At 46.0% G+C, this 72089-nt stretch overlaps 3 protein-coding genes across 3 annotated transcripts; 2 read left to right on the top strand and 1 right to left on the bottom strand.

Moving 5' to 3' along the window:
- The first annotated feature begins 30153 nt into the window (after nt 1-30153).
- Nucleotides 30154-31918, top strand: LOC123182932 (metacaspase-1). Its single transcript, XM_044595629.1, has 4 exons — nt 30154-30749; nt 30831-31161; nt 31237-31558; nt 31665-31918. The coding sequence occupies exons 1-4, from the start codon at nt 30314-30316 to the stop codon at nt 31722-31724; spliced, it is 1149 nt and encodes a 382-aa protein (XP_044451564.1). The 5' UTR covers nt 30154-30313; the 3' UTR covers nt 31725-31918.
- Nucleotides 31919-47089: 15171 nt separating this feature from the next.
- Nucleotides 47090-48723, top strand: LOC123182928 (CST complex subunit TEN1). The gene is made up of 4 exons (XM_044595615.1): nt 47090-47361; nt 47771-47893; nt 47975-48128; nt 48233-48723. The coding sequence occupies exons 2-4, from the start codon at nt 47790-47792 to the stop codon at nt 48350-48352; spliced, it is 378 nt and encodes a 125-aa protein (XP_044451550.1). The 5' UTR covers nt 47090-47361; nt 47771-47789; the 3' UTR covers nt 48353-48723.
- Nucleotides 48724-49385: 662 nt separating this feature from the next.
- Nucleotides 49386-60663, bottom strand: LOC123070429 (uncharacterized). The gene is made up of 3 exons (XM_044493657.1): nt 60157-60663; nt 50113-53410; nt 49386-49959 (listed from the first exon to the last, which is right to left on the bottom strand). The coding sequence occupies exons 2-3, from the start codon at nt 53364-53366 to the stop codon at nt 49671-49673; spliced, it is 3543 nt and encodes a 1180-aa protein (XP_044349592.1). The 5' UTR covers nt 53367-53410; nt 60157-60663; the 3' UTR covers nt 49386-49670.
- Nucleotides 60664-72089: the final 11426 nt, after the last annotated feature.

Here is a 72089-nt window from a genome sequence, read left to right as displayed (position 1 = left end):
TGCGGCATGGATGCCGACCGGGTTGAGGAACTCGGCCGCGAACACAGAGGCCGCAAGGAGGACACAGGTGTTGACGTGGACGTCGACCCTGTTGGAAATATGCCCTAGAGGCAATAATAAATTGGTTATTATTATATTTCCTTGTTCATGATAATCGTTTATTACCCATGCTAGAATTGTGTTGATAGGAAACTCATATACATGTGTGGATACATAGACAACACCATGTCCCTAGTAAGCCTCTAGTTAACTAGCTCGTTGATCAATAGATGGTTACGGTTTCCTGACCATGGACATTGGATGTCGTTGATAACGGGATCACATCATTAGGAGAATGATGTGATGGACAAGACCCAATCCTAAGCCTAGCACAAAGATCGTGTAGTTTGTATGCTAAAGCTTTTCTAAATGTCAAGTATCATTTCCTTAGACCATGAGATTGTGCAACTCCCGGATACCGTAGGAATGCTTTGGGTGTGCCAAACGTCACAACGTAACTGGGTGGCTATAAAGGTGCACTACGGGTATCTCCGAAAGTGTCTGTTGGGTTCGCACGAATCGAGACTAGGATTTGTCACTCTGTGTGACTGAGAGGTATCTCTGGGCCCACTCGGTAGGAGATCATCGTAATGTGCACAATGTGACCAAGGAGTTGATCACGGGATGATGTGTTACGGAACGAGTAAAGAGACTTGCCGGTAACAAGATTGAACAAGGTATCGAATACCGACGATCGAATCTCGGGCAAGTACAATACCGCTGGACAAAGGGAATTGAATACGGGATTGATTGAATCCTCGACATCGTGGTTCATCCGATGAGATCATCGTGGAACATGTGGGAGCCAACATGGGTATCCAGATCCCGTTGTTGGTTATTGACCGGAGAGTCGTCTCGGTCATGTCTGCGTGTCTCCCGAACCCGTAGGGTCTACACACTTAAGGTTCGGTGATGCTAGGGTTGTAGAGATATTAGTATGCGGTAACCCGAAAGTTGTTCGGAGTCCCGGATGAGATCCGGGACAACACGAGGAGTTCCGGAATGGTCCGGAGGTAAAGATTTATATATGGGAAGTCCTATTTTGGCCACCGGAAAATGTTCAGGATTTTTCGGTATTGTACCGGGAAGGTTCTAGAAGGTTCCAGAGTGGGGCGCACCTGCATGGAGGGACCCACATGAACGTGGTTAGTGGGGGCAAGGCCCCACACCCCTGGTCAAGGCGCACCAGGATCCCCCCTTAGAAGGAATAAGATCATATCCCGAAGGGATAAGATCAAGATCCCTAAAAAGGGGGGATAACAATCGGTGGGGAAGGGAAATGATGGGATTTCTTTTCCCCACCTTTGCCAACGCCCCAATGGACTTGGAGGGCAAGAAACCAGCCCCTCCACCCCTATATATAGTGGGGAGGCACATGGGAGCCGCACCCTAGCCCCTGGCACCTCCCTCTCCCCTCGTAACACCTCTCCCTCTCACTGAGCTTGGCGAAGCCCTGCCGAGATCCCCGCTACTTCCACCACCACGCCGTCGTGCTGCTAGGTCTCCATCAACCTCTCCTTCCCCCTTGCTGGATCAAGAAGGAGGAGACGTCTCTCCCAACCGTACGTGTGTTGAGCGCGGAGGTGCCGTCCGTTCGGCGCTAGGATCATCGGTGATTTGGATCATGACGAGTACGACTCCATCAACCCCGTTCACTTGAATGCTTCCGCTTAGCGATCTACAAGGGTATGTAGATACACTCTCCTTCCCTCGTTGCTAGATTACTCCATAGATTGATCTTGGTGATGCGTAGAAAATTTTAAAATTCTGCTACGTTCCCCAACAGTGGCATCATGAGCCAGGTCTATGCGTAGTTTCTATGCACGAGTAGAACACAAAGTAGTTGTGGGCGTCGATTTTGTCAATTTACTTGCCGTTACTAGTCCTATCTTGATTCGGCGGCATCGTGGGATGAAGCGGCCCGGACCGACCTTACACGTATACTTACGTGAGACAGGTTCCACCGACTTATATGCACTAGTTGCATAAGGTGGCTAGCGGGTGTCTGTCTCTCCCACTTTAGTCGGATCGGATTCGATGAAAGGGGTCCTTATGAAGGGTAAATAGAAATTGGCATATCACGTTGTGGTTTTGGCGTAGGTAAGAAACGTTCTTGCTAAGAAACCTATAACAGCCACGTAAAAATTTTGCAACAACAATTAGAGGACGTCTAACTTGTTTTTGTAGCATATGCCGTGTGATGTGATATGGCCAAAAGGATGTGATGAATGATATATGTGATGTATGAGATTGATCATGTAATAGGAATCACGACTTGCATGTCGATGAGTATGACAACCAGCAAGAGCCATAGGAGTTGTCTTAATTTATTTATGACCCGCGTGTCAACTTAAACGTCATGTAATTACTTTACTTTATTGCTAAACCGTTAGCCATAGTAGTAGAAGTAATAGATGACGAGACAACTTCATGAAGACACGATGATGGAGATCATGGTGTCATGCCGGTGACGATGATGATCATGGCGCCCCGAAGATGGAGATCAAGAGGAGCAAAATGATATTGGCCATATCATGTCACTATTTGATTGCATGTGATGTTTATCATGTTTTACATCTTATTTGCTCAGAATGACGGTAACTTAAATAAGATGATCCCTCGCAATAATTTCAAGAAAAGTGTCCCCCCTAACTGTGCACCGTTGCGAAGGTTCGTTATTTCGAAGCACCACATGATGATCGGGTGTGATAGATTCTAACGTTCGAATACAACGGGCGTAAGCCAGATTTACACACGCAATACACTTAGGTTGACTTGACAAGCCTAGCATGTACAGACATGGCCTCGGAACACGGAAGACCGAAAGGTCGAACATGAGTCGTATAGAAGATACGATCAACATGAAGATGTTCACCGATGATGACTAGTCCGTCTCACGTGATGATCGGACACGGCCTAGTTGACTCGGATCATGTATCACTTAGATGACTAGAGGGATGTCTATCTGAGTGGGAGTTCATTAAATAATCAGATGAACTTAATTATCATGAACATAGTCAAAAGGACTTTGCAAATTATGTCGTAGCTTACGCTTTAGTACTACTGTTTTAGAAATGTTCCTAGAGAAAATTTAGTTGAAAGTTGATAGTAGCAGTTATGCGGACTGGGTCCGTAAACTTAGGATTGTCCTCATTGCTGCGCAGAAGGATTATGTCCTTAATGCACCGCTCAGTGAGCTGAACCTCGAGCGTCAGTTGTGGATGTTGCGAACATATGACATACACGTTTTGATGACTACATGATAGTTCAGTGCGTAATGCTAAATGGTTTAGAATTGAGGCACCAAAGACGTTTTTGAAACATCGCAGAACATATGAGATGTTCCAAGGACTGAAATTGGGATTTTAGGCTAGTGCCCGCGTCAAGAGGTATGAGACCTCTGACAAGTTTGCTAAGCTTGCAAACTAAGGAGAAAAGCTCAATCGTTGAGCATGTGCTCAGATTGTATGAGTACAACCATCGCTTGAATCGAGTGGGAGTTGATCTCCCAGATGAGATAGTGATGGTTCTCTGAAGTCACTGCCACCAAGCTACTAGAGCTTCATGATGAACTATAACATATCAGGGATAGATATGATGATCCTTGAGCTATTCGCGACACCGTGAAAGTAGAAATCAAATAGGAGCATCAATTGTTGATGGTTAGTAAAACCACTAGTTTCAAGAAGGGCAAGGGCAAAAAAAGGATACTTCATGAAACGACAAATCAGTTGCTGCTCTAGTGAAGAAACCCAAAGTTGAACCCAAGCCCGAGAATAAGTGCTTCTGTAATAAGGGGAACGGTCACTGAAGCGGAACCACCCTAGATACTTGGTAGATGAGAAGGCTGGCAAGGTTGAAAGAAGTATGTATTGGACATACATTATATTAAATGTGTACTTTACTAGTACTCCTAGTAGCAGCAGGGTATTAGATACCGGTTCGGTTGCTAAGTGTTAGTAACTCGAAATAAAATGCTACATAATAAACGGAGACTAGCCAAAGGTGAGACGACGATATGTGTTGGAAGTGTTTCCAAGGTTGATGTGATCAAAAATCGCACGCTCCGTCTACCATCGGGATTGGTGTTAAACCTAAATATTTGTTATCTGGTGTTTGCGTTGAGCATAGACATGATTGGATTATATTTATCGCAATACGGTTATTCATTAAAGGAGAATAATGGTTACTCTGTTTATTTGAATAATACCTTCAATGGTCTTGCACCTAAAATGAATGGTTTATTGATCGTAGATACACATGTTCATGCCAAAAGATATAAGATAGTAATGATAGTACCACATACTTGTGGCACTACAATTTGAGTCATAGTGGTATAAAACGCATGAAGAAGCTCCATGTTGATGGATCTTTGGACTCACTTGATTTTGAATCACTTGAGACATGCGAACCATGCCTATTGGTATATATGCATGAAGAAACTCCATACAGATGGATCGTTTGGGCTCACTTGATTTTGAATCGCTTGAGACATGCAAATCATACCGCATGGGCAAGATGACTGAAAGGCCTCGTTTTCAGTAAGATGGAACTAGAAAGCAACTTGTTGGAAGTAATACATTTTGATGTGTGCAGTACAATGAGTGCTGAGGCGTGTAGTGGATATCATTATGTTCTTACTTCACAGATGATTTGAGTAGATGTTGAGTATATTTACTTGATGAATCACGAGTCTGAATTATTGAAAGGTTCAAGTAATTTCAGGGTGAAGTTGAAAGATCGTCGTGACAAGAGGATAAAATATCTATGATATGATCATAGAGATGAATATCTGAATTACGAGTTTGGCACAGAATTAAGACATTGTGGAAATTGTTTCACAACTAATACAACCTGGAACACCATAGTGTGATGGTGTGTCTGAACATCATAACTGCACCCTATTGGATATGATGCATACCATGATGTCTCTTATCGAATTACCACGATAGTTTATGGGTTAGGCATTAGAGACAACCACATTCACTTTAAATAGGGCACCACGTAATTCCGATGAGATGAAACCGTATGAACTATGGTTTAGAGAAACCTAAGCTGTCATTTGTTAAAAGGTTTGGGGCAGCGACGCTTATGTGAAAAAGTTTCAGGCTGATAAGCTCGAACCCAAAGCGGATAAATGCATCTTCATAGGACACCCAAAACAGTTGGGTATACCTCCTGTCTAAGATCCAAAAGCAATAAGGGATTGTTTCTAGAATCAGGTCCTTTCTCGAGGAAAAGTTTCTCTCGAAAGAATTGAGTGGGAGGATGGTGGAGACTTGATGAGGTTATTAAACCGTCACTTCAACTAGTGTGTAGCAGGGCACAAGGAGTTGTTCCTGTGGCACCTACACCAATTGAAGTGGAAGCTTATGATAGTGATCATGAAACTTCGGATCAAGTCACTACCAAACCTCGTAGGATGACAAGGATGCATACTACTTCAGAGTGGTACGTAATCCTGTCTTGGAAGTCATGTTGCTAGACAACAATGAACCTACGAGCTATGGAGAAGCAATGGTGGGCCCGGATTCCAAAAATGGCTCGAGGCCATAAAATCCGAGAGAGGACCCATATATGAAAACAAAGTGTAGACTTTGGAAGAACTACTTGATGGTCGTAAGGCTGTTAGGTACATATGGATTTTAAAAGGAAGACGAACAATGATGGTAAGTATCACCATTAAGAAATCTCGACTTGTCGTTAAGATGTTTTCCGACAAGTTCAAGGAGTTGACTACGATGAGACTTTATCACTCGTAGCGATGCTAAGAGTCTGTTCGAATTATATTAGCGATTACTGCACTATTTATGAAATCTTGTAGATAGGATGTCAAAACATTGTTTCCTTGACGATTTTCTTGAGGAAAGGTTATATGTGATACAACCGGAAGGTTTTGTCAATCCTGAAAGATTCTAACAAGTATGCAAAGCTCCAGCAATCCTTCTAAGGACTGGAGTAAGCATCTCGGAGTTGGAATGTACGCTTTGATGAGATGATCAAAGATTTTGGGTTTATACAAAGTTTATGAGAAACTTGTATTTCCAAAGAAGTGAGTGGGAGCACTATAGAATTTCTGATGAGTATATGCTGTTGACATATTGTTGATCAGAAATGATGTAGAATTTCTGGAAAGCATATAGGGTTATTTGAAAAGTGTTTTTCAATGGAAAACCTGGATTAAGCTACTTGAACATTGAGCATCAAGATCTATAAGGATAGATCAACATGTTTAATGGTACTTTCAAATGAGCACATACCTTGACATGATCTTGAAGGTGTTCAAGATGGATCAGTCAAAGAAGGAGTTCTTGCCTGAGTTGTAAGGTATGAAGTTAAGACTTAAAGCTCAACCACGGCAGAAGAAAGAGGAAGGACGAAGGTCGTCCCCTATGCTTTTGTCATAGGCTCTATACGGTATGCCATGCTGAATACCGCACCTGATGTGTGCCTTGCCACATGTGATGTGGGGTGGAACCCTAGATGGCCGATCTTTCACGAAAGGAGCGAGATCCCTCGAATAACACGACGAACACGGGGAAGAACGAAGGGAAAACACGAGAGAAACACTCAACCAAGAAGAAATAGATCACACATATGCTAGATCGATGAACACAAAGAGATACACGATGATCCAAGGTCAACAAAGGACGATACAAAGTAACCGGTTCTTCTCCTAGAAGGAGGTCTTGATGGGGCCACCCAAGAGGGGGTCTTGAATCCAATGATCTTCTCCGAAGAGGGGCCGCAGTCTCTCTCGAGGAGGAGATCCGTATGGATGAGCGAAGCTCTATCTCACATATGAGCTAAACCAATGCTGACCCTAGAAGGGAGAAGGGGGAGGTCTATTTATAGTCTAGGGGGGCGAGAGGATACACGGGCAAAGCCCTTTCACTATTCACGGTCAGGCAGGGCCGGATGTCCGGGCGTCGGGACGGATGTCCGGGGCTTCAGGAAGGGCCGGATGTCCAGGCTGGAGGCTGGATGTCCGGGCTGGCGGGGCAGGCTTTTGTGGTCCTCTGGATAGTGGGGTCCGGATATCCTGGCTGGGGGCCGGATGTCCGGGGCGTCGCGGGAGGCCGGATGTCCGGGCTGGAGGCCGGATGTCCGGGCCAAAGTGGCCAACCTACGGGTGTCCTGGATAGCGGGGTCCGGATATCCGGGCTGGGGGCCGGATGTCCGGGCTGGTGGCCGGATGTCCGGGCCCTGGAGCTTCCATTCTCTTCATCCGTTGATTCTCTTCATCCGTGGACTTGGCGGCTTGTCCGTCTTCACGTGCATCTTTGGGAGGCTCCTCTTGACACCTGATCAAGCATAGCATATCGGACTTAGGTAGTAGCCATGTCTCGAGTGGATCATACGTGATATCACTAAGGAAAGAAGTCACCTCGTTCTCGAGAGCTCTAGCTCGTGCTCGTGTCATGGGTCCTCTTGGCTCTTGATGAGACGGTTGTTGGTCCATCGGGATGATCGTGGGATGCTCCACATCATCTCCCCACCCTTGGGAAAGATCCGACCTCGGATCGAAATCCTCATCACCATGGTATTTGGAGAGATCGTTGATGTTGAAGATGTCACTCACGGAGTACTTGTTGCGTGGGATGTCAATCTTGTATGCGTTGTTGTTGTAGCGTGCAAGCACCTTGAAGGGTCCATCCGCTCGGGGTAGTAGCTTGGACTTGCGTTCATTGGGGAAGCGATCCTTGCGAAGGTGTAGCCACACAAGATCTCCAACATGGAACATCGTGGGTTGCTTGTTGACGTTGAGCTTAGTCGCGAGTCGCTGTACTTGGCGCTCGATGGTGTTCCTAGTATCTTCATGCATCTTCTTGAGGAAGTTGGCTCGGGCACTCGCGTCCAAGTTTGTGCGCTCTTGAAGCGGAAGAGGTAGGATGTCCAAAGGGGATAATGGGTTGAAGCCATAGACGACCTCGAAGGGGGACTTGCCGGTAGTCGAATGTCTTGCTCGGTTGTAGGTGTACTCGGCGATGGGTAGACACTCTTCCCACTCCTTGATGTTCTTCTTTATCAACACGCGTAGTAGGGTGGAGAGCGTATGGTTGGTCACCTCCTTTTGGCCGTTGGTTTGTGGATGGTATGCCGAAGAGAACAAGAGCTTGATTCCGAGCTTGGCGCACAATGTCTTCCAAAAGTAACTTAAGAACTTGACGTCGCGGTCCGAGACAATCGTCTTTGGCACTCCATGAAGGCGCAAGATTTCCCTACAAAACAAATTTGCAAAATGTAAAGCATCGTCTATCTTGTTGCAAGGAATGAAATGAGCCATTTTGGAGAAACGGTCCACAACAACAAAAATGGAATCTTTGCCATTTCGAGTTCTAGGCAAACCAAGCACAAAGTCCATGCTAATATCTTCCCATGGTTGATATGGAATAGGAAGTGGCATATAGAGGCCATGAGATTGAGCTTTGGACTTAGCTTTGCGACATGTAGAGCACCGGTTGGTGAAGCGATTGACGTCGCGATGCATATTGGGCCAAAAATAGTTCTTGGAGAGCGTGGCAAATGTCTTTTCGCGTCCAAAGTGTCCCATGAGTCCACCGCCATGAGATTCCTGCAAAAGCAACAAACGCAAAGACGACTCGGGGATGCAAAGTTTGTTAGCTCTCATAAGATATCCATCTTTGATGTAGTATCGATCCCAAGAAGTATGCATCAAACACTTGGCATAGGGTATTGCAAATGTAGGATCATGTTCATATAATTCTTTGATATGCTCAAAACCAATGACATTCAACTCGAGAGTAGTGACAAGCATGCATATACGGGAAAGCGCATCCACCACAACATTTTCTTTACCCTTAATGTACTTGATGACATAAGGAAATGACTCAATAAATTCACTCCATTTAGCATGACGCTTGTTCAACTTAGTTTGACCCTTAAGGTATTTAAGTGTTTCATGGTCGGTATGGATGATGAACTCATGTGGGCGAAGGTAATGTTCCCATTCATGCAAAATGCGCACTAAAGCATATAGCTCTTTGTCATAGATGGGGTAATTGAGTTGCGCTCCTAATAGTTTCTCACTAAAGTATGCAATGGGGCGCTTCTCTTGCGTTAACACACCTCCTATGCCATTACCACTAGCATCGCAATGAATTTCGAAAGATTTGTCAAAGTTGGGTAATGCAAGCACGGGGGCATGAGTAAGCAAATTCTTAAGCTCATTGGAAGCAATATCTTGCGATGATCCCCAAACAAACGGTGCATTTTTCTTACTCAAAGCATGCAAAGGTGAAGCAATGGTGCTAAAATCCTTCACAAATCTACGGTAGAAACCGGCTAGACCAAGAAAACTACGCACTTGTTGCAAATTGGTTGGTTGGGGCCAATTTTTAATAGCATTGATCTTAGTTTCATCAACATGAACACCCTTAGAAGATACTATGAAACCCAAGAAAACAAGCTTATCAACACCAAATAGGCATTTTTCCATATTAGCATAAAGTTGCTCTTTTTGAAGAGTTTGTAGCACGGTGTGAAGGTGGGTGACATGTTCTTTGAGAGATTTGCTAAACACGAGGATATCATCAAAGTAGACAACAACAAATTCACCAATGTATGGACGAAATACGTAATGCATAAGACGCATGAAAGTACCGGGTGCTTCCGATAAACCCATAGGCATGACTAACCATTCATATAGACCAAACTTTGTTTTGAAAGCTGTTTTCCATTCATCACCCTCTTGTATGCGTATTTGATAGTAACCACTTTTAAGATCAACTTTGGAAAAGATAGTGGCACCGCTTAGCTCATCAAGCATATCATCAAGGCGTGGAATGGGATACCTATATCTAACGGTGATAGCATTAATAGGTCTACAATCGGAGCATATGCGAAAGCTACCATCACGTTTTGGTACAAGAATGACCGGTACGGCACAAGGACTCAAACTTTCACGCACATGTCCATGGTCTATGAGATGCTTTACTTGCCTTTGTATTTCTTTGGTTTCTTCAGGGTTGACGCGGTATGGAGCTTTGTTGGGAAGCGGCGCTCCAGGGATGAGATCAATTCGGTGTTCAATGCCTCGTAGTGGAGGTAGACTCAGAGGTAGCTCATCAGGGAAAACATCTTTGAATTCCTCTAATAGAGAAGATAACACCAAAGGTAGATCGTGAGAGTTGTTAGTTTTTGTGACCTCGTCCTTGCACAAGAGGACATAGTGTAGGACACTTGATGGGTTCTCACACACTTCTCTCATCTCACGTTTGGTGGCAAAGAGAACTAAGTTTTTCTTGTCGCACATCGTGGAGGCACTTAATTTGGGCTTGTGGCGCTCACTCTCTTTTTGGTGGTTCGCTCTCTCACTATTTTCTCCATGATGGGTGGCTTGCTTGTCGGCGAGCACTTGGCTTGGAGACATAGGACGTAGCATGAACTCTTTCCCTTTCATCTTGAAGCTATAGTGATTTGTACGCCCATTGTGAATGACACCTCGGTCAAATTGCCATGGCCGTCCAAGGAGGAGGTGGCAAACGGTCATCGGGAGGACATCACATTCCAATGTGTCTTCATAGGCGCCGATCTTGAAAGAGACTTGTACTCTATGCTCGACTTGTATGGTGCCGGTGTCGCTTAGCCATTGAACCTTGTAGGGATGAGGGTGCTTCATCTTGACTAATTGGAGCTTGGAGCAAAGTTCTTCACTTGCTAAATTGTGGCAACTACCTCCATCGATGATGACCTTGACGGAACGTCCATTGATGCCGGCCTTTGTGTGGAAGATATGGCATCTTTGATCTTCGTCTTGTTGATGTTGAAGAGTCAAGACCTTGGAGACAACAAGAGCGGGACTTGAATCTTCATCGCAAAAGACTTGGTCATCCTGATCTTCATTGTTCACTTGTCGGTGCATGGCCACTTGCTCAAGAGCTTCCATTTCTCCTTCACTCATGGAGTCATAGGTTCCGTCGTCGTTGAGGATCATGGTGCACTTGTTTGTGCACTCGAAGGACTTGTGGCCTCGGCCTCCGCATGTGAAACATTTGATAGAGCTTGTCTTGACGGTCTCATCGGGTGGAGTAGATGATGGTGAAGCTTTCTTGAAGTTGCTTGTAGTAGGAGGACGACTTGAGCTAGTCGAAGCTTTCTTGTAACTTGACTTGTTGTCGTTGCTTGTAGAAGGTTTGGTTGAGGTAGAAGGTGTTGGAGTCATCGAAGCTTGATTGTTGGAGAGGCCATGGGACTTGGATGAGAACTTGGCGTACTTGAACTCGTCTTGTACTTGCCGTTCCGCTTTGGTAGCTTGGTGCACTAGCTCGATGAGGTTCGAGTATGGTTGGAAGTCGGCAATCTTCTTGATAGGATGATTGAGTCCATTCAAAAACCTTGCCATAGTTTGCTCATCATCTTCCTTGACGTTGGCTCGTATCATGGCAATCTCCATTTCCTTGTAGTACTCTTCAACACTCTTGGTTCCTTGCTTGAGTTGTTGAAGTTTCTTGAAGAGGTCGCGGTTGTAGTAGTTTGGCACAAACCGTGCTCTCATGACATCCTTCATTTGTATCCAAGTGGTGATGGGTGGTTCGCCTCTTGCCACTCGGCGCTCGATGACTTGTTCCCACCAAATTAGGACGTAGTCTTGGAATTCAAGGGATGCCATTGCGATCTTCTTCTCTTCTTCGTAGTTGTGTAAGCGGAAGATTTTGTCAACCTTCAATGCCCATGAGATGTACTCTTCGGGGTCATTGCTTCCATTGAACTTGGGCATGGTGAACTTTAGCTTGCCATAACGTTGCTCTTCATTGTGTTGGGGTCGGGGATGATGACGTTCATGTCGTCGAGGATGGACATTGTCAAGTCGCTCTTGACGAGGAGGATTGTCGACCTCATGTTGCTCTTGGCGAGGAGGGTTGTCAACCTCATGTTGCTCTTGGTGATGATTGGGTCCATTGTCTTCTTGCTCTCGATGGACTTGACGTTCTTGTCGCGCTTGAGGAGAAACTTGTCTATCTTGACGAGGAGCTTGTCGATCGTGACGAGGAGCTTGTCGATGCACACGTGCTTGGTAAATTCTTTCTTGAGCTTCATCGCGAAGTGCTTCTTGATGTAGTCGGGCTTGTCGGCCAAGGTTGGCTACGGCACGACTTGAGTCATGAAGGGCACGTTGCGCTTCAAGTGCTTGAGCTTCGCGTAGTTGTTGTTCTTGGCGTTCCGCCTCGGCGTCTTGTGCATCTTGATGTTGTCGCGCTTGCTCCTCTTGTTCTTGTTGTCGTTGATGTTGCCGTTCTTGTGCTTGTGCGAAAGCCGCTTGGTTTTGGCGATGTCGATGCTCTTGAGAGTCGGAGTCGTGTAGAGGATTGCGATTTGCTTGACGATCTTGACGCGCGGCACGACGAAGAGTGTTCGATGTCGGTGTACTTGAACCGGAGATGGTGTTGTCAGAGTGTCGACTTGAACGGCTCCATCTTGATGATGACGAAGTAGAAGAGCGGACCATCATGGTTCAGATACCTTCTTTGAGGGAACTCATAGATGTGTCGAAGTAGTCCTTTGTACGTTGCTCGGATTGTCGTAAGTCGGTGGCGAGGTTTTCGATGCGGTCGCCCAAAGCAAGTTGTTCTTGATGCAAAGACCGTTGTGCACCAAATAGTTGATTCTTGGTGACGAAGGAAGACATGTCGCCGTCTTGTTCCAAGAAGAGTGGGTTTGTAGAAGTACTTGGCCTATTCATCATTCCAAACAAAGATATGTGAGTGGGAGAAAGGGAAGAACCAATATCGAATGTACCTTGACCGATGTTGACAATGGATCAAAGATGACTCCAATGTGTAGCAAAGAAATAGCACAATTGGTACCAATTCTTGTCGGTTCTCACACCTACACAAGTAAAAGCTTATAGTGGAGCTCGGTTAAGATGGTGGCACACAAAATTTGATGCAGTAGTAAGTGAGACTCAATAATGTTGGAAAAGATTCACAAATTTGCAAATGCAACAAGTAGACCAATAGCAAGATATGGTACACGGAAACACACACGCAAATAGATACGATGGGGTTATGCAACCAAGGATGAGCCAAAATGTGGAATTCACCAAGATGCTCTTGTTGCACAGCACTAGAGAGACGCTAGCACGATTGCACAATAGGCGGATACGAACTTGTGCACAACCTACTAAGCAAAAATGCAACGACTTCTATCCCAAGTATGCTATATGTATGATGTTCCTATGCTTTGATCCAAGATGATCGGGTATGACAATCTTAATGTTGTATGATGCTATGGTTCTTTCTTATAAGCTCTTTGCTTATCTTTCCTCTTTTGCTTAAAAGCTTGTTTGGCTCTTTGATGTTTGAGCTCTTTTCTCATGCAATGCTTCATGAACCAAGATAGTAATTGTGTATGCGACAACAACTTTGTGACACAAGTGATGATACCGAGATATGTAACACGATGATAGTATGTATGCTATGGGATGTATGAACACTAATGTGCACAAGTCACGTTGCCAGCAATACTCAAAGGCTAGTCTCGATGGGTAAGTGACGCAAAAGTAAGGCCATGGGGTTATAAATGCAATTGCAAAAGAGTATGATGATACCACGATACCAAGTCGATACCCAAGGTGAAGGTGATACCCAAGTGATGTTGATGCAGCCATTCGTAGTAGTCCTTGGCGAAGATGAGCGGTGTTGATGTTGAACCGTGCCTAGATAGCCGAAACACAAAAGGACACGGGAACCACAACTCAAATTCTCAAAGCAAAATTTGGCAAAATTGTCGGAGGTGGTAGCGGGAAAGGCTATGGTGGTGCTATGCGGAAGTGGTGGAGGTATGCGTAAGTAGATGTAGGCACCGGAACAAAATTTGGCGAGGGTTGGGCGGGAAAAGTATGGTGGATGGGAGGTTTTGCTGCCAGGGGCCGGATGTCCGAGGTTGATGGCCGGATGTCCGGTCTGCCGGATGTCCGGGCTGTACGGGCCGGATGTCCGGGCGGTGGATCCGTGGACTTTTTCGAAGAACACCGCGTGGAGAGTTCAAATTCGGACAAAATTGGGACGATTTTGTGGATGGAAATTGGGGAAAAGGTGGGCTGCAACACACGAAATCCGCGGATCAAATCCAACAAAACTTCGTCACACCAACAAATCACAAAAAAAAATTGGGGGCTATTTGTGGGGCAATTTTCGGATTAGGACGAAAAACAACAAAATCAAGCTAGAAAACAAAGAGAGGGGGCTCCGGAATCGTGATCAACGTGGCTCATGATACCAAGATGATGTGGGGTGGAACCCTAGATGGCCGATCTTTCACGAAAGGAGCGAGATCCCTCGAAGAACACGACGAACACGGGGAAGAACGGAGGGAAAACACGAGAGAAACACTCAACCAACAAGAAATAGATCACACATTTGCTAGATCGATGAACACAAAGAGATACACGATGATCCAAGGTCAACAAAGGACGATACAAAGTAACCGGTTCTTCTCCTAGAAGGAGGTCTTGATGGGGCCACCGAAGAGGGGGTATTGAATCCAATGATCTTCTCCGAAGAGGGGCCGCAGTCTCTCTCGAGGAGGAGATCCGTATGGATGAGCGAAGCTCTATCTCACATATGAGCTAAACCAATGCTGACCCTAGAAAGGAGAAGGGGGAGGTCTATTTATAGTCTAGGGGGGCGAGAGGATACACGGGCAAAGCCCTTTCACTGTTCACGGTCAGGCAGGGCCGGATGTCCGGGCGTCGGGCCGGATGTCCGGGGCTTCAGGAAGGGACGGATGTCCGGGCTGGAGGCCGGATGTCCGGGCTGGCGGGGCAGGCTTCTATGGTCCTCTGGATAGTGGGGTCCGGATATCCGGGCTGGGGGCCGGATGTCCTGGGCGTCGCGGGAGGCCGGATGTCCGGGCCAAAGTGGCCAACCTACGGGTGTCCTGGATAGCGGGGTCCGGATATCCGGGCTGGGGGCCGGATGTCCGGGGCGTCGTGGGAGGCTAGATGTCCGGGCCCTGGAGCTTCCATTCTCTTCTTCCGTTGATTCTCTTCATCCGTGGACTTGGCGGTTTGTCCGTCTTCACGTGCATCTTCGGGAGGCTCCTCTTGACACCTGATCAAGCATAGCATATCGGACTTAGGTAGTAGCCATGTCTCGAGTGGATCATACGTGATATCACTAAGGGAATAAGTCACCTCGTTCTCGAGAGCTCTAGCTCGTGCTCGTGTCATGGGTCCTCTTGGCTCTTGATGAGATGGTTGTTGGTCCATGGGGATGATCGTGGGATGCTCCACATCATCATGTCTGGCAAGAGGGTACAAAGGTGATCTAGGAGAAGATCACCAGATAGCGGTCAAAATTATGCTTAGAGGAATAAGGATATGTTTCTCGGTTATGGAGGTGATAAAGAGTTCGACGTAAAGAGTTACGTCGATGCAAGCTTAACACCTATCCGGATAGCTCTGAGTAGAGATACCGGATACGTATAATGGAGCAACAATTTAGAATAACTCCAAGTAGAAACAGTTATTTGAAATGGCTCCAAATATAGCGTAGTAGCTGCATCTACAAGATGACATAGAGATTTGCGAAGTACATACGGATCTGAATGTAGCAGACCCGTTGACTAAAACCTCTCTCACAAGCATAACATGATCAAACCCAGAACTCATTGAGTGTTAATCACATAGTGATGTGAACTCGATTATTGACTCTAGTAAACTCTTTGGATGTTGGTCACATGGCGATGTGACCTGTGAGTGTTAATCACATGGCGATGTGAACTAGATTATTGACTCTAGTGCAAGTGGGAGACTGTTAGAAATATGCCCTAGAGGCAATAATAAATGGTTATTATTATATTTCCTTGTTCATGATAATCGTTTATTATCCATGCTAGAATTGTATTGATAGGAAACTCAGATACATGTGTGGATACATAGACAACACCATGTCCCTAGTAAGCCTCTAGTTAACTAGCTCGTTGATCAATAGATGGTTACGGTTTCCTGACCATGGACATTGGATGTCGTTGATAACGGGATCACTGTTGGGGAACGTAGTAATTTCAAAAAAAATCCTACGCACACGCAAGATCATGGTGATGCATAGCAACGAGAGGGGAGAGTGTTGTCTACGTACCCTCGTAGACCGAAGCGGAAGCGTTGACGCAACATAGAGGAAGTAGTCGTACGTCTTCCCAGTCCAACCGATCCAAGCACCGTTACTCCGGCACCTCCGAGTTCATGGCACACGTACAGCTCGATGACGCTCCCCAGGCTCCGATCCAGCAAAGCTTCAGGGAGGAGTTCCGTCAGCACGACGGCGTGGTGACGATCTTGATGTTCAACCGTCACAGGGCTTCGCCTAAGCACCGCTACAATATGACCGAGGTGTAATATCGTGGAGGGGGCACCGCATACGGCTAAGGAACGATCACGAAAATCAACTTGTGTGTTCTAGGGTGCCCCCCTTCCCCCGTATATAAAGGAGGGAGGGGGAGGTGCGGCCGGCCCCCTTGGGGTGTACCTGGAGGTGTCCTACTCCCACCGGGAGTAGGACTCCCCCCCTCTTGCCTTGTTGGAGAAGGAAGGGGGGAAGGGGAAGAGGAAAGGGGGGCGCCGCCCCCCCTTCCTTGTCCTATTCGGACTAGAGGGGAGGGGCGCGCGACCTGCCCTGGCCGGCCCTCCTCTTCTCCCTTAAGGCCCATGTAGGCCCAATAACCCCCGGGGGGGTTCCGGTAACCCCCCGGTACTCCGGTAAAATCCTGGTTTCACCCGCAATGATTCCGATATCCAAATATAGGCTTCCAATATATCGATCTTTATGTCTCGACCATTTAGAGACTCCTCGTCATGTCCGTGATCACATCCAGGACTCCGAACAACCTTCGGTACATAAACTCATAATGATACTGTCATCGTAACGTTAAGCGTGCGGACCCTACGGTTCGAGAACAATGTAGACATGACCGAGACACGTCTCCGGTCAATAACCAATAGCGGGACCTGGATGCCCATATTGGCTCCTACATATTCTATGAAGATCTTTATCGGTCAGACCGCATTACAACATACGTTGTTCCCTCTATCATCGGTATGTTACTTGCCCGAGATTCGATCATCGGTATCCAATACCTAGTTCAATCTCGTTACCGGCAAGTCTCTTTACTCGTTCCGTAATACATCATTCCGCAACTAACTCATTAGTTGCAATGCCTGCAAGGCTTAAGTGATGTGCATTACCGAGAGGGCCCAGAGATACCTCTCCGACATTCGGAGTGACAAATCCTAATCTCGAAATACGCCGACCCAACATGTACCTTTGGAGACACCTTTAGAGCACCTTTATAATCACCCTGTTACGTTGTGACGTTCGGTAGCACATAAAGTGTTCCTCCGGTAAACGGGAGTTGCATAATCTCATAGTCATAGGAACATGTATAAGTCATGAAGAAAGCAATAGCAACATACTAAACGATCGGGTGCTAAGCTAATGGAATGGGTCATGTCAATCAGATCATTCAACTAATGATGTGATCCCGTTAATCAAATAACAACTCTTTGTTCATGGTTAGGAAACATAACCATCTTTGATTAACGAGCTAGTCAAGTAGAGGCATACTAGTGACACTCTGTTTGTCTATGTATTCACACATGTATTATGTTTCTGGTTAATACAATTTTAGCATGAATAATAAACATTTATCATGATATAAGGAAATAAATAATAACTTTATTATTGCCTCTAGGGCATATTTCCTTCAGTCTCCCACTTGCACTAGAGTCAATAATCTAGATTACACAGTTATGATTCTAACACCCATGGAGCCTTGGTGCTGATCATGTTTTGCTCGTGGAAGAGGCTTAGTTAATGGGTCTGCAACATTCAGATCCGTATGTATCTTGCAAATCTCTATGTCTCCCACCTGGACTAGATCCCGGATGGAATTGAAGCGTCTCTTGATGTGCTTGGTTCTCTTGTGAAATCTGGATTCCTTTGCCAAGGCAATTGCACCAGTATTGTCACAAAAGATTTCCATTGGACCCGATGCACTAGGTATGACACCTAGATCGGATATGAACTCCTTCATCCAGACTCCTTCGTTTGCTGCTTCCGAAGCAGCTATGTACTCCGCTTCACATGTAGATCCCGCCATGACGCTTTGTTTCGAACTACACCAACTGACAGCTCCACCGTTTAATGTAAACACGTATCCGGTTTGCGATTTAGAATCGTCCAGATCAGTGTCAAAGCTTGCATCAACGTAACCGTTTACGATGAGCTCTTTGTCACCTCCATATACGAGAAACATATACTTAGTCCTTTTCAGGTACTTCAGGATGTTCTTGACCGCTGTCGAGTGATCCACTCCTGGATTACTTTGGTACCTCCCTGCTAGACTTATAGCAAGGCACACATCAGGTCTGGTACACAGCATTGCATACATGATAGAGCCTATGGCTGAAGCATAGGGAACATCTTTCATTTTCTCTCTATCTTCTGCAGTGGTCGGACATTGAGTCTTACTCAACTTCACACCTTGTAACACAGGAAAGAACCCTTTCTTTGCTTGATCCATTTTGAACTTCTTCAAAACTTTGTCAAGGTATGTGCTTTGTGAAAGTCCAATTAAGCGTCTTGATCTATCTCTATAGATCTTAATGCCCAATATGTAAGCAGCTTCACCGAGGTCTTTCATTGAAAAACTCTTATTCAATTATCCCTTTATGCTATCCAGAAATTTTATATCATTTCCGATTAGTAATATGTCATCCACATATAATATCAGAAATGCTATAGAGCTCCCACTCACTTTTTTGTAAATACAGGCTTCTCCAAAAGTCTGTACAAACCCAAATGCTTTGATCACACTATCAAAGCGTTTATTCCAACTCCGAGAGGCTTGCACCAGTCCATAAATGGATCGCTGGAGCTTGCACACTTTGTTAGCTCCCTTTGGATCGACAAAACCTTCTGGTTGCATCATATACAACTCTTCTTCCAGAAATCCATTCAGGAATGCAGTTTTGACATCCATCTGCCAAATTTCATAATCATAAAATGCGGCAATTGCTAACATGATTCGGACAGACTTAAGCATCGCCACGGGTGAGAAGGTCTCATCGTAGTCAATCCCTTGAACTTGTCAAAAACCTTTTGCGACAAGTCGAGCTTTGTAGACAGTAACATTACCGTCAGCGTCAGTCTTCTTCTTGAAGATCCATTTATTCTCAATTGCTTGCCGATCATCGGGCAAGTCAACCAAAGTCCACACTTTGTTCTCATACATGGATCCCATCTCAGATTTCATGGCTTCAAGCCATTTTGCGGAATGTGGGCTCACCATCGCTTCTTCATAGTTCGTAGGTTCATCATGATCCAGTAGCATGACTTCCAGAACAGGATTGCCGTACCACTCTGGTGCGGATCTTACTCTGGTTGATCTACGAGGCTCAGTAGTAACTTGATCTGAAGTTTCATGATCATCATCATCAACTTCCTCATTAATTGGTGTAGTTGTCGCAGAAACCGGTTTCTGTGATGAACTACTTTTCAATAAGGGAGCAGGTACGGTTACCTCATCAAGTTCTACTTTCCTCTGACTCATTTCTTTCGAGAGAAACTCCTTCTCTAGAAAGTTTCCGAATTTAGCAACAAAAGTCTTGCCTTCGGATTTGTGATCGAAGGTCTATCCAATAGTTTCCTTTGGATATCCTATGAAGACACATTTCTCCGATTTGGGTTCGAGCTTATCAGGTTGAAGCTTTTTCACATAAGCATCGCAGCCCCAAACTTTTAGAAACGACAACTTTGGGTTCTTGCCAAACCATAGTTCATAAGGCGTCGTCTCAACGGATTTCGATGGTGCCCTATTTAACGTGAATGCGGCCATCTCTAAAGCATAACCCCAAAACGATAGCGGTAAATCTGTAAGAGAGATCATAGATCGTACCATATTAAGTAAAGTACGATTACGACGTTCGGACACACCATTACGTTGTGGTGTTCCGGGTGGCGTGAGTTGCGAAACTATTCCGCATTGTTTCAAATGTACACCAAACTCATAACTCAAATATTCTCCTCCACGATCAGATCGCAGAAACTTTATTTTCTTGTTACGATGATTTTCCACTTCACTCTGAAATTCTTTGAACTTTTCAAATGTTTCAGACTTGTGTTTCATTAAGTAGATATACCCATATCTGCTTAAATCATCTGTGAAGGTGAGAAAATAACGATATCCGCCACGAGCCTCAACATTCATTGGACCACATACATCTGTATGTATGATTTCCAACAAATCTGTTGCTCTCTCCATAGTACTGGAGAACGGTGTTTTGGTCATCTTGCCCATAAGGCACGGTTCGCAAGTACCAAGTGATTCATAATCAAGTGGTTCCAAAAGCCCATCAGTATGGAGTTTCTTCATGCGCTTTACACCGATATGACCTAAACGGCAGTGCCACAAATAAGTTGCACTATCATTATCAACTCTGCATCTTTTGGCTTCAACATTATGAATATGTGTGTCACTACTACAGAGATTCATCAAGAATAGACCACTCTTCAAGGGTGCATGACCATAAAAGATATTACTCATATAAATAGAACAACCATTATTCTCTAATTTAAATGAATAACTGTCTCGCATCAAACAAGATCCAGATATAATGTTCATGCTCAACGCTGGCACCAAATAGCAATTATTTAGGTCTAATACTAATCCCGATGGTAGATGTAGAGGTAGCGTGCCGACCGTGATCACATCGACTTTGGAACCATTTCTCACGTGCATCGTCACCTCATCCTTAGCCAATCTTCGCTTAATCCGTAGTCCCTGTTTCGAGTTGCAAATATTAGCAACATAACTAGTATCAAATACCCAGGTGCTACTGCGAGCATTAGTAAGGTACACATCAATAACATGTATATCATATATACCTTTGTTCACCTTGCCATCCTTCTTATCCGCCAAATACTTGGGGCAGTTCCGCTTCTAGTGACCAGTCTGCTTGCAGTAGAAGCACTCAGTTTCAGGCTTAGGTCCAGACTTGGGTTTCTTCTCTTGAGCAGCAACTTGCTTGCTATTCTTCTTGAAGTTCCCCTTCTTCTTCCCTTTGCCCTTTTTCTTGAAACTAGTGGTCTTGTTGACCATCAACACTTGATGCTCCTTCTTGATTTCTACCTCCGCAGCTTTTAGCATTGCGAAGAGCTCGGGAATTGTCTTATCCATCCCTTGCATATTATAGTTCATCACGAAGCTCTTGTAGCTTGGTGGAAGTGATTGGAGAATTCTGTCAATGACGCTATCATCCGGAATATTAACTCCCAGTTGAATCAAGTGATTACAATACCCAGACATCTTGAGTATATGCTCACTGACAGAACTATTCTCCTCCATCTTGCAGCTATAGAATTTATTGGAGACTTCATATCTCTCAATCCGGGCATTCTGCTGGAATATTAACTTCAACTCCTGGAACATCTCATATGCCCCATGACGTTCAAAACATCGTTGAAGTCCCGGTTCTAAGCCGTAAAGCATGGCACATTGAACTATCGGGTAGTCATCAGCTTTGCTCTGCCAAACGTTCTTAACGTTGTTAGTTGCATCAGCAGCAGGCCTGGCACCCAGCGGTGCTTCCAGGACGTAACTCTTCTATGCAGCAATGAGGATAATCCTCAAGTTACGGACCCAGTCCGTGTAATTGCTACCATCATCTTTCAACTTTGCTTTCTCAAGGAACGCATTAAAATTCAATGGAACAACAGCACGGGCCATCTATCTACAATCAAACATAGACAAGCAAGATACTATCAGGGACTAAGTTCATGACAAATTTAAGTTCAATTAATCATATTACTTAAGAACTCCCACTTAGATAGACATCCCTCTAATCTTCTAAGTGATCACGTGATCCATATCAACTAAACCATGTCCGATCATCACGTGAGATGGGGTAGTTTCAATGGTGAACATCACTATGTTGATCACATCTAGTATATGATTCACGCTCGACCTTTCGGTCTCTGTGTTCCGAGGCCATATCTGTATATGCTTGGCTCGTCAAGTATAACCTGAGTATTCCGCGTGTGCAACTGTTTTGCACCCGTTGTATTTGAACGTAGAGCCTATCACACCCGATCATCACGTGGTGTCTCAGCACGAAGAACTTTCGCAACGGTGCATACTCAGGGAGAACACTTCTTGATAATTAATGAGAGATCATCTTAAAATGCTACCGTCAATCAAAGCAAGATAAGATGCATAAAAGATAAACATCACATGCAATCAATATAAGTGATATGATATGGACATCATCATCTGGTGCTTGTGATCTCCATCTTCGAAGCACCGTCATGATCACCATCGTCACCGGCGCGACACCTTGATCTCCATTGTAGCATCGTTGTTGTCTCGCCAATCTTATGCTTCTACGACTATCGCTACCGCTTAGTGATAAAGTAAAGCATTACAGGGCGATTGCATTGCATACAATAAAGCGACAACCATATGGCTCCTGCCAGTTGCCGATAACTCGGTTACAAAACATGATCATCTCATACAATAAAATTTAGCATCATGTCTTGACCATATCGCATCACAACATGCCCTGCAAAAACAAGTTAGACATCCTCTACTTTGTTGTTGCAAATTTTACGTGGCTGCTACGGGCTTAGCAAGAACCAATCTCACCTACGCATCAAAACCACAACGATAGTTTGTCAAGTTAGTGATGTTTTAACCTTCGCAAGGACCGGGCATAGCCACACTTGGTTCAACTAAAGTTGGAGAAACTGACACCCGCCAGCCACCTATGTGCAAAGCACGGCGGTAGAACCAGTCTCGCGTAAGCGTACGCGTAATGTCGGTCCGGGCCGCTTCATCCAACAATACCGCCGAACCAAAGTATGACATGCTGGTAAGCAGTATGACTTATATCGCCCACAACTCACTTGTGTTCTACTCGTGCATATAACATCAAACCATAAAAACCTAGGCTCGGATGCCACTGTTGGGGAACGTAGTAATTTCAAAAAATTTCCTACGCACACGCAAGATCATGGTGATGCATAGCAACGAGAGGGGAGAGTGTTGTCTACATACCCTCGTAGACCGAAGCGGAAGCGTTGACGCAACGTAGAGGAAGTAGTCGTACGTCTTCCCAGTCCAACCGATCCAAGCACCGTTACTCCGGCACCTCCGAGTTCTTGGCACACGTACAGCTCGATGACGCTCCCCGGGCTCCGATCCAGCAAAGCTTCGGGGAGGAGTTCCGTCAGCACGACGGCGTGGTGACGATCTTGATGTTCAACCGTCGCAGGGCTTCGCCTAAGCACCGCTACAATATGACCGAGGTGTAATATCGTGGAGGGGGGCACCGCACACGGCTAAGGAACGATCACGAAGATCAACTTGTGTGTTCTAGGGTGCCCCCTGCCCCCGTATATAAAGGAGGGAGGGGGAGGTGCGATCGGCCCCCTTGGGGTGCGCCTGGAGGAGTCCTACTCCCACCGGAAGTAGGACTCCCCCCCTCTTGCCTTGTTGGAGAAGGAAAGGGGGAAGGGAAGAGGAAAGGGGGGCGCCGCCCCCCTTCCTTGTCCTATTCGGACTAGGGGGGAGGGGGCGCGCGGCCTGCCCTGGCCGGCCCTCCTCTTCTCCCTTAAGGCCCATGTAGGCCCAATAACCCCCGGGGGGGTTCCAGTAACCCCCCGGTACTCCGGTAAAATCCCGATTTCACCCGGAATGATTCCGATATCCAAATATAGGCTTCCAATATATCGATCTTTATGTCTCGACCATTTCGAGACTCCTCGTCATGTCCGTGATCACATCCGGGACTCTGAACAACCTTCGGTACATAAACTCATAATGAAACTGTCATCATAACATTAAGCGTGCGGGCCCTACGGTTCGAGAACAATGTAGACATGACCAAGACACGTCTCCGGTCAATAACCAATAGCGGGACCTGGATGCCCATATTGGCTCCTACATATTCTACGAAGATCTTTATCGGTCAGACCGCATAACAACATATGTTGTTCCCTTTGTCATCGGTATGTTACTTGCCCGAGATTCGATCGTCGGTATCCAATACCTAGTTCAATCTCGTTACCGGCAAGTCTCTTTACTCGTTCCATAATACATCATTCCGCAACTAACTCATTAGTTGCAATGCTTGCAAGGCTTAAGTGATGTGCATTACCGAGAGGGCCCAGAGATACCTCTCCGATATTCGGAGTGACAAATCCTAATCTCGAAATACACCAACCCAACATGTACCTTTGGAGACACCTGTAGAGCTCCTTTATAATCACCCAGTTACGTTGTGACGTTTGGTAGCACACAAAGTGTTCCTCCGATAAACGGGAGTTGCATAATCTCATAGTCATAGGAACATGTATAAGTCATGAAGAAAGCAATAGCAACATACTAAATGATCGGGTGCTAAGCTAATGGAATGGGTCATGTCAATCAGATCATTCAACTAATGATGTGATCCCATTAATCAAATAACAACTCTTTGTTCATGGTTAGGAAACATAACCATCTTTAACTAACGACCTAGTCAAGTAGAGGCATACTAGTGACACTCTGTTTGTCTATGTATTCACACATGTATTATGTTTCCGGTTAATACAATTTTAGCATGAATAATAAACATTTATCATGATATAAGGAAATAAATAATAACTTTATTATTACCTCTAGGGCATATTTCCTTCAATCACATCATTAGGAGATTGATGTGATGGACAAGACCCAATCCTAAGCCTAGCGCAAAGATCGTGTAGTTTGTATGCTAAAGCTTTTCTAAATGTCAAGTATCATTTCCTTAGACCATGAGATTGTGCAACTCCCGGATACCGTAGGAATGCTTTGGGTGTGCCAAACGTCACAACGTAACTGGGTGGCTATAAAGGTGCACCACGGGTATCTCCGAAAGTGTCTGTTGGGTTGGCACGAATCAAGACTGGGATTTGTCACTTTGTGTGACGGAGAGGTATCTCTGGGCCCACTCGGTAGGAGATCATCATAATGTGCACAATGTGACCAAGGAGTTGATCACGGGATGCTGTGTTATGGAACGAGTAAAGAGACTTGCCGGTAACAAGATTGAACAAGGTATCGAATACCGACGATCGAATCTTGGGCAAGTACAATACCGCTGGACAAAGGGAATTGAATACGGGATTGATTGAATCCTCGACATCGTGGTTCATCCGATGAGATCATCGTGGAACATGTGGGAGCCAACATGGGTATCCAGATCCCGCTATTGGTTATTGACCGGAGAGTCGTCTCGGTCATGTCTGCGTGTCTCCCGAACCCGTAGGGTCTACACACTTAAGGTTCGGTGATGCTAGGGTTGTAGAGATATTAGTATGCGGTAACCCGAAAGTTGTTCGGAGTCCCGAATGAGATCCGGGACGACACGAGGAATTCCGGATAAAGGAAATATGCCCTAGAGGCAATAATAAAGTTATTATTTATTTCCTTATATCATGATAAATGTTTATTATTCATGCTAGAATTGTATTAACCGGAAACATAATACATGTGTGAATACATAGACAAACAGAGTGTCACTAGTATGCCTCTACTTGACTAGCTCGTTAATCAAAGATGGTTATGTTTCCTAACCATGAACAAAGAGTTGTTATTTGATTAACGGGATCACATCATTAGTTGAATGATCTGATTGACATGACCCATTCCATTAGCTTAGCACCCGATTGTTTAGTATGTTGCTATTGCTTTCTTCATGACTTATACACGTTCCTATGACTATGAGATTATGCAACTCCCGTTTGCCGGAGGAACACTTTGGGTACTACCAAACGTCACAACGTAACTGGGTGATTATAAAGGAGTACTACAGGTGTCTCCAAAGATAGATGTTGGGTTGGCGTATTTCGAGATTAGGATTTGTCACTCCGATTGTCGGAGAGGTATCTCTGGGCCCTCTCGGTAATGCACATCACATAAGCCTTGCAAGCACTGCAACTAATATGTTAGTTGTGAGATGATGTATTACGGAACGAGTAAAGAGACTTGCCGGTAACGAGATTGAACTAGGTATTGGATACCGACGATCGAATCTCGGGCAAGTAACATACCGATGACAAAGGGAACAACGTATGTTGTTATGCGGTCTGACCGATAAAGATCTTCGTAGAATATGTAGGAGCCAATATGGGCATCCAGGTCCCGCTATTGGTTATTGACCGGAGATGTGTCTCGGTCATGTCTACATTGTTCTCGAACCGTAGGGTCCGCACGCTTAACGTTACGATGACAGTTATTATGAGTTTATGCATTTTGATGTACCGAAGGTTGTTCGGAGTCCCGGATGTGATCACGGACATGACGATGAGTCTCGAAATGGTTGAGACATAAAGATTGATATATTGGAAGCCTATGTTTGGATATCGGAAGTGTTCCGGGTGAAATCGGGATTTTACCGGATTACCGGGAGGTTACCGGAACCCCCCGGGAGCCACATGGGCCTTATTGGGCTTTAGTGGAAAGGTGAAAGGGGCTGCCCATGGTGGGCTGCGCGCCTCCACCCTCCCCTAGTCCTATTAGGACTAGGAGAGGTGGCCGGCCACCTCTCTCTCTCTTTCCCCCTTGGGAATCCTATTTGGAATAGGATTGGGGGGGGGGGAGTCCTACTCCCGGTAGGAGTAGGACTCCTCCTGCGCCTCCATAGGGCTGGCCGCACCCGTCCCCCTTGCCTCCTTTATATACGGAGGCAGGGGGCACCTCTAGACACAGAAGTTGATCGTGAAGATCGTTCCTTAGGCGTGTGGGGTGCCCCCTGCCACCATATTCCACCTCGGTCATATCGTTGTAGTGCTTAGGCGAAGCCCTGCGTCGGTAGAACATCAAGATCGTCACCACGCCGTCGTGCTGACGGATCTCCTCCCCAAAGCTTTGCTGGATCGGAGCCCGGGGATCGTCATCGAGCTGTACGTGTGCTAAGAACTCGGAGGTTCCCGAGTAACGGTGCTTGGATCGGTCGGATCGGGAAGACGTACGACTACTTCCTCTACGTTGTGTGATCGCTTCCGCAGTCGGTCTGCGTGGGTACGTAGACAACACTCTCCCCTCTCGTTGCTGTGCATCACCATGATCTTGCGTGTGCGTAGGAATTTTTTTGAAATTACTATGTTCCCCAACACCGGAATGGTCCGGAGGTAAAGATTTATATATGGGAAGTCCTATTTTGGCCACCGGAAAATGTTCAGGATTTTTTGGTATTGTACCGGGAAGGTTCTAGAAGGTTCCAGAGTGGGGCCCACCTGCACGGGGGGACCCACATGAACGTGGGTAGTGGGGGCAAGGCCCCACACCCCTAGTCAAGGCGCACCAAGATCCCCCCTTAGAAGGAATAAGATCATATCCCGAAGGGATAAGATCAAGATCCCTAAAAAGGGGGATAACAATCGGTGGGGAAGGGAAATGATGGGATTTCTTTTCCCCACCTTTGCCAACGCTCCAATGGACTTGGAGGGCAAGAAACCAGCCCCTCCACCCCTATATATAGTGGGGAGGCACATGGGAGCCGCACCCTAGCCCCTGGCACCTCCCTCTCCCCTCGTAACACCTCTCCCTCTCGCTGAGCTTGGCAAAGCCCTGCCGAGATCCCCGCTGCTTCCACCACCACGCCGTCGTGCTGCTGGATCTCCATCAACCTCTCCTTCCCCCTTGCTGGATCAAGAAGGAGGAGACGTCTCTCCCAACCGTACGTGTGTTGAACGCGGAGGTGCCATCCGTTCGGCGCTAGGATCATCGGTGATTTGGATCACGACGAGTACGACTCCATCAACCCCGTTCACTTGAACGCTTCCGCTTAGCGATCTACAAGGGTATGTAGATGCACTCTCCTTCCCTCGTTGCTAGATTACTCCATAGATTGATCTTGGTGATGCGTAGAAAATTTTAAAATTCTGCTACGTTCCCCAACAGACCCGTCCATAAGCCTCCTTGCGATGCAGCTCAATGCGCGCCCCCTCGTACGGGAAAGGCTGCCGAGCCATGGCCTCCTCGCGGTCCGCCCCGGAGGCGAACCGGAGGTACATGGCACCCACCGCCGACGGGATGGTCTACGGGAGGAGATGGCTGATGTAGCGGAGGACGGTAGCTTGGACCGCGGTGGTGTCGTTGTGGAAGGCAGTAGGGGGCTCGATGGTGACCACAGCGAGGCGCAGGGCCGCCGCGTAGTCACCATCTGGCATGAAAACCTCAGCCGAGTCCGGACGCTGCGACTCCGCGCCAAAGGAGTGCCCGGACGATCGCGAGGACAGGGAGGACCCGGTCACAGGGAGCAACAGGTCCTCACTACCCGTGTCGAGATCATCCAGGAGCCGTAGCCTGGGAGGGGGCGGTGGAGACGGAGCCCTGCCCGGTTCCGGGTGGGCGAGCGCCGGAGGGGAGGCCACCGGGGACGGGGGAGGAGACGAGACAACCGCCGAGAGGGTAACGTCACGGAAACGAGGGGCAGGGGGAGGCGCATCTTGACTAGGTTTGCCATCCCCGAGGTCATAGGGCGGAACACCCGTGCCGTCGAGCAGCAAGGAGGCGGCACGTAGGCGAGCGGAAGGGTATGGGGTGGAGGCCCGACGGGTGGGAGGAGGCGGAGGCGGCGGGGGTGGTGGAGTGGGGCGGATGGGAGAGGCAGCGGAGGCTGGAGGCGAGGGAAGCGGACGACGGGCAGCCATGGCGCAGCGAGGAGACCCCGCACGGTGGCCGGAGACTCTACAGTGGCGGCAGCGAACCGGATCCCGGCAGTCATGGACGAAATGGCGTTCGGAGAGGCAGCGGTAGCACCCCGATAGAGAGAGCGGTGGGATCGGCTGGCGTTTAGGTTTTGGGCGAGGGGGGGAGGGGAGAGGAGAGCAGCCATATACGGGCTTGTAGGAGAGGCGGTGGGGGGAGTAAACGCAGTGGGCACCGGTGCCGCGACGTATTCAACCTCAACGGAGTCAATGCGCGGGGAACAAACGCTAGCGACACTCGCGTTGTCGCTGTGAGCGGAGACCGCGCCCATTGGCAAAGCGGGGGCAGGATCCTTGGCGGCCCCACACAGCGCGCGGCGCGAATCAGCGATCGTAACGTCGACAGATGGGAGAGGCAGGATGCCCGCGCAGTTAGAGCTGGACGGGATGGGGCGCCAGATAGGCATTAAGCCGCTCGGCGTGCCGCGCCGTCCGGTCCGCGAATTGACACTGGGGGCGGGGGTTGGGAGCAGATTGAATGCCCCTCGCTTTCGCCCTGACAGCCACCGCCCGGGCCCCACGCAGAGACCCATGCAAGGAGAGGTTAATGGCGGTCATGAGCCCCGGCCCGACGGTGAGAACGAAGCGGGCGACGGCGACGCTAGCCACCCGGACGGAGAAGACGAGATGACCGACCTGAACAGCCGTGAGATGCTCGCTCGGCGAGCAGAAGAAGTAGGAGAGGAGACTGGCAACCCCGGCCGCCGAGAAGCACGCCGCCGGGAAGGGGGCGACAGTCCAGATCTCTCCCGGATCGAAGAGAGCAGGGTAGGTTGCAGGATCGAACGGGACCCAGGAGAGAAAGGAAGACAGGACACGAGCATGGAAGGCAGTACCTGGTCGGGGGACGACGGCCGACACTGAGGCGCGGACTCTTGTCGCCGGAGATGAGCACAGGTTCGCCGCCAGTGTCGGGGCCGGCAACAGCAGCGGTCCTAGACGATGGAGGCACATCTATGGTGGGAGGATCACCGGTGGCAGGGCTCTCCGAGACGCCTGCGGCCGGCCCCGGCGGGTCGCCCCACGGGTCGCCAAGCAGGTCGCGAGAGCACATCCTCTACAATGTTAGAGAGGCTTTTCCTGAAAAGTGATACTCAAGGATACCTGTTTATCGTTCGTAAAAATTGAATGTAAAAAGTGTTTCGGAATGACACAAGGCCCATGTTCTACTAATTTAATCGCTCGTTGCAAACGCACGGGCATTTGTACAGTTATATACAACTAACGAACCTGCGCGGCAAAGCACGCGAATGAAATAGGATTCCTTCTTACCCGCACGTCGCTATGAAGCATCGAATGCTCGTCGGAATAAAGCAGCTAGCCATGGGCGAACCGAAAGGCAGCATCAGTACCATCACCTTGCCATAGCCCACCCACAACGCACCACACCGCAACAGGGTCCACGGGTCGAATTCGCTCGATTCCATCTCCTACGCAGAAACACCGACACAAATGAACTCATCACCTTCATACCTTCTTCTTCACTTGATGCCGCCTGTCTAGCTAGCTACTCACATTCACATATGTCATTCATGGCGAGCTCAAGGCAGACGCGGACAACATGGTGCAGCCGCTGCGGCGCGTCCATCTCCGCGCCGCCGGGCGCGCGCTCCGTCCGGTGCGCGCTCTGCCACACCACGACGCGCGTGGAGCGCCGGCCGCAGCACAACGGCGGCCTGCACCAGGCCGTGGGCTTCATCAAGGGCCTGCTCTTCGGGTCTCCGTCGCAGCAGCCGCCGCCGCCGCCCGCGTCGTCCGGGTCGATGCGTGCCGGCGATCCGTACCACCTGCCGGCCAGCTACCCGCGCGCGCGCGGCAAGAAGCGGGCGCTCCTCGTCGGCATCAGCTACAGCTTCACCAAGTACGAGCTCAAAGGCACCGTCAACGACGTCAACTGCATGGCCTACTTGCTCGGCCAGAGGTTTGGCTTCCCCAGCGACTGCATCCTCGCCCTCACGCGTAAGCAAACAAGAAACCGTTTTCGTTAAAGTTGAACGTGTAAAGCTCGATTTTGTGAGCATCCATCCATCCCATGGACAGAGGAGGAGAAGGACCCGAACCGTTGGCCGACAAAGGACAACATCCGGCTGGCGATGCGGTGGCTGGTGGAGGGCTGCACCTCCGGCGACTCCCTGGTGTTCCACTTCTCCGGCCACGGCGTCCAGAAGCTGGACAACAACGGCGACGAGGTGGACGGCTACGACGAAGCGCTCTGCCCTCAGGACTTCGAGGATCGCGGCGTGATCCTTGACGACGAGATCAACGAGACCATCGTCCGCCCCCTCGGCGCAGGCGTCAAGCTCCACGCCATCATCGATACCTGTCACAGCGGCACCATCCTGGACCTCCCCTACCTCTGTCGCATATCCAGGTGCCTACACCATCTAATCTATACTAGTTAATTTTAGCTTTGCCTTGCTGTAATTTTCTCCTCCGTGGAATCAAGAACTGGGTACTGGCAATGGGAGAACCACAACCGTCAACCGGACGCGCAGAAAGGCACCAGCGGCGGCCTGGCGATCTCCTTCAGCGGCTGCGGGGACAGCCAAACCTCCGCGGAGTCAGACAGGAAGGCGTTCTTGGGCTCCACCTCCACCGGCGCCATGACGTACAGCTTCATCAAGGCGGTGGAGTCTGAGCCGGGCACCACCTACGGTCGCCTGCTCAGCGCGATGCGGGCCACCATCCGCGACAACGGCGGTGAGTCCGGCATCCCTGGGCCCATCGGCTCCTTTTTCCGCCGGGTCATCACCTTCAGCAACGCACAGGTAAGCCATCAATTAGCTACTCTTATTATTACTCTTGCAACTAAGGTTAACTACTTCAAATCGCAAGCATCAATTCATCCTCAACTTTCATCAATCAATTTTGCAGGAGCCTCAGCTGTGCGCGTCCGAAGCATTCGACATCTACAGGAAGCCGTTTATCTTGTAATTATGGAACCATAACCGTGTTTCTGATTGGCACTCTTCTTCGCCATGTCACTTGTGATCTCTCCGTTTAGTAGTTAAGCTCATCCTGCATCCGTTGTGTAATCTCTACTTTTCTTTTTGCGGGGACGTGTAATCTCTACTTCCGCAAACCCTATGTTACGCCCGCAAGCATCTTATAAACAATCTTTCGCTCAAGCGCAACAAATTTAGGCGGGTTCATTTGACGCGTGCATTAAGTCAATCAAATTGTCTCTTTCCTAAAACAACTTCATGCATTAACTCATTCAAATCAAATCATGAGAAAAAATAACGATTATGTTGCTAAGTTATCTCAACTTGAAAGGCATGGTTCCAATCATAATAGTTTGATATTTTTTTCTTTGGAACCGGAAGAGGAAATTCATGTTGACATATAATGTGTTGCCTAGTCTCTACCATTAGATCGGTCGTTTGGTTGCATTGGCTAGAGCATGCACTTTTACATGGTATCAGAGCCAAGAGGTCTTGAGTTCAAGACCCGGCTGGCGCAATTAAATTGCAGCCCACTTTCGGTCCACGTTTAGGCCTGAGGGAGCCACAAGTGAGGGGGAGTGTTGACGTATAATGTGCTGTCTAGTCTCTTCCATCAGATCGGTCTTTTGGTTGCATTGGCTAGAGCATACACTTCTACAATTCAAAGTCTCCAATAGTGATAGTCATAATTTTTTTGATAGAATTGAGATTCTTCCCTTTGTTTGCTTTCTTCGGAAAAATAGACCATATGCTCACTACCATTAACATGGATGGTAACCTTGCTTTTATTACAATATATAATAGCACTTGCAGTATTGAGAAAAGTTCTCCCGAAAATAACAGACATATTGTCATACTCGGGCATATCAAATATAACAAAGTCCATTAAGATCATAACATTGGCAACCACAACTGGAACATCCTCACAAACACCGACATGAATAGTTGTAGACTTGTCAGCCATTTGCAAAGAAATCTCAACGGGTATCAATTTACTCAAGTCAAGTCTTTTATACAAAGAAAAGGGCATGACACTAACACTAGCTCCCAAATCACATAAAGAAGTTTTAACATAGTTCCTTTTCATAGAGCGTTATATAGCAGGTATCCCTGGATCTCCTAGATTTTTAGGAAAATTACATTTGAAAGAATAATTGGCAAGCATAGTAGAAATTTCAGCCTCAGGAATTTTTCTTGTTAGTAACAATATCTTTCATGCATTTAGCATATGGAGGCATTTACATACCACGAGTCAAAAGAACGTGCAAAAATAAATGTCTAAGCAATTCAACAAAATGATGAAAAGATTCTTCATCTTTAGATTCTAAAATCTTACTAGGAAAAGGCATGGGTTTTTGTGCCCATGGTTCTCTTTCTCTACCATGCTTCCTAGCATAGTAGGAATTCTTTTTACTCCTTTCCCCATCGTCGCTATGGTGAGGAAGTGCAACCTAGGTGTTTTGATTCCACTCCTTTTCCCCTTCAAACTTTTTTAGGATAACGCAGCTTTTCAGAACCGTCATATTATCGGTTCTGGCGAGCATCCTGGTCTTGGTGCCTCCTGACTGTATGGATTGGACCCGAGGAGTTGATCTACAAGAGATTCTTGTCATAGCTATTATCATTATACAGTTCCACTACCCGAGGACGCCGATTTTTGAAATCACTTCAGTACTATTGGTAGCAAGAGGACTTTGGCAGTACTTGGGAGAGTATCCATATGTACTGCCATATCTAGTATCGTTGCAAATTTTGAAAGTTGATGTCAACAAGTTTGTGAGATTTTGGTTGTGTGTTGATGGGGGTTGGATACATTTGGAGCGTAGTGTGATATTAGGTTGCTTTTATTCGTGTAATTGGCTCCTTGTACCAATTGATCCAGACTACATAACCTGAATTTCGGAAGCTTTTTTGTTGGAACTATAGTATTACCTAGGCTTATTGATGAGTGATATTTTTACACTCATTCACCCTTAGTTTAAACCGAGATATTTCATTTAAATTGATATATTCACTCCGATATTGCTACTAATGACTAAGGAATTCAAATGATTCCACAAATCCTCTCTTTGATGTGTTTGCACAGGAAATGGGCTAAAATGGGAAGAAATCACGTCAGAACATGGAAAGGAATGAAAATGAAGACAGAAAACATCACTAGGAGGAGCACCAGCGGCCACTAACCAAAAGACGGTGTTGCATATGAGCGCAAGCGCCCGTATGACCACCCATATGGCATGGATTCCGAGGCATCTCATCCACCTGAACAACTTTTATAAAGGGGACCAAGCCAAAATGTCGACATGGGAGCATCGAGCGAAGCCAGAACAGAACCATCTTCATCCTCTCTCACAAGCCCTAGCCGCCGCCATTTCCATCTCCATAGTGATAACCCACAAGTATAGGGGATCAGTTGTAGCTTTTCTCGATAAATAAGAGTGTCAAACTCAATGAGGAGCTAAAGGTAGAACAAATATTCCCTCAAGTTCTATCGACCACCGATACAACTCTATGCACGCTTAACGTTCGGTTTACGTAGAACAAGAAGTACTTTGTAGGTGTGGTAAGATAGGTTTGCACGATAATAAAGAGCACGTAAATAAAAACGCGGGGCTGTTTAGATAAAGAAACAATTATGTTATTTTAACGAGTGTGGAAAAGTGGTGGTAGGAGTTGCGGAATTGCCCCTAATCAATTGACTATGTTACTAGACCGATAGCAAGTTTGATGTGGGAGAGGCCACGGCTAGCACGTCATCCCTTACTTGGAATTCTATGCACTTATGATTGTAACTATTAGCAAGCATCCACAACTATTAACGTTCATTAAGGTAAAATCCAACCATAGCATTAAGATATATTGGTCCCCCTTCAATCGAGTATGCAGGAATTTCTATGATAGGCTGAAGCTGCTATCACCCTTGCCCTCCAATTCATAGTCCTATCAACATACAAGTAACCCTATGGTGTGATCCACACGCGCGCTCATATGATGGGCACCAAAGAATAGCAACATAACCACAAGCAAGTTAAACCAATCATAGCAATTCACCAATCACCGATAGGACAACAAAAATCTACTCAGACATCATAGGATGGAAACACATCATTGGATAATAATATGAAGCATAAAGCACCATGTTCAAGTAGAGGATACAACGGGTTGCGGGAGAGTGGACCGCTGAATATAGATGGGGGAAGGTGATGAAGGTGTTGGGGAATATGATGGAGGTGTTGGTGTAGATCGCCGTCACACGTTAGTTTAATAAAAATAAATCTACTGTAGTGAACAAAGTACCACTATAGTTTAATAAAAATAAATCACCACTTTAAGTACTGTTGTGAACTCATTCCGAATTCATATTAGCATTATATCTACTGTAGTCCAACTTCACCATGGTTCGTACCCCCCGATACTACCCATAGATTCATCAAAATAAGGTAACAATGCATAGGAAGCAGAATCTGTTAAAAACAGAACAATCTCTAGTAATCTGAACATCTACCATACTTCTGTAAATCCAAAATTCTGAAAAATTAGGACAAAATAATTTGTATAGCAGTAATGTGTAAAAATTTCAGCAACTTTTGACATTCCAGTAAAAAAATGTAAATTCATGCGCTACAACCAAAGTTTCTATTTTTCCACTGCACATACCAAACAAGCAATCTAGTCATCCTAAAGGAAAATCTTGGCACATTAATTTTATAATACAATGGATTTGTACAAGGGGATAATTATTTGTGTTGAAAAGTTTCTGTAATTCAAGATTTACAAAGTTTCCATGGGCATGAACAAAGTTCAAGGAGCTTCCCCACTTCAACGGTGCTCATCTTTCTTACTTTCAGTTTCCTTTTTGAAAAGTTTTAGGTTCCCCTCTATATTTTTTTATTTTTAAACTTTATAAAATCACTCAACAGAATAAAATGACTTTCTAAAACTTCCGGGTTGTCTCCCTAGCAGCGCTTTCTTTAAAGCCATTAAGCTACGCATAAAGTGCTCAAGTAATTGATCCACTCGGATCCCAAGGTATATCAAAGCTAATTTTAATTAAAAATGATTTGTAATTTAGTAGTGAGCACAAATCAACATATATCATGCAATGATGAAGTCTAACTCTCTTCCTATGCATCGGCGTGTCATAAAGGAACAATTTATGAACACAAAGTAAAGGCCAATACGTAGCATAAGGTGTTTCTTGCAATTCTATCGTATTGGAAAAATGGAGAGGTGGAGATGTAGTTCCTCTCTCATAATAATTGCAAGTAGGAGCAGCAAGCACATGCATATTATATTCATCAAAATCATCACGTGTAGTAGTAAAACGCAACCCATCAATATAATCCTTAATAAGCGCAAACTTCTCCGGTATAGTGTAGTTGGGACAATTCAAAAAGATAATAGGACTATCATGTGTGGGTGCAATAGCAACAATTTCTTTCATAACATAAGGAACTATAGCAAGTTCATCTCCACAAGCATCATTCATATTGGCATCATGGCCACAAGCATAGCAAGCATCAAGTTCATCAAAAAGGGATATTTCAAATGAATCAATGGGGTCATAGCAATTATCATAGCAATCATCCTTCGGTATGCACGAAGGGAAGTTAAACAATGTATGAGTTGAAGAGTTACTCTCACTAGAAGGTGGGCACGGGTAGCTAATCCTCTCTTTGTCCTTTTGTTCTTCGCTCTCCTCGTCATCTTTTTCATCTAATGAGCTCACAGTGTCAACAATTTCTTCTTCCATAGTTTCCTGCAAAATATTAGTCTCTTCTTGGACAGCGGAGACTTCCTCAAGAAATGCATCAATATCAACATTGTATTCATAGTTCTCATAGCAATATTTAAGTATAGCATAATTTCAGGTCTGTAAACAACATCATCATAGTTTTCACACTTTTCAAATAAAGATTCAATTTCATAAGCACCCTTAAAAGCATCGAATTCTTTTATTTGTTCCACATCATAGTAATCATATGTACCATTAGCATAAGAAGCCAAGGTTTCATTATCATTAATTTTGCATGAAAAGGGAAGGTGTGGAGCCTTCATCCTAGAGCAACAAGTATAATCATATCTCAAGCATAAATTCCGAGCATACCAATGCAACATATAAATTTGATCCCATATGAGTTTCCCTTTTTGAGTCAAGCGATAGTCCCTAAAGTATTCACGTTGATCCAATGTGTATCCCATTATCAAGTTGAATGGGGTTTTCTCAGGATTATCAAAGTAGTGTTTAATATTTTTCACATAACGAGCATCGAGGGTTTTAGGAGGTTCCCCATCGCCATGAGTAGCAAGTACACCTAATTTGTTTTGCATTTCGTGTTCCATGTCCATAACTAAAGATAGAGAACAACTTAGAACAGCAAATAAAATCAACTTAGTGATAAAGCAAACAAGCACACACGAGAATATTCACCCCACGCTATTGCTCCTCGGCAACGGCGCCAGAAAAAGGTCTTGATAACCCACAAGTATAGGGGATCAGTTTTAGTCTTTCTCGATAAATAGGAGTGTCGAACCCAATGAGGAGCTAAAGGTAGAACAAATATTCCCTCAAGTTCTATTGACCACCGATACAATTCTGCACGCTTAACGTTCGCTTTACCTAGCACAAGAAGTACTTTGTAGGTGTGGTAAGATGGGTTTGCGAGATAATAAAGAGCATGTAAATGAAAACTAGGGGCTGTTTAGATAAAGAAACAATCACGTTAGTTTAACGAGTGTGGAAAAGTGGTGGTAGGAGTTGCGGAATTACCCCTAAGCAGTTGACTATGTTACTAGATTGATAACAAGTTTTATGTGGGACAGGCCACTGCTAGCATGTCATCCCTTACTTGGAATTCTATGCACTTATGATTGGAACTATTAGCAAGCATCCGCAACTACTAACGTTCATTAAGGTAAAACCCAACCATAGCATTAAGATATACTGGCCCCCCTTCAATCCCGTATGCAGCAATTTCTATGCTAGGCTGAAGCTGCTATCACCCTTGCCCTCCAATACATAGTCCTATCAACATAAAACTAACCCTACGGCTCGTAATACCGATCATCACCGAACGTTAAGCGTGCAGACCCTACGGGTTCGAGAACTATGTAGACATGACCGAGACATGTCTTTGGTCAATAACCAATAGCGGAACCTGGATGCTCATATTGGTTCCTACATATTCTACGAAGATCTTTATCAGTCAAACCGCATAACGATATACGTTGTTCCCTTTGTCATCATATGTTACTTGCCCGAGATTCGATCGTCGGTATCTCAATACCTAGTTCAATCTCGTTACCGGCAAGTCTCTTTACTCGTTCCGTAATGCTACATCATGTAACTAACTCATTAGCTACAATGATTGCAAGGCTTATAGTGATGTACATTACCGAGAGGGCCCAGAGATACCTCTCCGATAATCGGAGTGACAAATCCTAATCTTGATCCATGCCAACTCAACAAACACCATTGGAGACACCTGTAGAGCACCTTTATAATCACCCAGTTACGTTGTGACGTTTGGTAGCACACAAAGTGTTCCTCCGGTATTCGGGAGTTGCATGATCTCATAGTCATAGGAACATGTATAGTTATGGAGAAAGCAATAGCAACAAACTAAACGATCATTGTGCTAAGCTAACGGATGGGTCAAGTTAATCACATCATTCTCTAATGATGTGACACTAGTAGAAAAAGGGTCAAACGTGAAGCACATTAGTGCCGGTTTGTATTTGAGCCGGTACTAATGGTACCATTAGTGCCGGTTCGAACGGATTTGCATTAATGCCGGTTCGTGTTGAACCTTTAGTACCGGTTCGTGGCACGAACCGGTACTAAAGGGGTGGTGGCAGGCTGACGTCAGGCCGGGGCCCCACGATCACCTTTAGTACCGGTTCGTGGCACGAACCGGTACTAAAGGTCCCATTTTCAAACTCTACCCCCCCCCCTGTGGATCGCCTTTTCAGTTTTAAAAAAAATAAAAGAAAATAATGGAAATGTCAAAAAAATAAAAGAAAATAAGTTTCTCATGTGATATGTGGTCTAGTTGTTGGCAAATTTTGCAAATGTGAATTTTGACTTTATTTGCAAAATCTCTCTGAAATTTGTAAAAATGGGCATAACTTTTGCATACTAACTCGGATGAAAAAGTTTTTTATATGAAAAATCATCTACTCGAAAAGTTACATCCAAATTTAACTGGGGGAACCCTGTTAAACATTTTCAAAATCCTCAAAAACCTAATAGAAAAAATGTTACGGGCCTTTTAAGATCTAGAGTGAAAAAACTCGAAAAAAATTCAAACAGTGGGCAAACTGTGGTCAAACAATGGTCAAACTAATTATTCTCGAATATTAGTGTTACTAAATAATTATTTTAGTTATTTCAATTTTGGTCAAATCTGGTCAAACTGTGGTCAAACAAACTGTGGTCAAATAATGGTCAAACTAATTATTCAAGAAATATTGGTGTTACTAAATAATTATTGTTTTTTAAAAACAATAGTTTCAAACTCAAACAGTGAAATGTGTCACTTCATGCTCAAGCAAAATTACTGAAGGTTAATAGGATTGACATCTTACTATTGTCAGGAAAACAACAAGTGCAGACTCAGAAACGAAGGAGAATAGAACCTGAAAGTTAAGCGTGCTCGGGCTAGAGTAGTGAGAGGGATGGGTGACCGGTCGGGAAGTTAGATGATTTGGAATGAGTGATCCACACTTGAGCAGTTAAGAGAGGTGATTAAAGACTAAATCATCAAATAATTCAGAAAAATAAAAAATAAAAAAAAACAAAAAAAAATTTCCAAAATTTTCAAAAAAAAATTCAAGAAAAAAACCTTTAGTACCGGTTGGTAACGCCAACCGGTACTAAAGGTCCCCCGTACCAGGGCGCGAGCTCACGCCACGTGGTGGCACTTTAGCGCCGGTTCGTGCCGAACCGGTACTAAAGGGGGGGGGGCTTTAGTGCCGGTTCCATAACCGGCACTAAAGGCCCTTACAAACCGGTACTAATGGTCCGTTTTCTACTAGTGTGATCCCGTTAATCAAATGACAACTCATGTCTATGGTTAGGAAACATAACCATCATTGATTCAACGAGCTAGTCAAGTAGAGGCAAACTAGTGACACTCTGTTTGTCTATGTATTCACACATGTACTAAGTTTCTGGTTAATACAATTCTAGCATGAATAATAAGCATTTATCATGATATAAGGAAATATAAATAACAGCTTTATTATTGCCTCTAGGGCATATTTCCTTCAATCTCCCACTTGCACTAGAGTCAATAATCTAGATTACATTGTAATGATTCTAACACCCATGGAGTCTTGGTGCTGATCATGTTTTGCTCGTGAGAGAGGCTTAGTCAACGGGTCTGCAACATTCAGATCCGTATGTATCTTGCAAATCTCTATGTCTCCCTCCTTGACTTGATCGCGGATGGAATTGAATCGTCTCTTGATGTGCTTGGTTCTCTTGTGAAATCTGGATTCCTTTACCAAGGCAATTGCACCAGTATTGTCACAAAAGATTTTCATTGGACCCGATGCACTAGGTATGACACCTAGATCGGATAAGAACTCCTTCATCCAGACTCCTTCATTTGCTGCTTCTGAAGCAGCTATGTATTTTGCTTCACACGTAGATCCCACCACAACGCTCTGCTTGGAACTGCACCAACTGACAGCTCCACCATTTAATAAAAACACGTATCCAGTTTGTGACTTAGAGTCATCCGGATCAGTGCCAAAGCTTGCATCGACGTAACCGTTTACGACGAGCTCTTTGTCACCTCCATATACGAGAAACATATCCTTAGTCCTTTTCAGGTATTTCAGGGTGTTCTTGACCGTTGTCCAGTGATCCACTCCTGGATTACTTTGGTACCTCCCTACTAAACTTATAGCAAGGCACACATCAGGTCTGGTACACAGCATTGCATACATGATAGAGCCTATGGCTGAAGCATAGGGAACACCTTTCCTTTTCTCTCTATCTTCTGCACTGCTCAGGCATTGAGTCTGACTCAACTTCACACCTTGTAATACAAGCAAGAACCCTTTCTTTGCCTGATCCATTTTGAACTTCTTCAAAACTTTATCAAGGTATGTGCTTTGTGAAAGTCCAATCAAGCATCTTGATCTATCTCTATAGATCTTGATGCCCAATATATAAGCAGCTTCACCAAGATCTTTCATTGATCAAGATGCTTCCGATCAACAATATGTCATCTACATATAATATTAGAAATGCTACGGGAGCTCCCACTCAGAAATGCTTCTTCAAAACTTTATCAAGGTATGTGCTTTGTGAAAGTACAATCAAGCATCTTGATCTATCTCTATAGATCTTGATGCTATTCAAAAATCCAGTATCATTTCCGATCAACAATATGTCATCTACATATAATATCAGAAATACTACGGAACTCCCACTCACTTTCTTGTAAATACAGGCTTCTCCAAAAGTCTGTATAAAACCATATGCTTTGATCACACTATCAAAGCGTATATTCCAACTCCGAGAGGCTTGCACCGGTCCATAAATCGATCGCTGGAGCTTGCACACTTTGTTAGCACCTTTTGGATCGACAAAACCTTCTGGTTGCATCATATACAACTCTTCTGTAAGGTATCCATTAAGGAATGCAGTTTTGACATCCATTTGCCAAATTTCATAATCATAAAATGCGACAATTGCTAACATAATTCGGACGGACTTAAGCATCGCTACGAGTGAGAAGGTCTCATCGTAGTCAACTCCTTGAACTTGTCGAAAACCTTTCGCAACAAGTCGAGCTTTGTAGACAGTAACATTACCGTCAGCGTCAGTCTTCTTCTTGAAGATCCATTTATTCTCTATGGCCTGCCGATCATCGAGCAAGTCAATCAAAGTCCACACATTGTTCTCATACATGGATCCCATCTCAGATTTCATGGCTTCAAGCCATTTTGCGGAATCTGGGCTCATCATTGCTTCCTCATAGTTCGTAGGTTCATCATGGTCAAGTAACATGACTTTTAGAACAGGATTACCGTACCACTCTGGTGCGGATCTTACTCTGGTTGACCTACGAGGTTCGGTAGTAACTTGATCAGAAGTTTCATGATCAACATCATTAGCTTCCTCAGTTACTAGTGTAGGAATCACTGGAACTGGTTTCAGTGATGAACTACTTTCCAATAAGGGAGAAGGTACAATTATCTCGTCAAGTTCTACTTTCCTCCCACTCACTTCTTTCGAGAGAAACTCCTTTCTATAAAGGATCCATTCTTAGCAACGAATATCTTGCCTTCAGATCTGTGATAGAAGGTGTACCGAACAGTCTCCTTTGGGTATCCTATGAAGACACATTTCTCCGATTTGGGTTCGAGCTTATCAGGTTGAAGCTTTTTCACATAAGCATCGCAACCCCAAACTTTAAGAAACGACAACTTGGGTTTCTTGCCAAACCACAGTTCATAAGGTGTCGTCTCGATGGATTTAGATGGTGCCCTATTTAATGTGAATGCAACTGTCTCTAAAGCGTAACCCCAAAATGATAGCGGTAAATCAGTGAGAGACATCATAGATCGCACCATATCTAGTAAAGTACGATTACGACGTTCGGACACACCATTACGCTATGGTGTTCCAGGTGGTGTGAGTTGCGAAACTATTCCGCATTGTTTCAAATGAAGTCCAAACTCATAACTCAAATATTCGCCTCCACGATCAGATCGTCGAAACTTGATTTTCTTGTTACGATGATTTTCGACTTCGCTCTGAATTTTTTTGAACTTTTCAAATGTTTCAGACTTATGTTTCATCAAGTAGATATACCCATATCTACTCAAATCATCTGTGAAGGTGAGAAAATAACGATATCTACCGCGAGCTTCAATGTTCATTGGACCACATACATCAGTATGTATGATTTCCAATAACTCTGTTGCTCGCTCCATTGTTCCGGAGAACAGAGTTTTAGTCATCTTGCCCATGATACATGGTTCACAAGTACCAAGTGATTCATAATCAAGTGATTCCAGAAGTCCATCAGAATGGAGTTTCTTCATGCGCTTTACACCAATATGACCTAAACGGCAGTGCCACAAATAAGTTGCACTATCATTATCAACTCTACATCTTTTGGCTTCAATACTATGAACATGTGTATCACTACTATCAAGATTTAGTAAAAATAGACCAGTCATCAGGGGTGCATGACCATAAAAGATATTACTCATATAAATAGAACAACCATTATTCTCTGATTTAAACGAATAACCGTCTCGCATTAAACAAGATCCAGATATAATGTTCATGCTCAACACTGGCACCAAATAACAATTATTCAGGTCTAAAACTAATCCCGAAGGTAGATGTAGAGGTAGCGTGCCGACGACGATCACATCGATTTTGGAACCATTTCCCACGCGCATCGTCACCTCGTCCTTAGCCAATCTTCGCTTAATCCGTAGCCCCTGTTTCGAGTTGTAAATGTTAGCAACCGAACTAGTATCAAATACCCAGGCACTACTGCGAGCATTAGTAAGGTACACATCAATAACATGTATATCAAATATACCTTTCACTTTGACATCCTTCTTTTCTACCAAATACTTGGGGCAGTTCCGCTTCCAGTGACCAGTTCCTTTGCAGTAGAAGCACTCAGTCTTAGGCTTAGGTCTGACTTGGGTTTCTTCACTTGAGCAGCAACTGGCTTGCTGTTCTTCTTGAAGTTCCCCTTCTTCCCTTTACCCTTTTTCTTGAAACTGGTGGTCTTGTTGACCATCAACACTTGATGCTCCTTCTTGATTTCTACCTCCACGGCCTTTAGCATTGCGAAGTGCTCAGGAATTGTCTTATCCATCCCTTGCATATTATAGTTCATCACGAAGCTCTTGTAGCTTGGTGGCAGTGATTGAAGAACTCTATCAATGACACTATCATCAGGAAGATTAACTCCCAGTTGAGTCAAGTGGTTGTGGTACCCAGACATTCTAAGTATATGTTCACTGACAGAACTATTCTCCTTCATCTTGTAGCTGTAGAACTTATTGGAGACTTCATATCTCTCAATCCGGGGATTTGCTTGAAATATGAACTTCAACTCCTGGAACATCTCATATGCTCCATGACGTTCAAAACATCGTTAAAGTCCCGGTTCTAAGCCGTAAAGCATGGCACACTAAACTATCGAGTAGTCATTGGCTTTACTCTGCCAGACGTATCACATAGCCACCGTCACCACCATAGTCCAATTCCCTCCAGTTCATACTTGTAATTGTGCATCACACAAGGCAGCCATTGTAAGACATATTTGCAAGCAATCAATTTTCAAGATGTGTCCTTCATTGTTTTCTTCTTGCGATCTGATCTCCGTGTGTAAGTAGTTCAATAAGGTATGGGTTGAGGCATAGGCCTTGCAGCCCTCCATATTTGTTGTGGGGATCAATGTAAGGGCTTTGAATTAACATCCGTATGTGTGAAATAAAATTGTTCCATCGATGTCTCTTGTCTTGTTGGGGATCTGCATCCATGCAGGTACCCAGGATCATGGAGATCGAGTAATGGTGAGGCTAAGTGCGGGGAGAACGTGAAGTTTTATTCTGAACACTAGTGATAGAAGGGTTTAGTGTGGGAGCACGGATCCAATCCTTGGGGATTCATGGGGTGTAGTCATTAAACGCTCAAAGCTATTGTATGGTATTTATTATCTTAATTACTGAGGCAACCCCGTGCAACAAATAGGGCCTCTGGTAGGACAACTAATTCTTGATGCAGGACTCATGTCGGTCAAGATATTATTTGGACACACCCCCACTTCTATTCATAACAAGCATATCTCGATGGGTGACTTCCATCGCACAAATTAATAGCATATCTTGTCCCAACACAAATACATGGTTGCAAGCATTAAGACCTCATACCCGTACCTCTTTTTATTATAAGTATTTGAATCACCATTTGCTTGATTGCTTCAGACAAAAGCTGGAATTGATCCTTTAACAAAAGCTTTCTAGAGACCATCGCTTCAAGGGAATCTTCCTCTCGTGTGTTCGATAACCCATGGTACCTCTAGGGAAATAGGTGTGGTATACTTTCCTATTCCTTTACCGGATCACTGAAAGGAGGTATCACATATCCCTCCAACATATGCATGATGTGAGGTTGGGGTTCGACATCTAGTTGTTCATTTGTCCATGGCCTTTCCTACAGAGGATAGTCTCGTGGTGGTTTAGCGAGCCCTTGTAGTCCGCTATGGCTCAGGGGCATTTTGAACGTCATTGTACTATGAAAACCAATGTACGATCAAGCCTACGTGGGTCTCACCACAAAAATGTCGAACAAAATCTCTGTCATGTATTTGCTCTGAGCTCAATTGGCACGCTCAATACTTTGTTTTTTTCAAGTGGCTTCCTAATCAATCGGCGATTCCATTAATCTTTGGAAAGCATTCTTGCAATTTCAGCTTGGATGCTATACTTGATGAGGATTTATGTTGGATCCTTCAAGCCTTACTAATTCAGCTTATTCAACTATCAATCTTCTTAATTGTGGATCTAAACTTCATCTCCATCTTCAGGATGGCCTCCACTACTCGTGGTAATCCGAGTCGAGACGGTGAGGATCCAAATCCTTGTCCGCCACCTCTGCCTCCGGAGGCATGGCAAGCTTTGATGGCAGATACAAATACAAATACAAATACTAAAATGCTCCTCCAGTTGAAGCAAGAAGGAACCAAGGAAACCAAGGAAATTAAGGGCAAGGAACTTCTACAATCAGCCCCAATTTGCAACGTTGAACTAGTTTCTAAGCAATCAGCCCAAGACTTTCAGTTCTTGCCTGGAGCCTATGGACGCAGAAGATTGGCTCGCGGCACGAAGAAGCATTTTGATAGCAGTAATTTCAGGCCAGGGGACTTCATCAGGTTTGCTACCTTCAACCTCAAGGATCAAGCTGCGGATTGGTGGCAACCATACAAAGATTCCAGAGAGGGCCAGGTGATTGATTGAGCGTGTTCTGCAAACACTTCAGAGCGCACTATATTCCCACAAGTGCAGTAGAGGGCATGTGCGAGAAGTTCAGGAATCTCAAGCAAGGCACGTTGGTTGTCTATCAGTATAACTCAGATTTCCAGAGGCTTGCCCACTATGCCAAGCAAGATGTTCCAAATGATGAAAGCAAGATTTATCAGTTCAGGAATGGTCTTAGGGATGATCTGCAAGTTCCCCTTACGCTCTACACCCCAACTGAGTTCTCAATGTTCTACAACTTGGCTCTTAAGCAAGACACAGCTAAGAACAAGATGGAAACTTCAAGGAAGAGGTTCAGGGACTCCACCCCACCTTCTTCGTTCTCTTAGGTTTTTCACAAACAGAAAAATTTCTGGGTTCCAAGTCCTCCTCCATTTCGTCCTCAACAGCACAAGCAACTCAAAGATTGTGGTCCTTCCCACCCTCCCAACCCAGCTTATCAGGAGAGGCCTCGGGCTTTGAGGACAAGAGATCTTCCTCACTCTCGCCCGCCCTCAGATGTGACTTGCCACAAGTGTGGGCAGAAAGGGCCCTATGCAACTAAGTGTACCAACCAGAGGCGCCTTCCACCTCCGCCACTTCTCAGGTCTCCATGCAATGCGATGGTCAGGCATGTCTTAAAACAATACCAAAATTTTTAAAAATGTCGGCGTCTTGAAAAGTGTTTAAATTTTTAAAAAATCTTCAGGCCTTTTATAAAACATTCTTTTTTTAAGAATGCTCACATCTCAAAATTATGTTCACACTTAAAGAAAGATCAAACTTCAAGAACATTCTATACATTTCGAGAACATTTTCTAAAATTAATGAAAATTTATTAAATTCACTTACTTTTTAAAATTATATCCAAAAAATCCGTAACATTAAAAAATTGATTTATCAAGATTTAAAAAAATTCAGTCTGTAAAGGAAACCCAATAGATGTTTTTTTGGATAGAAACCGACCAAGAAAACCTATAGAAACCGGCCCGATAAAAAAAATACTCCATCTGATAAACAATGCTCTTTATTGGGTTATAAAGGATGGCATTTTTGTTTAGATAAACAACATTCTTTATCCAAGTAGTGATGTTTTTTATAACTTATTCAAGTAGTGATGTTTTTTAATTTACTCAAGTAGTGATGTTCAAAGGGAATACAATGGTACATTTTGTCCAAAATCTAACGTGGTGGCTGGACAGTAGTGATCGGTCGGTCACCAGCGGATGACTGGGCCTGTGCGTTTCCCTGGCAATTTGACGCTGTTAGCGTCATATATGGGTTTTCGGTTATCCAGTGCCAGTACCAGTTTATATAACCAAAAAAAAAAAGTACCAGTAGTGGTGCTCCTCGTCTCCTCCCGTTTCCATCCGCCGCCGTTCGCCGGAATCTCTCCCCCGCCGCCGTCCTCCCACCCATCCTCCCCCAGGCTATCTTCGCGTCTCCGACCCAATCCCTCCCTCCCTCCCTCCCGCTCGCCAGTTTCCCTCCTCGTGCCTCGAGCGGCTGGACTGTTTGCGCGCATTGGCGAGGCCGCCTCGCCGGCGACGCGCGGTGGAGGAGCAGCAGGCAATCTTTGCCAGGGCTTTAGATTTCATCAGGCAGCCCGTGCGCGTTAGGTACGTTGTTAGCGGTTTCTGTCAGGTGCAAAACTAGGGATCGAGTCAAGTTTCAGATTACTGTAGATCTCATTCCAGAATGTTGGAATGACTGTATGGGATTGGGATTGGAATTGCATGTCTGGTTTGAAGCCCTTCTTTGGCAGCTGATGCCTCCTTCCCCGTAATTGAGATTATAATGCTAGATCAGTATACAACAATAGTATGCATATTGCAGTCTCATGTATCTGAACAGATGCAATGTTGAGCAGCAGGGTAAATGTTGATACAGTCAAACAGTATCAGTGCCATAGTTGTATCAACTTCCAGTGTACAATCTTGTAATATTGAAACAGTATCAGTACTTTTCTTGATTGCGAAGACTATCACCGGAGACTAGACATAACCCCCTCATTTTGCCTTTCATCAGTTCCCCGTGTGCTAGCTAGATGGCATCTTCTACTCTGAAACCAGGTGTGCCTGTCACTCTGCAAGAGCTGGAGCCCTCCTCGGAGATGTTCAAGCAAGGGGCGTCCCTCCGGGTAACAGGAATGTATGTCTGCCAGTTACTTTGATTTCTCCTCAAAACTACAAGTTTTAACCGTGCTAGCCTTCTTGTCTTGCAATTCTCCAGCCTTCAGTCATACGATCTGGACTCTGCGGTCGCTGTTATTCAGGATGGCAGCGCAAGGTTGAAGATCGACACCCAACACCTGAGGGACATCAGTTTTCGCAGCAGCTCTATGTTTCAGTTCATCGGCGAGCTCCTGATCCGGCCGAACAACGACGTAGCTCTCTGTCCTTCTCCTGCTTTTGTCAGTGAATTATATATAGCTGGTATCATTGGAATAATGATGCTACATCGAATCTGTTGCTCACGGGCATCCTGCAGGCGATTCTGCAAGCACGTGTGGGAAGGAACGTTGATGGCCTTGACCTGAACCTTTACCGGCAGTCTCTGATCGTCCGACGGCAACATGAAGCCAAACTACTGAGCTCCAGGAGGCCATAATCCAAAGCTGTGATCCAGCAGTCTCATGCCCTCAATTCAGTTCCTCTGAGGTACATGAGGGCAGAATCACCTGACCCGTGATGATCCTGTGCTTTGGTTTGTTAGATGGGTGCAAGCCTGCAAAGTAGTACTAGTACTTGTTAACTGAAATTCCTGAGCACAGATTATTCCCGTATCCTTGTTAAGCTATCACAACTCTGTAAGCACTTATTATCCGAGGGTCTACATATCTGTTTCACAACGTTTTGTGGGCTGGCAAGTGCATTCCCTTTGCAGCAGAGGTGTTGTTTGACAGATGTAGCTGCAGGGTGATATCCTATCATTCTGAACAACTGGAGTGTTCTTCCTGTATGAGATCACCTTCTCTTTTACATTTTGTGACAATAGATGCTCTGCAATTTGGTCCTGAATTTTCTGAACAGAACAGCTACACTACACCACTACATTACTTTAAAAATCTATACTGTATTGGCGAGTCAGGAACATCGCACTGATGAGGAGAGGACTATTGTTCGGGGAACAGGGGAAGGGGCAAGAGCGGGGCCGGTCTGCGGCGTGGCCGAGGATTTACTGGGTCCTAGGGCTCCTCCGTCCTCCAGGATGACGGCGGATGCATCAACCCTTCAGCCGATTGCAACTAGTTTTATGTACTCCAATCAGTAACTCTAGTCTGTAGATGGCTTGGTTTTGTTTGCAACTGGAAAACATTACATATGAACAGTCTGCACCAGTACTCACTGGTGAACGGCACTTCATCTGACGAAGCAACCATACAGCTCAGTAAAAGTTTCTGAATTAAGCTTCTCAGAGAAGGCAAGATAGAATCTGAATTTGGAGTTACATCTAACAAACCTTGTATGGTCTTTGATTTGGTTTTGTTTTGTTTGCAGCTGCAGGTGAGGAAAACGGTAAATAAGGTGGCACAGTTAAAAATTCTGAATTATGCTTCATTGACGAAGCCGGTAAAGTTCAGGTCAGTTCAAAATTCCGAATTATGTTTCTCAAACAAGACAATACAAAGCTAAAATTTGGATTTAAGACATCAAGTTTCTGATTGCAATTTCGGGTGAGGGAAACAGTGAAAAGATAAATACGAACACAGTTTGCAAATGGATATGATTATTCCATTACAACCAAATTGAATTGCGAAAATCAAAGTCAAAGCAACGGTTCGAGCGAGCTCTTCATCCAAAACTTCAAGCCCTTCCCACGATGGGATCACAACACTCCACAAAATAAACCAAACTATGCTGATTGCTGAATGAAACAACAAAAATAATACACAACTGTTTTCCCTTCCCATCCATCTTTCTCCTCATCAGTGACCGGTTGGTGGATGCTCTTCTACAACTGGCTTGGCCTTTGGCTGTTCGACCCTTTCATAAAAAAGAATGTAGGCCTGACACTCGATCACCTCTTTTAGTGATACTTCTGTGATGCTTTCGTCGCTTGCACAGAACCATGTTGGATCGTCATGGCTCGCCTGCTGTTGGCATCCAATTTGGCTTGCTCTCACATAGGCAAAATTGTGTCCTTCGCGCAGGGTCGGTCCACTGTGTACAATGACAGCAACTAGACGGTACTTGTACTCGTCGTCCTTGAGATGCCTGAAAATTAGAGGAAATAATAGTGGTCAGCTATTATTTTTCTTGAATCGGAACAACAACAATGTGATGCCCACTGAGATCATCTGAGATCTGAAATTTAAATAGACCAATATCTTAGATATATTAAACTGGTAAAAGTGTAAGTGTCAATACCCAGGATCTATGAACTTTGTTATATCAAGTGTATCTTCAAAGTTCACACGCTCTTGCAACTCGTATGGCCTATCAGAGTGGACATAGTTGAATCTCTTCAGATGAATGGTTAGTATAGGCGCCGACTTGGTAATGCGATATTGTACTATTGCAGCCCTGCATATCTTCTTTTCGTCTTTCTGTTTTTTATGGCTCTGTTCCATTTGATTTGCATTGCCATCAATCACCGGTAGCTTTCCATTGTTCCCATATGTTGTTCTCGTTTGCCTGTCAGCTGGATGGCCAGATTCCTCATTTTTGTATGTTTTATTGTTTGACTGTTCGGGTTGGCCATCGATTGTTGTATCTTGGTTCAAAGAGGTATTTCCAGCTGCAGAAGCAGCTGAACAGTCTATGCAATGCCAATCCTCGATCAATCCAGTGGCATACAAATCCAAGCAGTCCTCGATTGATGCAGGCTTCTTTGGTGGTATTGCTAGACTGAGATCAAGGTCCTCCATTGTAATTGATGTGTGCTCACACTCTTTGCCGGAGACATGTTTAGCAACCTCACTGCGGAATAGTGACTCAACCATTGTACCTTCCTCATTCTTCAAACCATTTATCAAGGAACCAAGCATGTTATTGCTGTCTTCCATCACGCCGGGTCTAAAATCTGAATTCCTTGAGCAAATATCTAAGAAGAGCTTCTCTGGCATCAGCACACCTCCTGTGCCATTGATATTGCTTGTCTTTTTGAAGAGCTTCTGTAGTTCTTGACCAAGTTTCCCTGTCGGAGCACCCGGTCCTAACATCCTTGCACGCAGCTTATCAAGTGCAAGGAGACTCTGCAACACTGCATTGAAGTAACATGTGTTCCCGTTATTCTGCATCCCTCTGACCACCACAATGTCATACAGATCTTCCACTGGCCATAATTTGCTCTTCTCGATTCCACAATGCCACAACAATGCCCAGATATAGGTTACAAATTCCCCTCCTGACTCAAGGCACTCCTTGTGTGCCTCTGCGTTCCAAGTGGGGGCAATATGCACTAGTAAATCAGCCCATACCCCAGAAAGAATCTCCCAGCATTCTTCTTCAGTCTCTTGATCAATCAGTTCCTTGCCCAGTTTTGCACCTAATCGCACAATATCTTCCTTCTCCATGACGTCGTCGGCATCTTGGATGGCCTTCTCTGCTTCTTCCATCAGTTTGGCATACCTGCTCAGTAGCGAGTCACAATTTTTAAGAATGTCATCACGAGCACATGTCACGGTTTCTTGTAAGACCATGTAGGGTACATAAAAGCTGTCAGGGATCAGGTCCGGCTTTGAAACTAGCAGATATGCACAGTACCGAGACAAGCTATTCGCAGTGATATACATTTCCTGTAGCTTACCAGTCAACTTCTCATTTACTTTCTTATTTTCTTTCCTCTTCTCGTCCACATCCACAAGATATGGTTTCGATGAGAAACAACTTGTGAAATATGACAAGAGTGAGCTTAGGAACCCATGTTTGCTTAAGTCGACGTCATGGTCTTGAGCAAGCTTCATTTCACAGAGGCTGGTTGCAATATGCCACACCAAAATTACATGAGAGCATGTGGGCAGGTCGTAGCAGGCCCAACTGTAACGCTTCCTTCGGTCACCGTCATTGCCGGACAGTGACGTGATGACCCTGGGCAGAAAATGGCTTTGCTCCTGATCATGTACAATATTAGGAGAGCTGAGCTGCTCTAGGCTTGCACAGAGCTTCTTCAGTATTGCTGGCTTGACACATTCTGGCACATTGATGGCACTGCGGAGTGTTACTCCATCATCCTTGTTTGGAACCATTCCAGTGGTTATCTTGTGCATCAGATTCGAAAATCTTGGCCTGTCATCATACGACTCTAAGAAGACGTACTGGTCAATAAGTCCATGCCACTGCTTACTAGTTATCCTAGATCTGAAAAAGGATGATATTGTGCCCTCCATGCATCTGTTTCTAGTGCGCTCTTCCTTCCACCGTGCATAGCTGCACACTAGGAGTAATCTTGTCCAGTCTGAGACTAAGTAGCTGACCATCTCCCAGATCTCTTTAAATAGCATAAAAAACATGAATACCCAGGTGATGATCATGTCAACATTGAACCCATGCACCACACGAGCTCGATCGTTTTTCGGGGGCATATAGACCTTACGGATGTCCACAGCAAGCCAGCATACAACAAAGAAGGTCACCATGGAGAGAAGCAAATTTAAGAAGAGAGAAGGGAACCCATTCCAGAAGACCATAGGGTAGCGGGTATTGAAGTAGTCATTTACGAAGGAGAGTTGCAGCTCCATGACCCTAAAGGCACGGTCAGTGTTCTCCTCCTCAAGGATCTTAGTCTTAACTAGCTTTCGGTTGATGCGGAAGATATCTTGTTGAAGTGTCACATCCTCGAGCCCGCACCGGAGCAGCCTGGACAAGGCGAAGGCCAGACATAGGTCCTTTTGGTCATTCCCCTTATTGTTGTTTGGGTTTAACAGGTGCCTGCGACATCCCCAGATATTGTCTAGGGTAACCAGCGATGAAAAACCGCGCTCAGCTTGGTGGTAATTCTGAGTATCGATAAACAAGACATACTGAGGCTTCTTGAGTTTGATTCTCTGATAGGTTTCTCCATGGATCAAGTATTTGTATCCTTCCATATTATTCTCTGGGTTGCAGTCCTCCGGTTTCCAGTTGCTAGTGTGAGGGCCAGCAACGACCTCTGAACTCTTACCATGCCAGACAGAATTGAGTGCGAGAAGATAGGAATGGTATCTGTACCAGCTCCTTAGTATCTGCAGAGCCCAAAGTGACCAGAGTGGAAGTGTGAACCTTGAGCCACGTGACCAGTTCAAGAACGCCGATCCCAGAAGTTTCACCACATTCCTCCACTCCATGAACCGTCGCCCATGGCGGTCATCAACACCATAGCCAGAGATGAAGTCGACGTTGTACCGGAAACTAACAAGCACGAGGGCCCAAACCGGGAACAGCTGATTCTTGAACTTGGCCGTTTGCATGGCCCCCAGCAGGTATAAGATAATAGAGTCAGAGACGCCATCCAAGATGCTAAAGATGGTTTTCATGACTCTGTTGCGGATGTGGCGACGAAAGACGTCCATGATGAACATTGCAAGGAACAAGAGTGTGAGCAGGACCACAAGAAACTCAATCCGAAACAGGACGAATGTCTCCTTATTCAGCATGACGAAGAGGGATGACACACCATCACGAATTTCTTGGATGTCCATCATATTCCTAGCTCATCCGTATTTGTTCCTTGTAGGCAAGATGAAGCCTGCAAGACCAATTCATCAAATATATTCGCAATCAAAGAATTTAAGAAAATGGACTTTGAACAAATGTGGTTGTAGAAAAAATGTAGTTTATTTAACCCCTAGCTTTTCACACACACTCCAATGCTCAAACAAAGAGCTACTCTCTCCATCCCAAAATGTTATGCACATTTGACCTTTATACAGTCTCCAATCCATGATTTTGACTATGATTTTCACTTATTATATCTCCGAATACTATGTACCACCTCTCCCATCACGTGGCAAGCTCCCCAACATTTACGCTACCAAATTTTTTGACTAACCAAAACTTTGGTGAAGGTTTTGCTTGTCCATAATGAACCATGCCAAAAAAAATGATAACCATCCAAGTAAAGACCTAATTTGGGCTCACCATCAAAAAATTGGTAGAGTGGATTTTGGGCAAAATCCGAACATAGCGCTTGGAGCCTGGTCCCCTCCCCAACAACGACGCGGGCCACACATACTTTCAACCCACCTTGTAACCATCACCTCATCGATTATGATTTGAACTGGATTTCTTTGCACTTCTTAAATTGGATTCCTCCATGCTCAAGATTTAGCCATGTAATCTATTCCATATTTGATCGAATAAATTGACGTTCAGTTTCCTACTGGTATTCTGCTGTGATTGTTTAACAACAAAAATTCCTTTTGTGATCCACCATCGAAAGTTCGGTTATTTAGGTGTTGATTACAGTTTGCAGAATTGATTATTTTTTCAACCATGACGGAATATTAAGAACGGGAGAAACAAAGTTTTACAGGAGCACCCGACCAGGACAAATTGCCTAGCTATGACCTAAGGCTCCAGCGATTGCCCAAGAATGAAAACTACTCTTGCAAGTGTCGATCACACTTGACACAGGGAAAAGGTGTGTTGTTGAAAACATGATTATACCTTTCCTTCCAAATCTACCATGTGATCAAGATGACCAGGCTGTTCAACCCCTTCCGCTAGCAACCGGGTAGAGTTATCTTTTGATGGGATGATGCTCTGGTGCCCGGTCCAATATAACATCTACCTCCACATGATATTAGCCACACAGCATTCGATGAACACATGATCAATGTTTTTTGCTGGCAACACCACAGAAGAGCAATAAGCATTATGCAGAAGACCATGTTTAGGGCACTCGACAGTCCATCACAGTTTCTTGATGGATGTTTCTTGTTTCTTTGATTTCATCCTAGAGCAAAATTATTATTTTCTCCAATATTGTTCAAATGTGAATTGTCTCTTGGTTTGACTTGTGACTTCTAATTTGTGAAAATTTGATCTGTGTGTGTTAACTTCTCAACTCTATTCACGTCTTGTTTTGGAATTATGATGTACCTACTCAACATGAAATTTGACCAAGGTTCATGACATTTTCTGGTAAATCAGCCCAAAAATAGGACATTACCATCAAATTAGTACGAATTAGATGATTGATTGTCTGAAGTTAGAGGAATGGATCGCGTCGCACCCGCGAGCGACCGGCCGCGCGTTAGCCTCCCCCTCCACCAGCCCCCCTCTCCCCTTCCTCCCCACCGCCGTCGCTGGCACCCGCGGCCGGCCTAGCCCCGGGGACACTGGTGGCGGCGACCCCCTGGCCTTCCCCTCCCGGCGGCTCTCCGGCACGGGGCGGAGTTGCACCGGGGGGTGCTCCTAGGCGGCGACGGACCGGGTGGCGGCTGGTTCCTCGGCACGTCCGAGCGGGCAGCTGGACGGCGGCGTCGTCGTTGGCGACGGGGTGGCGCAGCGGCGCGACCTGGCGGCAGCGCTCGGCCCAGATCTGTGCCCTACTGGGTGGGCCGACGGCGTGGCAGGTCTGCGGCGTGACTTCCAGGAGGCGGGGGGAGCGGCGATGAGTGGTTGGGTGCTGGTGGCGCCGACTCCAGCCTGCTACAGCGGGGCCGGCGGGGCTTAGCGGGCCCGTTTTGGGCCTGGCATGCCCTGCTGCCATGTCCGGACGGTGACCGCGACGGTGCCGGAGGCGCGAGCCTCTCACATGATGGAGGTGGGTGGTTCCCTCCCACTCGGCCTTGGTGTAGCTGCTTTCGTCACTTGTCACTTCTCTCCGGTCTTCTTGGCCTCGTGTTGGTGCTCGCGGTAAGACGTCGTGGGTGGCGGCGCAACCGCGATGGCGCATGGTGTTGGGCGGTGGTTTGGCTGGTCGGCTCCGGATGGGCGGTGGGTTTTGGAGTGCGGGAGAAATCCTTGCCGGTTCGTCCGGCTCCGATGCGGTGACACCAACGGGTGCCACCATTCCTTCCTTGTAGCCATCCCCCACTTCCCATCGTGTGCCGGGGGAAACCCTAGGACTCGTCCGGGCAGCATCCCTTCTTGAAGGTGTTGCTTGGTGCGCGGCAGATTGGAGCCTCGGGCTATGATGGTTTGTCTCTGAAGGGCGCGGTGGTGGCGGGTCATCCGCGCTTTGTCGAGCTGCCGTTGTTGACATTTGTTTCTTCTATTTCTTTTGAGCTTGATGTACTGCTTGCCTCAGCAATGCTATGTGTACGGTGTTGATTGCTTTGGAATAGAAAGTGGGGGAGACCCTTTTTCGGTAGTTAGAAGAATAGACAATAAATTTATAGCCCCCCTTGGTTGAGTACTGGGACACCGGGGTGTGCACGGGGAAAACTCTGGACCTACTCAGAGCAATCGGGAACCTAGCACACAAGAGGGCGGAGCGAAGCATATTTTCATATATCTGCCCTCAAACAGAGATCACTCAAGTATAGGTCCGTGCAGCCATTTGAGAAAAATTGGGGAATTACAAAAGTCAAACCACGAAAAAATAAAACTTCCTTCTTCAGAGACGACATAACCTCTTGTCATTGTTGCAGGCTTGCAGCCGCGCACTAAGATTCTGTTGTTGTGCGGAAGAAGGCATGAATATGTGTTTGACGAAGACTGCATCTTTTCATGAATTCCCTCCGTCTCTAGTGTCTACTCCCTCCGTCTCATCATATAAGACCGTTTCTGACACTAGGGACGGAGGGAGTAGCATCTTTAGGTGGTAAACTCCCCTGAATACGCCATTGGACTACTGGAAGAATATTTGTAGAGATTTGCCGTACTTTCAAGGCACCAGCTGGTCCCGTCTTGAGAGTGCCATCTGGGTTTACCACTGGTAAATCAAGACTAAGAATAGCTTCAGGTCCAATGTGTTGCTTTAATTGGCTCATATGAAAAACTGGATGGATCTTGACATGCTCTAGGAACTGAAGTTTGTATGCAGTATTACCCACTCTAAATGATGAGAAAATGGCCCATAGTATTTATTGTGCAATTTCCGTGCTCCCCTACACCCAAAAGCACCTAATCTGTAGAGAGCCACCTTCAAATATACCAGAATTCCTAAAGAGAACTGTATCTAATTTATTTTTAAATCAACATACTCCTTCGTGCAATTTTGAGCTTTGATCAAACTGTCTTGATTTTTTTTCGAAAAGGAGGATGACTCCTGGCCTCTGCATCGAGCGGTGCACAAATCCATCTTTATTATATTATTGAACAATGTCTGACAAAATAAATACATGAATCAATCCAAAACCATCTTGCTGGCAATCAATGTCCCTACACCTACTAGCCTGATAGTGTGCCATGACCATGCATCAACGAATACCATCTAATCCACTTGCCTCACCAAGCCTTCCCACGGCGAGCTGAGAACACCAACCGGTCTAGCCAACCCTCAGGTGCATGCACATGCTCTAGAATCCGCCGCTGCCATCTTCCGCCATCCCAACTTTGGGAGAGATCAACGCATTGACCTTGCCACAGGCCCAACTGCTGTCGAAGCCACCACGATGCCAGACAGTGCCACCACCCAACACACGTCCATCGCCGAGACCTCGCTACGCCACGCCGTCGAGACCTGCCGTAGCTGCGTCATCTCCTGATCCAAATCACCACCAACACCAACCCAACGGTGTTCACCAGCCACCTACCTCCCCAAGCGGCGCCTTTAAGAAGGAAACGATGCCGAAAGCACCGTTTTCCGCCCACCGCTGTTAGAACTTCCACCGGAGACAAATGGTGTGATGGAGGTAGTAGCAGATCTGACGAGGGTCTCCATGGAGAATAAACGGCGCCGTCGGGTGTCGCCATCGTCACACCCGACCAATTCTAGTTAAGGATTTCTCCGATCTAAATCCCCACCTCCAGCTCCATCCGCATCAAGGACTAGCAAGTCTTGCAACCAAGATCCGTACGGAGAAGCACACCGAGCAAGGGAAGGGGTGAGGCAATCTAGATCAGGCACCACCCATGGAGCCAAGCAGTGTCCCAATAGACCAGACATATCAGTCGAGTCCGATCCAGGTGCCCACCCCTGAGCACAATAGCATACTCCCCACCGCCACCTTCCTTGGTTGCGCCCGGGCTTACCTGGCGCCAGCCATTGGTGGCAGTGTGGAAGGAAAGGGGAGCGGGGGAGTCTAGGCGACTGCGGCATGAGATCGGTTGTGCTCGGCGGCCAGAAAGGAAAGAGGAGCGGAGGCGGCGTGAGAGCATCTACAACCGGACTTTGCAACTCCGGCCCCTCAAACGCCCGCAGACGCGTCTGGGCGCGTCCGCGGACACTGATTGGTCATGCCTCAAATAATGCATCCACATCCGGACACCTCAATTATCATATCTCAAATCTAGACAAACTCATGCAACTACGTCGATGCGCACACATCGCCCTGCTACTCCATCACACTATACTAAACATGTCATCGGAGTACCAAAATTTGGCATGTTTGGCTATAGTGGACATCATCCACTGCTACCATTGCCCTTCCAGACGCCCTTGTCGTCCTTCTCGTGAAAGTACCGGTAAAAGACGCAGTAGGGATCATGTCGGATCTGCTCGTCGTCGGAGCTATCCTCGTCGTCGCTGTCCTCCTTCTTCTTCGGTGGTAGTCCGGCCATGGCATTGACCGCCCGATTCTGCTCTCGGGCGAGGGTGTGCGTGTTCATCCGCTGCCATTTCTTCACAATGAGGGGCGCAGATGGCTTCCACCTCTGCAGCCGACTGCGCCGCCGCATCAGCCGCCTCCGCCGCCGCCATTTTCGCCGCGATACGGGCCTTAGCGGCCCTTATCCTCTCCTTCTCAGGGCGGGCCGCCCGTTCCCGGTGGGGCTCATAGTCTGCCCGACCGGTGAGGGGAAGGAGAGATTTCTCGGCTGTCGGGACCGTGATGGTCCAGCCCTAGAGGACCCGAGCGCCCGTTGAGCCGACGCTATGGAGTTGCGTCGGACAGATCCGTCCCTCGGCCGGGCGCTGTCCTCCCGGGAGCAGCGGAGTGCAATGCAAACTGCCGTTACCTCCTCCAACGCGCACGAGATGACACCCCAGACGACGGATACGGACTGGTCGGAGTTAGATCCGCTGTCTATCATGCCGGAGAAGGCCGAAAATCGCGGGAGGTGAGCTCGGGTGGCGGAGGGAGTGGAGGGGAGAGGAGTGTGAAGTGGTTAGGGCTTGGTCCGGCAAGCAGATGAGGATGAATATATGTGGGGTCGGATGGGGTTTTCCAAAAAAAAAAAAAATCAACCATCCTCCCAGCCACCTCGTGCTTCGCTTGTCCTACCCCTCAGCAGCCTCGAATAGTCGAATGGATCTTCCCTCCTATCGACTCACGCATTTGCGTGGCTACGTCCACTCGTGCACCCATCGCACGGGGGGTTACTTTTCCTCTCTCATCGCACGTTACATTTGCTCACCTATCTTTCTCCCACCTTAGGAGAGATCCCCTTTGTCCCGACCACCTCCTGAGCCTGAGTTCTTCCTCCCTCCGTGATCCGCCGCTGCTCTCGCATCCTCTCCACGAGGAGGTCTCATCAGCGGAGCGCGGATCCACGGCCGATGCGCGTCCTCAGGTAAGCTGTGGTGTCGATGCTGACTCAATGAAGGCTGACCAGCCATGCCTCCATGGTGCCATGGACTGGAACAGCATGTAATGTCCCTGGTAGGTATTCTTTTTTCTTTTTCTTTTGTTTCGGGGAAATAGGGTGTTTTACCTTGCATAGTTTTGGAACAACACCCTGACCCGAGTGAATCCACACCGTCATGCTGTCTCACATCTACCAAAATTAGCTAAACATTGTTCGACACTTGTTATAATGTTTACAAATGAGATAATGTTTCTGAGGTGTTCTTGTTTTGTGTAATCTTGTACACCATTGTAAGTTCAGAGATGTATTCTTGTGTGTAGAATTTAGAGATATATCTCTGTAATCTTGCACAGCTTGAAATTCATTCATGATTCTTGATGTGACAACAAATCAATTATTTTGCCAACGCCTCTGATTCTACTGCATCACAAAGATTCTTGGAGTGTGTCCCGTAACCAAAGCTCAACTTGTTTCTAGTACTTCATCACAAAGAAGAAAAAGGAATCAAGTAAAGGATGTTCTTATCTGTCGAGAAGACAAGTGACCTTGTAAATTAAGCTTGTTTAGCACATTTCATCCATTCACTTGGCATGTGGTAGAGACTTACTGTGGAATCTGCCAAAAAATTATGACATGTTGTGTGGTATATCCACACTAGTTCACGGAGGAGTTAACTAATTCTACTACCAAACACGTAGTATACACCCTAAGTAAGCCACCTTCTTCTCCGTGTACATCTTCTGGAGGCGGAGCAAGAAAAATAAATAAAGTCTTCCCTTATATGTAAAAGAAAACATACATACCAAGAGTACCATCTCTATGTAGTAACCAGGGTAAATGGTGAGCTGTTCGTACCTGGACTCAGCAGCTGCTCCTCAATGGGCGATATCCGGGGGCAGCCAACTTACTCGCGCGCCTAGGTTTTAGCTAGGTGGTTGTCCGTCCTGGGGATGAAATGAACGGAGAGGCCGCATTCTTATGGCGAGCTGGAGATGACACCATTTATATATTTATTTTCCAGCAGCTGCAGTACAAAGCTCAGACCAGGACTCAAAGGAAAATAAAACTACAACATAGTCCCTGAAACTTGCAAGGAGGGCCCTATACAGAGAATCAAGATTACAATTGGGTCCAAATGTCAGCTCAAGCACAGATCCAGTCCGTCCATCACCGGGGACAAGACCGCTTGGGATCACCGGATCGCCACCACTCCATCTCCGGCCGAAGACGGAAGAGGAAGACTCCATACCGAAGCTGAATAGCTGCCTCCCTAAAGGCATCAAGCCGGGAGGAAGAAACAAAGCCAGCGCATACGCCATGGCTTCACGGGGCCGCCATTCGGCCAGAACACTGTTAGAAGAAAAAGCTACTCCACCATATACCCCTCCCCCGCAAAAAAAAAAAGACACGATATACCGGAAAATGCCAATGGAGGCCGAGCATCAGGTAGGGCTTTATCTTGTCCGCTCACATGCGCTAAGGATTTGTGCTTCTCCGGTATTCTCGGTTCGTGTCCCCTTGTATCGGTGGCAGGCGCGTGTATTCATGAAGAAAGATGGAGCATTGGGCATGGAATCTTGCTAGTCGAATAGCTTCCTGTCGACTGTCCTACCCTACTCGAAGCTGACTAGTACTACCTCCGTCCTTTTCTTCAATTTTTTTTTCTAAAAAACAAGTACTACTTCCATCCTGGTTTATTGTTCCCTTCGTATTATGTGTCTAATTTTGATCTTAAATTTAACTAACAAAAAGTTAATACATGTCATAAAATGTAATCCAATTGAAAACTATATCCAAATACGAATCCAACGATATGATTTCTTGTGACATGCGTCAATATTTTGTTAGTTAAATCTCTAGTTAAAATTTAACATAAAATACAAAGCGAGTTATAAATCAGGACAAAAGCAGCACTACTAATGTGCAGTCTAGTGGACGCAGACCTGTACGTTGACCGGGTGCACAGAAGCAGAAACCCCGCGTTGTCCACCAGTTCTACAATGCAAACGTGGAGGTTTGTTCGCCAGAGGACGTGGTAGTTTGATTATTAGTACTATTAGCCAGCCTTGATTAAGCTCACCCACAACCCACGGACGCATTCCTAGTTTACTGGTAAGTGAGTGGTCCTATGTGTTCAACCACCCACACGTGATGAAAGATCTGACCAACGAACAGTGCGCCTTATTTAATAAAGTGGTACTCCCTTCCCTTCGTTCCTAAATACTCTCTCGGTTTTTATTTAGTCTACATATTAGATTTGACCCAAGTCAAACTTTGCAAAGTTTGACCAAGTTTATAGAAAAATATATAAACGTTTATCATAACAAATCTATATAATATGAAAGTACATTCAATAATGAATCTAGTGGTATTGATTTTTTATTATATATATTAATATTTTTGTTTATAAACTTAGTCAAAACTTACAAAGCTTGACTTTGATCAAAGCTAATATGCGGACTAAATAAAAACGGAGGGAGTATTTGTCTTTTTAATATTTCAAATGAACTACAACATACGGACATATATAGTCATTTGTTAAATTTTTTAAAAAGATAAATATTTAGAAACGAAGGGACTACTATATGTGCTATCAGATAACGCGGCTAGCTGTTACACTTCCGACGGAGCGTCTCGTGATGAAACATGAAAACACTGTACGTAGCATTTGTTTGGTGTGTATAATTGCTCTGTGGGCTCCGACGAGAACCAGTCCGCATTGCACAGGTAAAAACAATCATTATGATCCACTGTCACACCATCGCCTCATTGCAGTAATTGCGTTGTCCACACTGTGTCCCTGCTACTATCACGCATGATCCACACGGATGTGAGGTGGGGTGGGGGCTCCGACAGTGTTGTACGGTACTCTCTCCATTTCTTTTTAGTTTGCATATAAAATTTGATTAAAGTTAAATTTTGTTAATTTTAATTAAGTTTATAGAAAAAATATTAAGATTCATAATATGAAATCAATATTGTTAGATGCATTATGAAATTAATTTTCATATCATATAGCTTTAGTATTGTAGATGTTAATATTTTTTTACAGAATTGGTCAAATCTTATAAAGTTTGACTTTGACCAAATTTTATATGCGGACTAAAAAAACAGAGTAAGTACTAACTGGTTTATATATCAAGAATATAAGACAAAGGTACATAAATTCGCTTTGGAGCTCGAGCTACATCGAACTTTTTAGAAAAAAAATCAAAACAAATGTTTCAATGCTTAAAAGATTCTACACACTTGTCGTATACATCCATATGTCAATGTGGATTTTTTTCCAGAATTTTTTTAAACTTTGAAATGGTATCTTTAAATGTTTCAAAAACAAGGCTTGAAATGTTATCTTTAACTAATAAAATATTAATGCATGTCAAAAAAATTATATCATTGAATTCATATTTGAACATAGTTTTCAATGATATAATTATTTATGACATGCATGGACATTTTGGTAGTTCAATCTATCGTCAAAATTTGGTACAAAATACAGTGGGGACCAATAAATCAGGACGAAGTTAGTAGATGTTACGTATGAAAATGTCGCTCATCGTTGTTCTCCCATAGCTACAGTTGCTACAATTATGTAAAAGTGACAAATTTGGCTTTCCTCGCCTACTAATTTTTTTAATGCCAGTATTGACATTTCTCTCCTTACTTAGGAACTTCTTTTTTCAAAAAAGGATCCGGATCTATTACAAAAGGTCATCAGAATTACAAAGCATTGAACGTAATAAAAATTACACCAAGGTCTGTGGACCACCAAAAGACAACTACCGTCACCAAAACGAGCCGTCGACGCGTCGCTGTCCCTGCTTCCCTATCGGAGCCGGCATCGGAGCCGGCCTGACCCTGTCGATATATAAGAACTTTGTACTTCAATGTTGTTGGAATTTACTGTTTTTATGAAAATTAAGTTGATGCCAAAAAGAGGGGGGGAATATGCAGGCTCCATATATATCGCAATTTTCTGTTTACACACAACCTCCACCGCCGTAAAGAAATTATGGAGTGCTCTCCAAATATGTTTTGGAGGCTGCAAATACGACGATTCTGCTAGTGTTACTCTGACATCGCCATCGTCTTGTCGCTGCCGCACCACCGATCGAGCCGTCCGCCCCTTTTCCCCGCCCCTCCCTCTGCTACTCGACCTAGTCCCCGCTCGGCTTCCAGTCCAGGGCGCCATTCCAAGGTCACACCATTTCTTCTCTCTGGAAATATTTTTTGAAGCTGATTTTTGCATGTTTCTGAAAGTTGATTTCTCTCCTAGCTACTGCTAGTTTACTAGTTCGAAGCTGCTGGTGTTCAAGTCAGATCTCAGACAGCACACGGAGAGAAAGGGCGAGATGCCGTCCGCAGACATAGCTGTAATTTCAATCCTGTCTACCATGAAACTGCTGTTTAAGATGGACGGTGTCACTCATATAGCAAGCGTGGAGCTGTGGGTGTTGATGACAACGCTGCTGCTTGTGGTGAGGTTCCTGCTGGACTGCTTCGGGCCGTGGCACACGGACAGGGCCATGTCGACCACCATCCAAGTCATCGAGATGCTCAACTACTCCATGGTGCACTACACCATGGGCCTGATGCAGCTCTCGGCCAAGAGGGTGAACGACTACTTTCAGGTATGGGCGGTGCTGCTGGTAACCCTGCAGCACAGCGTCAAGACTGGGCGCCTGTACCAGAGGTCCAAGCAGATCCCATTGCTGGACCTCATGTCCTCTTTCTGGGCAGCCAATCTCCTCCGAATGCAGACATTCTTCCTCCTCAGGATTCCCCTATGGATGATCTGGGCCCTCAACGCGATCCACATCATCGCATACTTCGCCTCATCCGACGGGGCTCAGACCATCAACCAAGAGAACACGAGGCTCGTTAGCGACTATATGCGATACGAGCACACACTCGGTCCCTCTCCCTCTGGTGATGCAACCGACTCCGACAATGGGATCAGTACGCAGTCGTACAAGTACTTGGTCTACGGGGAAGACAAGGTGCTGCATGACTCCCAACGGGGGAGGAGAACTGCATCAGCGCAGTACAGGATTCGGTTGGATACAGATAATAAGAAGCTTGTCACCTTAGACAAGATATGGAATGTTGATGCTGGCAGCAGTGGGTTGCTGGGCGGTAGCAATGATACTGGCAACCGATTGAAGGATGTCTGCCTCTCATTTGCGATGTACAAGCTGCTGCGCCGTCGGTTCTATAATCTCCCGATACACGAGGCTAGCCTAATGTCTTCGGCTACATCCTGCAAGAGAAGAGAGACAATTATGACAGGGCGTTCCGCATCATGGAGGTGGAATTGTCCTTCCTCCAAGACTTGTTCTATAGCAAGCATTCCGCTATGTTTGCTGACGGATTTCCATACAGGAGAATGCTCATGTCTTTGTCTCTTGTTGCTGCTACCGGCTACCTTGTATATCCTGTCCGTCATATACCAGAGAGGATGGATCAAGCAGACAAAAATATCATCACTCACGGGGTGATGGTCACTCGCATCATAGTTGGTCTTATCATTGCCAAGGAGCTGTCAGAGGTCTATCTATATGTATTCTCTCAATGGAACAAGGTTCTGATGATCTGTATGTACGTCAAGCATCGGTGCTGGCGGAACCTGATAGTGGAGGCAGTAATGCGAACGATGTTCTGGTTCATCAGGGGCAAGTGGGATCAAAGGATCTTCCAGTATAACCTTCTGATTTCTGATTCGCATCGTTGGAACAAATTTCACAGAATATTCAAGTTGGCCAAATTTCCCACAAGAATGAAGCTGGAGTCAGAGGTAAAGACGGCGATACTTGAGTCGTTCAAGGGCCTGCAGCATCCAGAAAGAAAGTTGGAAACCTACTTATTAAATGCCTTCGGATCAAACGAGGCCCTTATGCAGCAGCTAAGAAGGGCAAATGGGCCGGAGTCAAATGAATCCCTTATGCAGCAGCTAACAGGGGCAAATGATACCCACAGCATACTGGTCTGGCACATCGCAACATGCTTGTGCGAGATACATACCTCTGATGAAGCGAAAAACCCGAAGGTTAGATGGCTTCGAAACAGGCTCTTGGCCAAGAAATCAACAATTCCAGAAGATGTGTGGCCACATTACTTAACTGCTGTCAGCTTATCGAATTATTGTGCATACCTGCTTACCATAGCATTGGTGCCGGACAACGGCATTGTTGTTAGAAAGGTCTTGAATGCGGTGCGTTGTGAAATCTATCATGCTACTGGTCGCTCTGCATCCCAGTCGATGCAAAATGTTTACAGCAAAGTTATCAAGATTGCCACGAAGCCCTCTAAAGAGTCCAAGCAGGAGGTGCCCAGTGGAATGGGTAATGTAGTAGAACAAGTAGCCCCTGAAAGTTCAGTAATCCAGGGAGAAGCACTCAGGGTCCAGATGGCTAATGATGAAGAAAATCCTGATACAATGGGAGGTGATGCCACTAACAGTTCCATACCAACTACAGATAGGGACGATACTATTGTACGTAATGATGATATCCATAATTCGATAACCCAGATGGGTGCAAAGCTTGGGAAGCAGTTGATAGATGCTTATGAAGAAGATAGAGTAGGCCTTTGGAGGGATCTAGCAGTGTTTTGGACAGGTTTCCTCCTACACTTGGCAGCATCAACCAGAGCAGCCAAGCATAAGACACGACTTGCTGGAAATAGGGAGCTCATAACACACCTGTGGATTTTGCTGTCTCATGCCGGGTTTCTCGGAAATGTCAGGCACGGGCAAACAATCTTAGACCCAGAAGACCTTGATGACGTCAACCCGCTCAGGTGATTAATTTGATGAACTCAGTCCTTGCACGGTGGCCTGCAGGCTGTTCGGTCGATTTGGATGTTGTTGTTTTTATTTCTGAAAAAGGGCAGCAATGTTTTCAGATTCTCATTTTACTGTAACATGCCCGACAATTCAATTGTATTATAGTTTGGCAAAGCTGTAGTGCATCCTTGCATCGTACTTTCAATTTGGCTGCTGTGTTTTCGCAGAGGAAACATTAGCTTCCAGTGTAATCGCACGGTTATTTAAATTGTATCATTCGAGATTTGGTTTGGCTATATTGTGTTAAATCTCAAACACGACAAATCTATTGTGTGGTCTATCAGGTGAGGACAGAAACTAGGATAGAGAAAGTTGTTTAAGAGATTCTTCAGGTTCCTAAGCGATTCTTCAGGGTTCAGTCTAATCTGCAGGGGCTCATAAGTTTCAGACATGGAACCTAAGCATTCTGTGGTAGGATTTCAGTTTTGTCTGATTATGGACATGGGCACACTGCCATGATTTAAAAACATTATGCATTACCTAGTTAATTCGGCACTATCAAAGGAGATACTGAGGATTCTGCTGAGTAAACCTCTCCGGTGGTGGCCAACTGGCGATCTCTCTCCGGGCTCCGGCGGGCGGTCCATGAGCCCGGCCTCCCCGTAGCAGCGGGCTGGGAGACCTCGGCGGTGACCCGCTCCTCGACTTCTCCGACGCAAGCCTCCCCCGCGCGTCTGCCAGCGGCGAACCGGGGCTTCCCTACGGATGGGCATGGACACCATTGTCTCGTGCCACAAGCTCCGGTCGGCGTACGGACGGAAAGAGGATCCGGGAATCACTATGTCAGAACAGATGGCGGCGGCGTGTCATCGGAGATCGGACGAAGCAGAAGTGGAGCAGAGCAAGACGGCGGGGAATTAGGATCAGCTGCCGTGTATCTGTGGGTGGGCCCAAGGGATGTTAGGTCCGGTTAGGAAATAGCAGAGTCCTTTAGAATCAAAATTGATTGAGAAGTTTAAAATCGAAACTGGTTCATATCAGTTGATAAAGGTGCCTAAGTAACCAAATCCCTATATGTATAAATAGCCCTAAACAAAATGGAAACTACTAATTGTTGGAATTTTGCTAGTAGGCATTTGGTCCAAAGCCCAACTAAAATTCTGAAATTCTCTTGGCCCATTCATGCATAAATGTGTGTGGAGTGAGTGAGACTAAAGTTTAATTCCACCATCGAAGTTGAGTGAGACTTGCACCTTTTTATAAGGTGAGCTCTTTTACCATTTGTATGAGTATGAGAAGAAGAGACCTACATGCGCGCTCCTTCTCCTCACCCGCCTCGTCACAGGTTGCGGGATTGAGCCGATCCGAGAACAGAGCTATACATGGTGTCTATATTTTTACTGCCCGAACTCGTCGTCATTAAGCCGTTTGTAACTCTACCAACCCGTTGAACAAATTTACTGCATCTCTATATCTGGTTAGATAAGTAAAGATCTCGGTTTACTTTTCTAATCTGTACCTACACGAACTATTAAAATCGTTAGGTGAGTAAATTTTTTACTCTTCGGTACGACAGACTCCTAAGTATACTCGGCCGCCATCCAACCGAGTAAAAGTTGCGACATCTTTTTCATGCCCGAACCCCCACTGCATCGTTGCTGTCGGCGACTACCCACCGTCTTCGCCGCTACCCCGCCACCTTCCTTTGCCCTCGCCGCCCTTCTGCCCGAGTCCGAGCCGCCCTTGTCGAGCTGAAAAGTCACCACCACCGCATCGACCCCGTTGCCAGAAAGCATCTCGGATCTTCCTCCGCGTAGCCTCATCCGCACCTCTTTGTGCTTTGCTGGTCACCTCCACGCCTCGCCGACCGCTAATATTGGCTCAGCATCGCTGGCCGGTTGTTACACCTCCGTCGCCTTGCAACTGTTCGACGGTTCGCCTAGGTAAGTTTTTTTTTAACTTTTTGCCTCATTTTTTCCTTTTTAACTTTTTTTGTCTCATTTTTTCTTTTGTCAATTGAATTCAACCGAATCACATACATTGAAGATGAAGAGACTGATATAGATGATCTTAGAAGATGACAATGACTTCGAAATGGTTGTTGGCATGATCTTCAACGATGATATTCGGCGATTAGGAGAGGATCGCAATTTGGCCGCACACAACTCAATCGTGATAGAGCGTAGGGCCATGCTAAGCTCATGAGAGATTATTTCGACCCTCGCCAAACAAGCAAAGGAGGAGGGGGGGGGGGGGGGGGGGGTGTCTTCACCGGTGGGGCTAACCCCGCGCGGCGGCTTCCACCATGAGGCCGAGGATTCGCTGGGTTCCAGAACGAAGGCGACCCCCCACCTGTTCAGCAGCTCCGCTGGGATGTGATGTAGCCCATCTTCCATTTTACCAACCCCTTGAATCCGCTGGGATGGGAAGTTTTGTATGCGACTGTAGGCGATGGACATGTACACATGCTGCCGGTATCCACTACTGAGCGACACTCCATCTCACGAAGCAATCACATACGTACATGACAGTTGAAATCTGAATCTGGATTTTGTTTGCTATTGCATGTGAGGAAAAGCGTAGAGAAATGAATAAGATATGAACACAGTTTACAGGTGATTAAAGTTACTTCTTTATTTACAACCAAATCGAATTTCAAAAGTAACAAATACGAGCACAAATTTTTCTTGCAGCGCTCCCCGCTCCCAACCACGGCGACTCCACGCCCGCTCGCCATTGCTCCCACCGTAGATCTCGCTGCGCCGCCCTCCCGCCATGCCTCCCCGGAGACGCGGGCCTGCCTTGGCGGCAGGAGACGCTCCCCCTCCCCCTTCCCCTTCCCCCACCCGCTTAACCCCCCCCCCAAGGTCAGGAGGCGCTTGCGGAGATGGCGAGACTGATCTCACCAATTCCGCAGGCTACAGCCATGGCGATGGGGAGTCGGAGTTGGGTGGAACGGGCGACAAGGATCCGCGATGCCACCGCATCGTGGATCTGGCGGGTTCAGGAGTGGAAAGCGGCAGATCAGGCGGTGGCGGCGGGAGAGATCCAGTCACGCGCTCTGCGGCGAGCAGTTATGCCGAATCCTGCCGGCTGCGAGCAGAGGGGGATCAGAGGTTGCTAGCGAAAAGGATCTACGACGAGGCCAGTTGGCGGAGAGGCCGAGGATGCCTCCATTCCCGCACTCTCTGTCGACGGAATTCATGGAGTGGGAGAGGGCAGAGGCGAAATCCGAAGATCCTCGCAGAGCGCTGAGGTGGGAGAGCATGCTTGGAGTGATTCCTTCTGGAACGCTGCTGCAAGGCACCTCGTCCTGGCCGTCGCCGTCGATTCGGGACTGTGCCCAGATGGAGCTCGTGCTGAAACGCCCCCAGGCTCTCCACTGGCGTGCAGAAGCAGCAATGGTGACCGGAGCAGCCGTGCTTCGCCGCCACCGATGCCATACAGTTCGCCGGAGAGGCGGGGCGTGGGCCGAAGTGCCACTGCCAGGAGGGCCCTGCAGGTCAGTGAGCTCGCGGCGGACCCCGCCTGCCCCGACCCCATTACTTTTGCGGGAGGAGTGGTTGTGCCTCCTCAAAAGGCGTCTCCCCCCCAGATCCGCATCAGGGTCCGGTGAGAGGACACCCTAGGGTTCGTCCGTTTCAGAGTAGACTCAGTCATTCCAATTTGGTTTGGGTCCGGAGAGACAAATTCATCTCTGGAGACTTCTCTGCAGCTGATTGCCACCCGATTGGTGATTCGGATCGTTTGACTGCCCCAAAAAACTTCTCCTTCTCCAGAGATTACTGGGCTAAGAAATCCGGCAAGATCCCTTTCGCCGCAATTGTCAAGATGGCTGGGGGCGGTCGCGATGGCAACAATCATGGGGGAAGATATGGCTCGGGGAGGGGCCAGAATGGACGCTCTCCTACTCGCACGCCGTCAGGACAGGAGGGGGCCGCTCCTCCGCCGCTGGTGCTGCTAGCGCCCCAAGCTGCTCCGCCGCAGATGTCGATCTACGCCAAGCCCCCCTTGTTTCCAGTAGGCTCAGCCCAAGCTATGATGCCGGGGGGGGGGGGGGGTCAGATGTATGGATACCAGGGGGGTTGGAATCCTCAAGTGCAGCAGATGCCGAAGTGGTCAAATCAGCAGCAGTTCCCCTTCCAGTATCTGCCTCCTCCACAGGTTTTTCCCCAACAATTCGGCCCTCAGATGCAGCATGTTCAGTTTGGGGGGAGTGGTTCATCTGCTGGAGGAAGTGTGCAGAACAGTCAGTCAGATTCTAGCAAAAGTAAAAAGAAGAAGAGCCAGAAGAGTAAGCAGACAGTTGCTACTACCAATAGCGACGATTCCTCCTTAAGTTCATCGGGGCGATCTGTTACAACTGCGGGCTCCCAGGACACTTTGTGGGTATGTGTCCTATCCCCAAAGTTTGTTTCATTTGCAAGACTCCTGGCCATCACATGGACACTTGTCCCACATGGTACAAGCCATACCCTGCTGCCATGTATTGGGGGAGTGCTAACAATGGTTTGGGTTTTTTCCATATTGAAACTGGTGGCAAGGAAGATTGTGAGTGGCTCAACTTTGGAAATGTTGGTCTAGTGTTAATAGAAAAAGGGGAGATCTCTGAGAAGGAGCTAGGGTTGTGTTTCTCAGATATGTGGAAAACCAACTGGCCCTGACAGATTAGAAGGTATGATGAGAAAAAATTCATTGTCAGGTTTCCTCCAAATAAGAAGATAAAAGATCTGGTGGAGTACCCTTCCATCAACTTGAAAAAAGAAGGAGCAACTATCTCTTTCAGTGATTGGAATGGAGAAATGCCAGCTTATGACATTTTAGAGGAGACTTGGATTGTGATAGAGGGCCTACCTCCAAAATGGATCTCTTGGCACATCATATCTCAGATATCTACTATACTGGGAGTACTTGTTAATGTTGATTGGCACACTATCTTCAGGAGCTTCTATGAGAAGGTAAGGATTCAGGTAGCTGTCAGAGACCCTGCTAAGATTCCCAGAGACAGGATGGTGGAAATACATCATGAGCTTTATCTGCTGCAATTTTCTATGGAGTCAGAGGCTGATAGTGGTCAGGGGTCAGATATTCCTCCAAGACCTGATGATAACAACCCCTCTCAGAACAAGCAAACTGAAGAGGAGTTTGATTCCAGTGGTGATGATTTGCTTGGAGAAGATATGGATACTGGAAACAGCAATATTAACAATAACAATGGTAAAAGTAAGCAGCAGAACACTGGGTCTGGTGGTTCCAAGAATATGCAGAAGTGCTCTACCCCTGCTCCTGGAACTAATGAAGAAAATGCAGGCCCTTCCATTTTTCTGGGTGCTCCTATGACCAAAAGCTATCTTGAGGCACTGAAGAAAAGACACAATGATAGCATAGGGTCCCCCCTCCTTGGCAAATTTGAAGATGCTGTTGCTAAGCCTGTCTCTCAGAAGCACACTAATGCTCTGCAAAATTGGGGCCCTGTGGTGGCCTCCAGAATTAGCACCAGAAACAAGGATGACATGCCAGCTCTTCAAAAAGCTCAGGAATTGAAACAAATCAAAAATCTGGAAAAACCTACTGTGAGAAAAGGTACCCATAATTCTTTTGCTTGCTTAGATGATTCTTTTCTTATTAAAACTGCAGAGTGCTCAGGTATTAACTTGGGTGATAGCAGAGATAATATCAAGGAGAACATCTGCACTATTAAGCAGATTGAGTTAGATAGACTTACCAAATTCAACTATGACAATCCTGAAGTTTTTCTCCCTACCAGTATAGGTATTACTGGAGAGGAGTTTGGTTTTTATGATGACAATCTAGGGAGTAATGCTGGGTCAGAGGAGGGGGCACATATGAATGTGACCTCTACTTCAGACCCCCCTGGGTAGAAGTCAAAAGAAAATCTGGCTCCTGTAGGGGGAGAAGGAAAATTGATTTTATTGTTAAATGATAGGTTGTTTTTGGAACATCAGAGGGTTGAATGGCCCCATTAAAGTTGACAAACTTAAAA

This window comes from Triticum aestivum, chromosome 1A (assembly GCF_018294505.1).
Source record: "Triticum aestivum cultivar Chinese Spring chromosome 1A, IWGSC CS RefSeq v2.1, whole genome shotgun sequence".
Classification (NCBI taxonomy): Eukaryota; Viridiplantae; Streptophyta; class Magnoliopsida; order Poales; family Poaceae; genus Triticum; species Triticum aestivum.
Note: the sequence above shows the minus strand (reverse complement) of the source record. Positions and strands in the feature narration are given on the sequence as shown.

Excerpts from the sequence above, each read along its gene's own strand:
- LOC123182932 (XM_044595629.1), top strand. The coding sequence starts at position 30,314 with ATGTCATTCATGGCGAGCTCAAGGCAGACGCGGACAACATGGTGCAGC. Across the intron at positions 30,750-30,830 it reads CTGCATCCTCGCCCTCACGC|AGGAGGAGAAGGACCCGAAC; the intron begins GTAAGCAAACAA and ends TCCCATGGACAG. Across the intron at positions 31,559-31,664 it reads TCACCTTCAGCAACGCACAG|GAGCCTCAGCTGTGCGCGTC; the intron begins GTAAGCCATCAA and ends TCAATTTTGCAG.
- LOC123182928 (XM_044595615.1), top strand. The coding sequence starts at position 47,790 with ATGGCATCTTCTACTCTGAAACCAGGTGTGCCTGTCACTCTGCAAGAG. Across the intron at positions 47,894-47,974 it reads TCCCTCCGGGTAACAGGAAT|CCTTCAGTCATACGATCTGG; the intron begins GTATGTCTGCCA and ends GCAATTCTCCAG. Across the intron at positions 48,129-48,232 it reads TGATCCGGCCGAACAACGAC|GCGATTCTGCAAGCACGTGT; the intron begins GTAGCTCTCTGT and ends GGCATCCTGCAG.
- LOC123070429 (XM_044493657.1), bottom strand. The coding sequence starts at position 53,366 with ATGATGGACATCCAAGAAATTCGTGATGGTGTGTCATCCCTCTTCGTC. Across the intron at positions 49,960-50,112 it reads ACAAAGTTCATAGATCCTGG|GCATCTCAAGGACGACGAGT; the intron begins GTATTGACACTT and ends TCTAATTTTCAG.